The 71903-nt window shown below is 40.1% G+C and overlaps 3 protein-coding genes across 8 annotated transcripts in view; all 3 read right to left on the bottom strand.

Moving 5' to 3' along the window:
* Nucleotides 1-7684: 7684 nt before the first annotated feature.
* Nucleotides 7685-13588, bottom strand: COQ3 (coenzyme Q3, methyltransferase). The gene is made up of 7 exons (XM_032185712.1): nt 13501-13588; nt 12904-13027; nt 12394-12546; nt 12142-12241; nt 10792-11034; nt 9938-10097; nt 7685-8701 (listed from the first exon to the last, which is right to left on the bottom strand). Coding segments are annotated over exons 2-7 (855 nt in total). The 5' UTR covers nt 12906-13027; nt 13501-13588; the 3' UTR covers nt 7685-8504.
* Nucleotides 13589-17576: 3988 nt separating this feature from the next.
* PNISR (PNN interacting serine and arginine rich protein) lies at nt 17577-42950 on the bottom strand. Of its 3 annotated transcripts, none has more exons than XM_032184205.1 (12): nt 42933-42950; nt 33107-33216; nt 31679-31864; nt 28507-28730; nt 26680-26866; nt 26207-26397; nt 25487-25624; nt 24247-24346; nt 23493-23546; nt 22008-22178; nt 18149-19256; nt 17577-17917 (listed from the first exon to the last, which is right to left on the bottom strand). In XM_032184205.1, exons 2-12 carry the CDS (start codon nt 33183-33185, stop codon nt 17887-17889), a joined length of 2469 nt encoding a protein of 822 aa, XP_032040096.1. In that variant the 5' UTR covers nt 33186-33216; nt 42933-42950; the 3' UTR covers nt 17577-17886. The 3 variants fall into 3 exon arrangements, with proteins under 3 accessions (XP_032040096.1, XP_032040095.1, XP_032040094.1); XM_032184204.1 differs by lacking the exon at nt 42933-42950 and adding an exon at nt 42217-42480; XM_032184203.1 differs by lacking the exon at nt 42933-42950 and having other exon boundaries at nt 33107-36663.
* Nucleotides 42951-48652: 5702 nt separating this feature from the next.
* USP45 (ubiquitin specific peptidase 45) overlaps nt 48653-71903 on the bottom strand; it is a 54710-nt gene continuing 31459 nt past the window's right edge. For 2 of the 4 annotated variants that reach the window (XM_032184207.1, XM_032184208.1), the window contains exons 9-18: nt 65734-65821; nt 61903-61984; nt 60870-60961; nt 58684-58740; nt 57485-57628; nt 53594-54257; nt 52139-52236; nt 51622-51708; nt 51011-51164; nt 48653-49806 (exon numbers count right to left, since the gene is read on the bottom strand). In XM_032184207.1, the coding sequence (XP_032040098.1) occupies nt 49673-49806; nt 51011-51164; nt 51622-51708; nt 52139-52236; nt 53594-54257; nt 57485-57628; nt 58684-58740; nt 60870-60961; nt 61903-61984; nt 65734-65821 (1600 nt within the window). In that variant the 3' untranslated portion in view covers nt 48653-49672. Of the gene's footprint in view, nt 49807-51010; nt 51165-51621; nt 51709-52138; nt 52237-53593; nt 54258-57484; nt 57629-58683; nt 58741-60869; nt 60962-61902; nt 61985-65733; nt 65822-71903 lie in introns of those variants that run through there. The other 2 variants (XM_032184209.1, XM_032184210.1) reach the window with 2 other exon arrangements.

Below are 71903 nucleotides of genomic sequence, written 5' to 3' on the forward strand. Positions count from 1 at the left end.
AGGGTGCTGATGTGGGGTAACCTGGTGTCCCCAGCCAAAGTGGTGCTCAGGTAGGGCCCTCCAATTTGTGTGCTAGCACAGCATCCTCTGGGAAGGCTCGAGTGATATGGAGATGCTTTTGTTCTGCTTGAAACTGCCCGTTTACCAAGCCCTTGCCTGCAGAAGACATCTGATCGGGTTTTGTGGTGAGGGCTGAGTTTAAGAGAGGGTGAAAAGGGGCTCGTCATAGCCGGCAGACTCTCTGAGTTCCTTCTGAAACAGCTGCTGGTTGCTGCCAGGATTTGTTTTGTTGTAATATTAATGATCACTGGGCAGCTTGAGTTTCATATACACATCTCTTTGATTATTCAGATAAAAATAGCCAAGGTATAGCCGCAAAGTGTTCATGCTGCATTTCAGTTTGGATGTAACAAAGGGGTTAATGATAACTTTAATTAAATACAAACCTACAGATACAGAGAAGAGGCAAAGCATCTAGAATCTAAACTACTTCTTCTCTGCTATGCCTATATGTAAGTCCCAGAGTTTCCCTCGCACCTCCTGATAAACGAAGCCACTTTTGGAGGTGACTCACACCACGGGACTGCCCCAGATGATGAAAATAACTCAGTGTTCCTTGCTTTTGGAAAAAAAAAAAAAAAAAAAAGAAAGTTTGTTCATGAAACCTCCTGCTTTCTGTGGATGGAAATGCTCAGGCTGGCAGCTCACTGCCATAAGCGCTAGCTGCTGCACACCCTGCAGAGCAGAGCGACGTACCCGTAGTGAACACACACCCTGCCAGTCCAGGACAAGGTGACAGGAGCTGTGACCAGCACATCTGATCAGAGCATCTGAAATGACCAGGTCATTTTGTCATCTGGTCATTTCAGCGCAGCACATTTGTCTGCAAAACAGCTCCCAGCTGCTGGCAGGCATAGGAGAATGAGCAGGAATGGCAAAGGGAGGAGGAGAGCCCGTTTCAGAGGCTGCGTCCCCGAGGCCAAGGCTGTTCTTACATGTCCCAGGAGCTCTGGAAATAAAAACAGATGGGAGAGACAGCGGCAGAGCCACTGACCTACTGTCTGCATCCCCTGGGAGTGAACTGATGGGCACCAGAGCAGACAGCAGGGCTGTGGTTTATTGTGAATATGGTTCTGGAAATAGGTGCTCATCAAACAGCACTGCAGCCAGAAGCTTCCCCCTTACCAACAGTTAAGATGCAATAAGAGAGGTGCTGCACAGCCTGCACAGGAGTGCTGTCCTGCCTAGACGGGATGTTTGAAATGCCTTCCTGTACCCACCGTGAGGTCCTTCAGCCCACGTAGCTCCCTCCCTCCCTTGCCCCTTCCTGGGAGACCACCTCACCTGACTGCGGCTCCAGACACATTGGCACCCAGGTTCACCTGGCATCTCATCCTTCCTCCACAGAAGGAAAAAGCAAGCTGTCTCCGGAGCACTTTGGCAGCAGCCGTCACTGGGTGAGCTGGATCTCATCCTCGATGTGCATTTCTTCTTAGTGGACACCTTCTGCAGGAAGCTCTGGCAGGATGTCTCCTCGCGGGGGTGTACAGAGAAATGTTGTTCTGGGGGAGGGAGCTGGTCAATATGGGCACCTTCCTCTGGTGTTCTGAAGAAATCTGCTACGGCTTTGTTCAGAAAGAACAATTTTGGGGTTTGTTGGTTTTTAGCATCACTGGGGGATCCCCTTTTGGATTTGGGGTTGGGCCAAGAGTGGCAAGGCACCGTCCAGCAGAGGGAAGGCAAAGCTGGGCGGTAAGCCCCAGGCTCCAGTGCCAGAGCTGCCCTTTCCACAGGGTGTTTGGGGGCAGTCTCCTGGCAGACGTGCCCCTGTGGAAGTTTCTCATATGTTCTTTAGTGCTGATAATGAATAAAAAGACTGGACTGAAATCCAGCATGCTGTCATTCATTACTCAGTCTTTCACAGATATGTATGTGGTGTGAATAAAGTCTTTTCAAATCTCATTTTTATTTTATTGTTTACTGTCATGTTTATGTCTGAAGACATAAACATCTGCTTATTCTAATCCAGGACAATAAACACATCAAATCTTCTTCTGTATCTTCTGTTATTATAAGTTTTCATAACGTAATTACTTTATTTCAAGGCAATATTAGTGTTTTAATCTCTCAATATTTTTTTCATTTCGCCCAACCCATGAGGACAAAAGAGAGGTTTCAAATTTATTAATGGAACGCTAATGGTCTTCACAATCCTTTTAAGCAGAAAAAAAACATATTTTTTAGAAAAAGAGAGTATTGATTACATCACTGGAGTGACTCCGTGTGGGAATAAAAGCACGATAAAATGCAGATCAAAGTGTATATCCTGAATTCCTAATGCGCTGATGTCATCAGCAGAGGTGGCGGTGCAGTTAATGCACGGGTACGCCAAGACAGGTCAGGTGATTTTACATCCTGGATGATGCCCCAGCCCTTCGGGCTAGGTTAAAACATGACATCATATTGCTTCAAGCAAATGGGGCCTGAGTGTGTCAATACAAAGGTCTACTAATATTAAATGATTAGAGTTTTATCCTACAGCCTGGGGGAAACAGGGGAAATACAGGTTGAAAACATCATCTGAAAATAATGTTATTTGTATTCAAATTTATGTAAGTCTTCAGTCCAAGCAGAATTAATTGTTTTTGAAAGGGTTGTAAAGCAATGTCCTACCTTCCACTGGAGGGGAGCTAGGAAAAGATATGTGGTTACGACAGCAAGACATGCATCACGTAATGGGAACAATTTTTTGGTCACTTATCCCATCATGAAGCAGGAGACAGTGCAATAAAAGTCACAGCAGGTTGGAAAAACAGAAAGTTATTCTGAGACAGCTCAGAAGGCAACAAACCACAAAGCCTACTTTAGAGATGCTGAAGGATAATTACAAACTAAATGTTGCTGCTCCCTTGCTGTGCTGTTTGGCACAGCAATCCCTGCGCTGAAAGCCGTGAGCCTGGGCGCTGCTCTGCTGCCAGCTCCAGCAAGGTGCCCACAGCCACCCACAGCTCTGGGCCTCAGCTTGCCTGCCTGTGAAATGGGCACACCGTGCCTGCTTACTCTGAGCTGGGCACTTGTGGGCTCTGCTGGGGGGAAACAGCGAGACATGGGAAGATGGGGGCAGCAGGCTCTGCCTCTCGGTAGTCTTCCCATGAGTGAGGGAGCTGGCAGCTCCACACAAGCAACGAGTGACCAATATTCAGTCTGAAGCTAGAGGAGCCCACTTTTCCTTTCCAGGAACTCTGCAAGGTATTTGGTAAAAGGCACCAGGGATTAATTCACAAACATATGGCAGGCTGTGAATACGGGACATGTTCTGTAACCTGCCAAAGAAGCACTCTCCATGTCATCTATAGTTCATCTTGCAAGGCACAGTTGAAGCTGACTGCCCCACGTACTGTTGTTTCACGTTGCAGTTGCCTCTCAGAACTATATTCCTCTTCCAGCAGTCACTGTTCTTCCCTCTATGGTTTCGGCTCTTCAGTGCTGTCCTGCAGTCCAGATGCTCCTGGATTCGCCTCAAAGCACCACAGCTATATTACGGACACTCACAGGGTGGCTCCTATTCCTTCTGTCTGTCTTTTTCTACAGCCTGCTTCTTCAGACCAGTTAATTATAGAAGCTGGGCCTGTTGGCTTTTGAACCTCTAGACTGTATGCAACTCTTCCTTTCAAGTATTTATTGGAAGTATGTGGAAAAAGCTCTTTTTTTCTCTCTCTTTTAATTAAAGCTGAGATTTCAGCATAATGAAAGAACTTCAGAAGCCGTTCTCCGAAAAATATTCTACAAGATAGTCTCTATTCTTATTTCTACTCACAGCCACTACGCTTTTCTGTTCCAACTACTTTCTCCCTCTTCTTTTCCATTCCCTAGGGAACAGACACAGGGTGCTTGTGAAAACACATGTAAAGACATTTTAAAGTTCTGTTAAAATGACTGGGAAAAGTCACTTGGCCACAAGGGATCAATGGGCAATGAGAGAGTGTAATAAAGCATCATGCGAACTTCAGGTTCTGGTTTTATTTAAAAAGGAAATTAAATGCAAATCTCTTCAAGGATCTCATATGACTCAGATTAGGCTGGAGGGCAATTAATGTTACAATTATTATCTGAAAGCGCACTTCCACGAGGGAAACTGAGCTTGCTAAAAGCTTACTGCGACTCGAAGTGCCGTTGTGCTGCAGCCCTGGCCACATGTTCCCACTGCCCCAGCTGGTGCTGGTCCTTGACAGTGGGAATATTCAGCTCAATGAACAGCAGAACCACTACTGACCCCCCAAAAAGAGGACAAACAACAACAAAAAATCAGTGTGCAGACAACTTGGACGAGCATCAGACGCAGTGATGAGGTGGTACTGTGTGGGCCGAGGGGCGAGAGCAGCTGACACCAGCCAGAACAGTTTGCTCTGTTGCACCTTTTAACCAGTTAAGTTCCTTGCTCTGATTTGGTGTGTTGCAGAAATAAATAGCTGGGAACAGGAGAGTCAAGGATTAACAACCGGAAATAAAAACAGAAGCTGAAAAAGAGTAAGCCCCAAATTTTACATTTTTCCCAATCTCAAGGCAAGAATCACTCTTGCCTTACACCCAATCCCAAGTGTCTACCTGGTGCTATATGACTTTTACTTTTTTTTTTTTTTTTTTTTACTTTTTTTATCCCCTACTACTGCTATTCTTGTAAGCTTCTGGGCTATGGCTCCATACTCATGAAAAACTTGCAAAAGGAAAGCCAAAGATTTGCAAATTTATTTGACTTAATTTCTGTCCACTTCAGTAGCACCCATTAAATTTCCACAGCAACTAGGCTAAGAGAAGCATTAAATGTTTCCAATCACAAATCACAAAAAAAAAAAAAAAAAGGAAGAAAAAAAAGTTTAAGCAGCATGAATAGCTAGCACATGTTCAGTACATAGTACTGAACCTGATTATATTGTGTCAGGATGCAAAATTATGAATAAATCAAGGATTTTATTTTTTTTTTAATCAAGGATTTTTTTTGGGAAAAAAAAAATAAATAAGATACTTTTGCAGTATTTGATATCATACTAGAGTTATCTCTAGTGCAGTCATTTACTTTCTAGCTTAGGTTGCTTTAACCAGAAGGATAAAATACAGACAGAATATAGTTAGGATTTTCCATCAGGAGAGAAAAATTCAGGACTGAGGATTATATTTGGTTTACGTGGTAAGGCTTTGGTAGTGGTGGGCTGCAGGGGTGGCCCCTGTGAGCAGAGCCCAGCAGCTGCCTCATGTCAGAGCAGAGCCAGCTCCAGCTGCCTCTAAAAGGGACCCGCTGCTGGACAGAGCTGAGCCGAGGAGTGAGGCTGGTTGAGCCTCTGGGGTAAAGATTTAAGAAAAGGAAAAAAAAACTGCTGTGCAACAGCAGCTGGGAAAGAAGAGTGAGAACCAGCCCTGCAGAGACCAGGGCCAGTGCAGCTGGAGGTCAGGAGGTGCTCCAGGCACACAGCAGCAGTTCCCCTGCGGCCTGTGGAGGAGCCCCCAGTGGAGCAGGTGGATGTGGCCTGGAGGAGGCTGCAGCCCATGGAGAGCCCCCACAGGAGCAGGGCCTGGGCTGGAGCTGCAGCCCCTGGAGATGAGCCCACGCAGGAGCAGAGGGTCTGGGGGGAGCTGCCTCCCACCCATGGGGGACCAGTGCTGGAGCAGTTTGCTCCTGGGGGATGGACCCAGTGGTATGGAGCCGTGTGGGAGCAGTTCAGGAAGGACGGCATCCTGTGGGAGGGACCCCACATGGAGCAGGGGCAGAGAGTGACCGTGAAGGAGTGGTGGAGATGAAGCGTTAGGGACTGACCACAGCCCCCATTCCCTGTTCCCCCACACCACTCAGGGAGAGGACACGGTAGAGGGTGGATGGGAGAAAAGTGTATTTAGTTTGCTTTTGTTTTCTTACTGTTGTAGTCTGCTAGTGATAAGTAGTAAACTACATTAATCTCCCATATGCTGAGTCTGTTTTGTCTGCGATGGCAATTGTTGAGTGAGCTCCCTCTCCTTATCCCAACCCACAAGCCTTTTTTCATCATGTTTTCTCCCCCTGATGTTTTGAGGTGGGATGAGAGAGGGGTATGTTGGACCTGAGCTGCCCCTCAGGGTGAAACGCCCACAAGGATGGGACACATGGGGACATGTGCAGAGGTGCCATGGGTACAGGGACCCGTTCAAGCAGCCCACCCTACCCACTGAGCTCTCTTACATTGACAGGGCTCCTACACACAGGTAGCAGCAGCAGAGCCCATGCTAAGGTTTTCATCAAGAACAGGAGGAGCCCTGGGCAATCAGGCCCACGTGCCTGTTGTTTAAATGCCAGCCATTGTTAATTAGGTACACGAGCTCTTCTGTGAGGCTGGGCAGAGAACCCAAGCAGCATCAAGGGTTTTTTGTGCTAGATGCCATAGAAATACAGTCAAAACAAACAAAACCAGTTCCTTCCCCAGGCAGCTCACAGCTTAACGATAAATACAAGTATGCAACAAGCAAGGACTAGAAAGCCAGGATAACAGCTACTTATGTAAATACTTGGATTTAAGACTTTTAAAGCAAGCTAGAATCAGCTGTTCTATCCCAGTTTTAATTACTTTAATCATATTTTACCTAATTGGTCTCAAAGCAAACAGGTAAATAGGCTATTATCTCCCTCAGGGAATGTTTCCAGTGGGCTCCTGCAGGAATCTGTCCTGGTCTCAGTGCTTTTCAGGTATTATTTCAATTCACTGTTGATGAGATTTGAAAGTCATCTAGACTGAAGTTGGTTACTTAGCGTGGGGAGCTAAAATTACAGAGTTTAAAATGCTTAAACACAGGGCTAGGAACAAAGCCTGCTAGTTATCTGCTGTGGCTTCACATTTTTCCCAGTGTTGCTTGTCTCCCAAACACTATGCCCTTCCTTCTTTGCACAGGTGACCAAGGGAGTGGAGGCTCCCATGCGAAAGAACAAGGTCAGGCAGAGCAGAATGAGGGAGTTACTCCTGCAGAAAGCTCACATACTGCATCCATCTCTGCTGTCATGCTGCAAAAAGGAAGAGCAAGAACTGGAATGGATTCAGGTTCTTACTATAAAATTTTATACAAACTCAGAAACTTACAGCTACTACTGCCACAGTGTAGAGATCATTTTCTCTTGAGTAAATAGACTGAGATTAAAGGATGACTCGACTCAAAACTACACCAACTGCATTTACAAAAAAAAAAAAAAAAAAAAAAGATGTTAGGACATCACTGGCTGGAATCTGAGTTTAAACCATTTCAACTGAGTTTAAACCATTTCAACTAATGAACGTTCGGAACCATTTCCTCATCGACAGTGCCTTCTCCATCATCGAACTTGGGAATTTTTCTTACCACAAGCCAAACTATTGCCCAGGTAATACAAAGCAGCATTTACTGTCATAGAAACGTTCACGCTAGAGAATCCTTTTCAGTATTAGTATCTATGAATGCTATTACTTACATTACCAGTTAGCTACATTCTTATGTACATCATCAGATCCATCATGAAATGTGGATTTCAAGGTACCATGCAGTAAAACAGCAATAATGCAAACCACAGTAGAAACGCCCAAGTAGCAGAAAAAAAAGCTTAGTTGTCACCCCTGCAAACTGCACGTTAGCATGGCCAGCCCACCTCTCTACCGACATAGCTGAAAGAAAGAGAAGGAAAGAGATAAAACCATAAACACACATAACACATTTTATTTAGGAAGTCCTATTTCAGAGCAGATTAACACTTTTCCTTACCCTAGCACCAGGACTTAACATCTGACTAGGTGTGGCATTGCAATTCTAGGATAGTCTGCTAACGTGTCATTTTTCAAGCTTAAAGCTCTGGTTGCTCCTTTTATTCAGGTAGAAGAAGGTTGAAACAACAGGCACAGACGAAGTACCTTTATGGTGGTAAGACTTCTGAGACAGAGGCATTCTGGGCAAGGAAATTCTTCTTCCACTGAAGTCAGCTCACATCAACTGTAGAAATAGCACGACCCAACAGAAAAGGTTTGCTGCTCTCTTTATCTTTTCCCTCTCAGGAAGAAAGCACAATATGGAAACAAGTGGTGTTTTCTGAAGTGTTTTGTATATTTTAATTGACTCAGTTGTGTAACGGATACATATAAAGCATTTCAGTTCTCAAACACTGTTTTCAAACTCACTCTACACTTAAGCTATCATTCTCTGGAGATCTGGGTTTTCCTCAGATCACACACAAACACCATCACACATAATAGCTTGGAGGGAGGCTCTTGACAGATTAATTTGAAACTACTTTCTCATAAAAATATTTATTCTTCAAAAGCTTTGCTCACTTCAATCTTAAATGATTCCTGAGATAATGGGCGCTTGTTTTTTTCTGAGACTGCCCGAAAATATTTGTCCAAAATAGCGTCAGCATTATTAATGCAAACTGCAAGCTTGTTGTCACAAAAGGCTTTATTATGTCCATCTGTGTAAAACCTTTTCTGTTCCTGGGGCAGTCCATCAGCACGCATCTCAGATGGTCACACGCTGGTGCCAGCTGTGGCTGAGCGCTGCTCGCTTTCCATCTCTGACAGAGACTCTGTTGGGCTTGACGGTCCCCCAGCACCAGATTTCACAGCGTGCATCGCATAGTTAATGCTCGTGCTTTCCATCCAGCTCCACGACCCCGTCAGGGGGTTGTACAGCATCCCATTCACAGCCTGAACTGAGAAGCCATCTAGAAAAGTAAGAAGGCATACAGCAACTGTGTCTTCAAATACTGTAAATCGCTGCCACATAAAGCACTTTAGAATGGCGTCTGAAATTATTCCACTGAGCTGTGGACAGTGCTTCACAAGCTTGTTTTTGTCAGATACCACCAGAAGCAGTGACAGCAGCATCACCACTGGCAGTGCTGGTGATAGCTGGTCCTTGCTGTTGGTGGCAGCAGCAGGAGCCCTGTGCCAGGCCAGCATTACCACGCTACATGGTGAGCCACTGCAAAGCAGCCTGCTAGGAACCCCAGCTTCACACCACCACGTTGTGGTGAACGGTAACATTTTCTGTAGGCAGACACATCCTTCAGATCGACACCATATACTTCAAAATCAAAATGTGTGCAAGTCTTTGGAAGGGTTTTGCAGATTCCCTTTAGAATGGGAAATACAGGAAAGGCAGAAGAACACAATCACTGACTCAGCACAATCAGAGGGATTTAGCACTCCCTGCTGAGCAGCTCTCAGTTCACTGCATGACTGTGCTGTATCCCAGGGGGATGCACGAGACAAGGCAGAAAACAAACACCCTATCAAAACAAATCGCTCCACAGCACCTGCTTCTCCTTCTGAAGAGAGAATGGAAAGAACCACCAGCATGTGAACAGGTGTTAGACATGATCCTTACTGAAAGAATAACAACTCATACTCCAAGTTCTTTACAGGGAACTAAAGCAAAGTGGAATATGAGGTGAGAGGGTTTTAAAACATCTGCAGAGAAGGAGGGCAATAAGCAAACTCTTCCAGCTCAGTGCTTTGTCTATTTTAAAAGCAATCAAACCACAGAAATTAAATTATTTGTTCAAATCAGCATGGTACAGTTTGTCAATAGCTGACTAATGAATTTGTGGTAGGTTTCATCTTCACATTCTTAAAGAAATCTTTTAGTAACATTGTAAGAATCAAGAACATAGAGCAGTAACCAGAAATAAAAACACCTCCTCCTAACAGGAAGATGACAGACAAAGCAATAGCAGCAGTGCAGCTCCCGAGTGCCAATACCGTTATTTTCTGACACCTGTCCTGGAAGATATGAAGCACGTCAGGGCACACATCCTGCCATCAGGACAGGATGGAAAACCTTGCTTGGCCTTTTCCCTTGTTGGTAGCCATCACCCCACCTATCTCATCCCCTTGCCATTTCTCCAGTGAGCATCTGAGTCTCTCTCTGTGTTCCCATCACCTGGCCTGGTACTTACATGATTCCAGGAGGCGCTGCAGCTCTTCAGGGGGAACAAACTTCTCCCACTCATGCGTTCCTTCTGGTACGATGCCTACTATTTTCTCTGCGACCACAATTCCCAGGATATAGGACAACTGTGTTTTATTGATTGTAGTAATGAATAAAGAACCTTCAGGCTAATTAAAATATTAAAATGATCAGTTAGAATAATATTTAATAAAAAAAATGAACTGCATATTTACTTGCATTAAAACACATTACTTGTCTATCTACAAGTTGATATGCCGCAAGAGTAAGAACTAATTTCATCTCAGGACAGGTTATTTACAAGCATACAAATACAATTAAAAAGTCAGAATATAATCTTCTAAGATCATCACCTGGTAGTCCTTAAAAAGTTCACATAACCAAAGTCTTGGATGGTCTGAAAACCATTTCCTTGCCCCAAAAACACCTAACAAAGTCATTTATAATATTGCCCAGGAAATGAATAAAAGATAGGTGATTTTTTTTTTTTTTAATTAACACTGCCATGTTTCCTCTTACCTAGATGAAATCAGACTCATTCAGATTTATTAAGGTCTTGATGCAAAGCAACATTTCAACATTAGGCAGTGTCATTAACACTTTTTTAAAGCAGGGCTGGGGAAATAAATTTCCTCCCACTTCAGGTTCCCAAAGTTGGGAAGATCAGGAAGATGTACTCGCATTATCAAGGAGAATGGGAGGCACCTCCAGAGCATGATTCAGACCTCAAGCACTTCAGGGTGAATGAATGCAGATGTTGGTGTTTTCACATAGCTTCAAGTTAAAGCCTTGATAATAAAAGAGAATAAATATTCCCAATAATGAAAGCAAGAACTCTCTTACCTTTAACACCTGGGAGCAACACTTGATAAACGTTTCAAGGTCAGCCACATGCTCCACTACTTCTGAAGCTACAATTACATCAAACGTTTCCATACACTCTTCCACCATCTCATCCAGTGAACTGGACTTGTACTGTATTCTCTTGGCCAGAACTGGATCAAATGACTTGTGCTGATCTGCTGTTCTAATGTTGTCCTCCAGAGGATCAATTCCGGTAACTGAAGCTCCCAGTCTACCTAGAGGCTAATAATACAGAGTAGCATTTATTCTCTGCACGAAAACAATTTACTTAAAGGTGTCAGCAACTCTGCAACGTACACAAACGGCGCAGAGAACACCTGTATGGGAAAAAGACAAACAACAATAAATGATGAATGCTGATCCAGCAGTTTTGTTTTAAATGGTTATTACAGGGGAAGAAACACACATTTAGTGCATGGGGGGGAATAATTTTCTCAAACACAGAATTATATACTGGAATATATACATTTAAGTTGTTTTTCAGAATAAACTGTTCTGAGTTCAAAGATTTCCTCCACTATTACCTGCAGATCCTGGAAAGACAAAGAGGAAGAATCAACAGTATTCAAAGGGGAGAAAACAATGCCAAATTTAATTACTGTCATTACTTTCTCTGACATCCACCTGTAATGGTAAATCCTCATATCTTTTTAATGGTTACTTAATGCATGATTATCTCTGGTACTTTCTCACTGCTGAGAACTAAACACTGATGTTTGCTAGGATAGCATCACGCTTGGCTGTCACTCAAGTTTCTCCAGTGTCTTCTTACTCATAGGTTAACACCTCAGTCATCACCTCTTCTGAAACTGAAACAGACTGCAGAACATGACCACATGTATGTTATTCCAACCTGAAATTCACCGGTCATTCAGCCTGAGAAGGCCACACAGCAGATCAGTTTTGCCAGTCTTGTCAGAGAGCTGACTGTCAAAAGACCACAGCATTTTGCTTAGAATGTATTAGAGGGGGAGGGAAAAAAAAAAAAAAAAGAAAAAAAAATTCAGGTGCCTTTGCAACACTTCATTTCAGATGCTGATGCAGTTCCTAGAATAACTCAGCTAGATCTGTCATGCTAAATTTACAAACTACCCAAAATCTACTGACGAAATACAGCCACTGCAAATAGTTATTTCTCAATCCCAAGTTTCTGCAGACTGCTCAGGAGTCTGTGCTGTTTGTAGAATACTTCAGAACATTTGGCAACTAAACTACCATGAAAGAGAAAGCCCCTTCTCCGAGGGTTAGGCATTAAACAGCATAATAGTTAAACAATTAAAAAACTTCATATGCTTTTTAACAAGAGAAACAGAGTACCCTGTTTCTTACCTCACTTAGCAGACCACCACCACAGCCAACATCCAGAATCTTTATTCCAGAAAGCGGGCTTCCCAGATGATAATTGCTACTCATGTTCAACAGAGTATCTCTGAAAGAAAAAGGACATGATTAAGGCCAAACTTACAAGGTGGTTTAATAGATGTAACATGGAGTTACCTTAAGGATCATTGTTATTCTTAGTGTTTTTTTTGAGGTTGCACAGATAGAGCACATATAAAACATCTGTCTTCAGAACCATACCTAATAAATGGCACTCTAAGGTCATTCATAGAATGAAGGGCTGAATAGTCTCCTTCTTCATCCCACCACTTATGTGCAAGGAGCTGGAATTTTTTCATCTCCTTTGGATCCACTGATGACTGTGAGGTGCTGAAAAGTCTCTTCACGGTGAGCCTAAATAATGAAAGCTGAGTATCATGAAATTAATACCTGAAATATGATGGGAAAAACAAACCCTGCATATTCAGACAATGAAAAAAAAAATAAATAAATAAAACTCATGGTCCTTTAGAGACTCATTATACTTGATTAAAAGCAAACAGATCTTCTGCACCGTATGTATAATGTGTCTTCCAAAACAGATGGCTGCATACCTGTAATTTTTAAATTAGTCATTTGTAAAACAAAAATAGGCTTCGACAAGAACACTTTATGATGTTTAAGAATTACTTCAAGCGACACTGTCACAAAGTAAACCTAAATTATTATTGATGAGGAGTCACGTGGAATTATTTTAGTCGCACTACTTACATGCTGCTTTTTATTTCAGTCAGAGGGGTGGGCAGAGTGCTACTGGCCTCCAGCTGTGCTTTGTGATTATACTTCTGCAGAACAGGCCTTGGGCCCGTCCGAAAAGACAGCTCGCCATGGCCACCTGCATGAACAGAAGAAGGGCGACGGGATGGGAAACACCAGCGCTGAGAGCTCAGAGGCACAGAGATCTGGTTTACCAGGGCTGCTCTAAGAACTCCTGCGTGTGGCTCTCAGCGCTATGGTTGTATTAGGAAAAGGAAGCCGGTGGCTCACTAGAAGTCATGAGGACTGCTTTACAGTTTTACTGAGATATTAACTGTGCAGGCTCTTGCTCACTGTGCTGCTGGAGGCGTACACCCACACCCCCCCCGGGCTCCAGTTCCTGGTTCGCTGTATCTTAGCGCAAGGCACTGCTGAGGAAACTCACATAAACCCCCACGGGCCCGCTCTCGGAGCCCTTCCCCAGGCCAGCACACGCCAGCTGTGCCCTCACACCCCCTTCGCACCCCCCTCACAGCCGCCCCCAGCCCCAGCCGCACGCCCCGAGCGCCCCCCGGGGGTCCCGGCTCCCGCCGCGGCCCCTCCGCCGCTCACCGCCCGCGGCCGCCTCCCGCCGGCCCCGCAGGGCGCGGGCGATGGCTCGGAGCGGGCCGGGGCCGCTGCCGCCCCGCACGGCCCCGGGGCAGCCCCACACGGCCCCGCTGCCTCCCCACACGGCCCCGCTGCCTCCCCACACGGCCCCGCTGCCTCCCCACACGGCCCCGGTGCCGCCCCACATCGCCGCCGCCGCCCGAGCACCGCTCCGGGGCCCGCCCCGCTCCCTGCTCCCCGAGTCCGGCGGCAACGGAGGCGGCGCGGCGGCGTTCCGCGGCCCGCCCGGTCCGTCCCTCCCCATCCCTTGTTAAAAGCCGCCTGTCCCTGTGTGGGGCTGCTGCTGGAGGTTATTAATAAAGTATTTGAAGCGTTGTTAGTGGACGTTTTTAAGCTGCTGGGGTTTTATTTTAGGGTAAGGTGGAGGGAAGTCACGTTGATGGGACGCGCCTGGGGACGTGTGAGGGAAATGGCAGCGAGGAGAAGCTGCAGGGCTGGCAGGAGCTCCCTGTCTGCCATAAAGTCACGGAAAATGACGAACGAAGCCATTCCAGCTGCTTCTTTCCGTGTCCTCCCCCCAAAAGCCTTATGGAATTAAAGAAACATGGCCTCAAGCACCCACCCAAAGCTGTCTCCAGAGGCACTGCCGTGTCAGCCACAGCGGGCAGTGGGACCTCTCCCCTCTGCCTCGCCCGTGGTTGCACCTGGAGAAGAGAGGCAGCGACTTCACTCACATGTATGCCCCCTTTCCTCTGTGTGCAGAGCTGATCCGAGCTCGTCTTGGGATGAGAAAACATTCCTCTAGCAGAGAGTGGCTGACACCGTGATCAGCTCCCCATCGGCTTCTGGAGAAGCCGAGGTCAGTGTGGTCGCAGCCCTGTGAGAGCTGCACCAGCGAGTGCAGGAGCTGCTACAGGGGCGATGAGAGGACAGTCCCTTCCTCGAGCACCACAAGATGCTGATTTAGCTGCAGGGTTGGGTTGAGGGGTTTGAACCCGTAAACCCCTGTAAGCAACTCCAGCAGTTCAGTGCTGACAAGTCAAGGCAGCTCTTCCCCTTGGCTGGCTGCGGTAGGGAGCTAGTTTAACACTCCCGAGTGGCAATGATCCAAGCCAGGTTTAACCAAGGAGAGGACGCTTTCCTGACGCTTTATTGAGCTACGGGTTGGAGCAGTAAGCCCACCAAGCAGGCATCCCCAGGCGCTCCCAGCCTCGATGCGATGCATTTGGCTCTGTGCCTGCTGCGGGCCTGTTCCACCAGTGCGCTGATGGAGATCTGCACCTTTACAGATCTGCTGTCATACTTCATCTGGTAGTCAGGTGTTTTGTTTTGAAGAAGAAAAAATCTAAATAAAGACTACAGAAAAGTCCCAGAGAAGATTGTCGCTGCTGTGTCTGAATACATGGCAACTGTGCTCGGTGTGCATCTGTACAGCTTCCTTAAAGCACAACACTAAGCCTTCCTCCAGCCTGTGCTTATGTATATTCCTTAAGCAAATTAATTGATAATTTTTCATTTATTTAGCAGAGCAAAGGCATGATCTGAAACGAGAGCCAATACGTTGCCATTGCTTTTTATATTTTCTATTTAAAGAAAAAAATAGTAACAAGTAATTAAACACATGCACACTGGAATATATTTTACTTAACAGGATAAGCTGGTTTTAAACTAGAGGTGGCTATTCCACTATTAAATGCAAATTTTAAGATAACAGCATTTAAAAGCCACGGCCCAGGCTTCCTTCGGCCTTAAGACAGGCAGGCCCTCAAAGACACAAACCAAGAATCATGCCAGAATTCAGGAAGTTTGTAGGTGCTCAACCTTTACATTGTTTTACTTTGCTACTGTTGGCCTATCCACAGCAGGAGCCTGTGTTATTAGATTACAAAACACGTATCTTTGGGTATTTATTGACAATGTTTTTTTGTTGTGTTTGTCTTCAAAGCATTATTTGCATGGAAACCAGTTTTTTCACTTGATCCGATACCATCCCTTATTTATAAATTTAAAAAAAAAAGTCAAGGGAACTCCCTTAGAGTTACTGCATGACAGTTGGAAGTTGTATGTCTTGCTCTCCTACATTGCACAAGTATCAAAATAACTTTTAAATGTTTATTTAAAAATGTAGAAGAATAGAGTAAAAAAAAAACAATTCAGACTTTTCCAAAATGACACATTCCCATTTTTGTAGCACATATTTACACATTTTAATTTAAAATCACTTCAAAGGTACGGAATCACGATTGGATGTTATTTTAACCTTTACACTTGAAAAAAACACTCATAAGGGAGTCACTAAAACATGAAAAAGCCTAATGTATGTGAAACTGACATAGTACCAATGTAATTTTAAGTACTGGTGTGCTGAGTAAGCTGTTCAGTAAAATTTCTGAAACAGTTAAGTACAGAGATCGTATGCTCTTTTTATTGGCATACAGTCACTACCCATATAAGTGCATTCGTGTCAGAAAAAATAATGTCCATATTTACAGGAAGTGACAGAAGTCCAGTTGTTGGCAGAGTATATAAAGCTCTTCATACAATCTTTTTTAATTGGTAGACAGATAATATAAAAACTGAACCGAAAATCAAATTCAATGCACATTGGAAACTGTATTCCTCAATAGCCTTTCTTAAAATTAGTTTTATTTCCCTTCTCTCTCTCAAAAACAAAGTCCTTTTGAGATATTTGAGCTGCTATGCCACCTATACTATTCAAGAAATCCTTGCTTTTACTGAAAGCCAATAGCGTACTGAGATTGGATCAACATTATTTGTATCTGTATAAATGCCACCAAAAGTAGTGTGTTGAAAATTTATGCCTTATTTTGCTATTAGGTAGGACTGCTTATTCTACTCTATTATAAAAGTACTCAGTTTGGGATGTATGCTATTCGTAATTGAATTAACTAATTATTTGTAACATTGTTTTAATAAACATGCATGTATTCAACAGCCATTAACTTGCTTAATAAATGTATAGTTAAAATGTATTTTTTCCAGTGAAGCAGTTTACTTCTGTGTCTAATTATGAAAGAAAATACATTGGCAAAAATGCTACATAGCTGAATTCTACTTTTAGTTAAATGGATTAATCTGTTCAAGATGACATGCTTTGCAAGTTGCCTTTACTGGTGTATTTTTTTCTTAGAAGATACAGCCATCAAAGAGATCTTACTTTGATGTTAAGCCTTTTATCTTTTTCACAACTGGTATCATACCAGACCTTTCAGGAATAGGTCTCCAATCTTCCCCAGAATTAATACTCATTCTTCTCTAACAGTCAGTGGCCTAGGGTTGCAGGTTTTTTAGTTTTGTTTTTGTTACTAATAACAGTAGTTCATTTCCTGAAGAAGGAGGTAATCAGTGATTTCATTCACTTTATAGTGATATAAAAAACATTAACAAAATTAAATAAGTTGCTGTCTAGCCAATGTATTAGCTTTATAGGAACCACAATTCTCGTAACACTAGCAAAAATAACCAGATTTAATGTTTACTAAACATTTAAAGCATATGCCAAAATGTAAAATCTATCTATTGCCAGTTTTCTAATGTGTATTGAGTGCCATTTATGAATATATTCCATAGAACATCTAAAATACTGAGTTTTGTTCCTGTAATATCCCTAAATGTCCACAAAGTTTTCTCTGAAAACTGGGTGAGGAATATAGTTCCAGAGCTCAACACTATCACACAAGATCGATCAGTTAGTTGCACACATTCCTACTGGGATTCAGTCTGTTTATGTATAGCTTGGATTACAGTGACCCATATTTTACACACAAAGCATATGTTACTTGATAGTCCAAAAAAAAAAAAAAAAAAAAAAAAGGATTTTAAAATCTATTACACATCTAAAGAAAAAAGATGACTCTTCTCTGTTCTTCCACACCCCCCACCCAACAGATTAATCTCATCAACTCCACAAATAACATAGTTGGACAAATTAAAATCCTTTTTCAAGTACTTTAAAAATTTGTTATACTAAAAAAGCTGCCTTTTTCTTTTTTTTTTTTTTTTTTTTTTTTTTAAGTACTTCCTACATTTTAATACAAAATACAGGTGCAAGAATTTTAAACAAAAATGAACTAAAGAGCTTTATTGACATCACAGTACATTCAATAGTAATTTTAAGAACATTACAGCTGAAAGAGAATGGCATATTTTATATTCTTATTAAGCACTACCGTTCTTGAAAAAATGTAATACAAAGAAATCCTATTAGGTATTTAATTCTGAGCAGCATTTGGAAAAAAATACACCTATTTACAGATAAAAAAAGGATTCTGGTTTCACCTACATAGCCACAATGTGCCTCTATAATGAGACAAGCCTTTTATAACTCATGGAATTTTTAAATGTCATAGCACTGGTGCCATAAATTCCTCAGCGTTTACGACGAGGAGGAGTTGCTGATCTGAAAAATAAAGGAAAAAGGGGGAAAAGTTAATTGGAAAAAAATACAAAACCCCCAAACCCACACACACGTCAGGCTTAATAATTAATAGTTTTAAAATTTTTTTCCAAAGTTACTTTTGCCTAAGAAAATTTAATAAATACCATACTTTATTAAAAAAGTTCATATGTCGTACACATGAAGACGAATAGAAAAAAAAAAGTCAGACAAAATACTTAAAAAGTATACTACCTTGATCGTGACTTAGACTTGTGTTTGCGGCTTGCCTTCTTACCAGACCTTTGAGATTTCTCCATGGAGCATGATCGAATATGCTTCGATTTCTTAGCCTTCTTTTCTTTACTGCTTCCTGGTGATTCAGAACTACTCCTTGCACTAGATTCAGAGCCTGACCGTTTTTTGCTATCTTTGGTTATACTTTTTTTGCTGTCTTGTCTGGAATCCTGTCTGAATATTTTCACAGTTATTGAATCACTGCGAGAGAAAGTTCTTTCACTGTCTCTTTTTCTCTTTAATCTATTGTCGTCATGATTGCCAGCCTTGCTTTCTTTTTCCTCCTTTTTTGGTTTATCTTTTCTTTTTTCCTGATCCCTCTCCCTTTCTCTGTTCTTTTTTCTGTCTTTATCTACAGTTCCACCCTGCTCTTTCTTCCTCTCTTGATCTTTACCATCACTTTTATGTTTATGCCTATTTCCCGGAGGACTTCTACGCTGGTCTTCAGCTTTGCGTCTATCCCTACTTCGGCTGCGACTGGCACGGCTAGCTCGTCTGTCTCTCGAACGGCTACTACTCCTACGTCTATCCCAGCTTCTCTCTTGAGAAGGGCTCTGAATTCTTCGTCTCTCCCCTCTTTCAGCACTCCGATTTCTGCTAGATCTTCTCCTTTCTCTTATTTTTTCCCTGCTTCTACTCCTCTCTCTCCTATTTCTGTGAGAGTAACTCCTGCTTCTGCTGCGCCTAACTTTATGCGAAGGCGTTCTACTGCGACTGTGCCTCTTCTTCCTTTTAGGAGAGGAAGAACGTGAAGAACTGCGACTACTACCTGAGCTAGTGCTATATGATGAACTAGATACAGTGCTGCTACTGCTACTGCTTCTGCTATTGCTGCTAGTGCTACCACTACTAGAGCTTCTTGATCTACTCCTCCCTGCCCTCTCTTTTTCTTTGCCCTCTTTTTTGGGTTCTATATCAGGGGCTATTGCATTTGGAGATCGTTTCTTTTCGTGAACCATATCAGCTTCAATTTCTTTTGTCTCCTGTGCTGCTGAAATACTATTTTGTTCTTTGTTGATAAATTCATTCATCTCTTTTGAAACTTTGTCAATTTGTAGCCTTTCTTCTGAAAAAGAAATACACAAAAGAAAAGTATAAGTTACTTAGAGCAATATGAAAATTTCCATACTGTTCCTTTTGCCAAAAAGATTTCCAAGCACCTTTCATCATACTTTTAATACAAGGTCTACCATTGTACTAACTACCTACCAAACAACTTGCTCTTTTATTTCTTTATTTATAAATGTAATTACAGAAAGGTTGTTCCCCTGGTCTAGCAATAGCGCACAAACCTGACACTTTTAGAAGCGCTCAATGTCACTTCATATTTCAGTGGCTGAAGACAAAGGTCTCAAATGAATACTGTGAGCCAACAAAACTCCCAAATTCATTTACACACGCATTTTTTTTTCTCCTGCAACCATTCTACATACTTTCTTTCTCATTCTTTTAATAACCCTCTAGCTATACCTGTACTTCCTTCCTTCCAGCCCTGTTAGTGTGTGGTCCTGCAGTGAGGCATGCCTGCTTTTTTAAACAAAAAAGCCAGCTTAGGGTTTTAGCAAGGAAAGTTAGATTATTCCTAAACGCTAACTAGTGCAAGCAATTTACATTTTTCCTTATATTTTTTTAGCCCAGGAATTCCAAAGAATGAACAGCATAAAAAGGAAACTTGTAACCAATTTGCCTAAAACTCAGCTAAGGAGTAAAAACCACAGTATTTCATACAGACAGATGGAGAAGCTCTTACAAAAAAAGAGTTAACATCAGTTGAGATCGTATGTAAGCCTGGTAGTCAGCAAAGACTATAAACATGCTAAGGAGATAATTGTCGAAAAAAAAAAATACATTTCCTGAAAGTAACAATAAATGTGCAGACCAGGATTTTCATATAGCAAAATAAAGAAATTCAGACTCTCAGAGCATTTTCTAGGGGGTTCCGACTTTAAAGAAGTTTCACTTATTTCTGTTCCACATGGATCCTTTGCATCACTGGCCAAGTTTACTTCCCCTTCCCATTTTTAATTGAACCCAGAAAAAAAGAACTGACATATACCATTTTTAGCCAAAATATGGCCTTCTGATGTGGGCTATCAGTTCATGAATTAACTTAGGGAATAAAACTGCATCTGGAAACCCAGAGTACTTCAAATAGAAACTTCTGCTCAAATGTAATGCAGAAAACAGTTCCATCCGGTCCCTGAGATATTAGGCAACACACGCAGAAGCCAGTTTATGTTAGAAGATGCTATATCGTATACTATAGATCTGTCTTTTCTAAATGCCTCTATAACAGGCAGGTAACCCTGCCCTTACTGTTCTTCACTATGCTGGGCTTACAGAATCAGCTTCTTTCTCTATTCATTTGCATGGGAACAGGTTGCCCAGAGAAGCTGTGGCTGCCCCATCCCTGGAGGTGCTCAAGGCCAGGCTGGATGGGGCTTTGGGCAACCTGGGCTGGTGGGAGGTGTCCCTGCCCATGGCAGTGGGGTGAAACTGGATGGGCTTTAAGGTCCCTTCCAACCCAAACCATTCCAGGGTTCTAGATTTATGTTTCTCCAAGTAGCCCAACAGAGCTGTCCCTGAACTGGCACTTAACGTCTTGCACTAGGAAGAGGGAGGTCATAAGCCACTGCTACCCTTTTATGCAATAAATCTTCAAAAATGCAGAGAGACACAGGAATGTTAAGGAAAAAAAATGTTCAGCTAGTCCAGCCTTTTCACAGAATCACAAAATGTTACGGATTGGAAGGGACCTTGAAAGATCATCTAGACCAATCCCCCTGCTGGAGCAGGAACACCTAGATCACGTCACACTGGAACGCGTCTCTTTTAATAAGGGATTCATGTCTATTTCTAGGCCTAAAAGGATAAAATAAAAAGGACAAAATAATCCATGTAAAAATAACAAAAAAATGCTCTAATAGCATTTTTTCCTCCTCCAATTTAACTTAGATCCTGAAAAATCATGTGAACTTCTTACCATTGTATTCATCCATCCATCTAGACTGCTCTTCAGCAGTGCAAGGTGACTGTGATACCCTTTTGAGCTATAATATTGGTACAAAGGGATAAGCCTTACCTTGTAGGGAGAAGCAGAAGTAAATCACAGATTTGTTTATTAAAATCAACCCTGTCACCTTCTCGGAGGCTAAATGTGACCTTACTGGGTTCACTAATCTGTTCCCAGTATTAGGTCCAGAAACCTTGTTATAAAGGTGCTGTATATGGACAGAAACCTCATCTACAGCTGAGAACAATGAGTTCAAAGAAACTGTAGTTTCCAACTGTACAGTTTGAAAGGCATACTGCATAGGTTATGTAACACAAGAGCAAGCTTTTCAGATGAAGTGAAATGTGCTTTATATGCAACTTTAAGGAATCGAGTTTATATAAAACACAGTCTGGTGCAGAGGAATGAAATCTATCCCCCAGACACAACTGAGATACTAATAGTTTATATATATAAATACCCAGACACCATTTTTTATAAAGAGATAATATTCTTTATGTGATACAATCTCCACAGGTAACATATATGTCTATATGCTGTCTGATCTTTCCAACACTGAAGTCTAGCAAATTATGGAAAACATTAAATCTTTTTTTCCTTGTTAGAAAAGAAGCAAACCCAATTTGGATCAAATAGCTCAAAAATCATTCTTTTTCATTAATGTAATTTAATTAAAGAACATTATTTCTAAATTAGACTTCGTATTTTTTGGCTTAAAATGTGATTTCTCTCCCACAAATTTGTATATGCTAAGTAGTAACCTACATACACAGCAGCATAGTAAGAACACGTTATGTTAGTTACCTTCTAGCTGTTTTTCTAGTAATAGTTGCTGTTCTCTCTCTTTCCTCCAAAATGCTTCCTGTTTTTGCCTGATTCTGTGTCGTAGTTCCTCATCATCAGTATCAGATGATTCAGAGCCTCTGTCACTCCTCTCATCTTCACTGTCTCCTGATCCATAACCACCCAGTCCACCTGCGTGCATAAAGTCCAGTCTATCACGAGGAAAGATTAAGCTTTGTTCTTAATATTTCTGTGGGCAAAGAGGAGAGTAACATTGCCCTTCCTTCACTTCCTCTTCTGAGCAGAAGTCACTTTATTCTGGTAAGTGCCAATGTTGTTTGACTGGTGTGAACAAGGCCCCCATATCTGCATTGATGCTTACTGTCTGGTTCTACTCCTTCTGGAACAGCTCGTCTATTTTCATCAAGCAACCACTGTGATCACGATACTTTTTTCCACTGTATGGAAGGGCAAAAAAACTCCCTGTGGAGATCATAACAATGCCTTCCTTTGTATCAGCAACCGGACAGAAAAAACAGTGAAATATCTGGGATCTTTCCCGAAAGACATCTCTGAAATGACTTCAGCTTCCTCCGTAGTCCAAGGCTACAGAAATTCTGAATGCCAAATCAACTTTTCTACACTGATTTAGGAAATATTGCACTTTGACAGGTTTAGAGATGGAACAGAAATGAACTTTCTTCTCCCCCAGAGATATTAACAATTACTGGACTGATAAGAAACAGAAAGTCAATTTAAACACCTGGCACGGAGATATTTAACTTTCTTTCAGCTTGAGGTTCTTACAATCTTTACTGAGTTAGTTTTAAAACACTTGAATACTTGTGATTATAACGTTCAATCGAATTCATCAGAAATCCAAGTAACAAGCACATAAATTATCACTGACACCGCTGTAGTATGTTTTAGATGATAAAACACATGTTGGGAAAGATCTTTTGCTGCTGCGTCTCAAGCTGGAATTTCAATTTCTTTTTCCTGTGTTGACTCTGGTAATACATGATATGGGAGCCTCTGTGCTTATGTAGTTTTTCAGCAAAATAAAAATTGCGAAGATGACAACAGTTTTATTTATAAGCATTTGTATTACTGTTCTATCAGCTTTCCCTTGTTGTATGGATGGATCAAAATAGGAGACAAACATATAACAGTATTCCTCTCTCTGAAGACTGCAGTGTGCTCCTGAAACAATCATACTTTGGAAAGTAAATTTATCTAATGGTTCTTTTTTTAAAATGTATTTTCCAAAACCAGGGCAAGATTCTCATACACTAACTCACACTGACTAGGCCTTTACTCCAAAAACCATCCCACTTATATCAGTAGGATCACCTGTGGAACAAACAGAGGTGCTGATAAAGTTACTGTAAAGTGACCCATACTCCCGGGCAATTAAAATCTAGTTTCAAAATGCAATTTCTAGAAAAGCAAGGCAAGAGTGAAACTCCCCCTTTAAGCCCTCTCAAAAATAAGGAACATACTTACCGAGTCCAGTGAGGGAAGCCAGTGCACTGGACTGTGCCAGCTGTTTTGCAGGAGCTTTGTATCACATCAACAACAGGAACAACATGTTAACACAAATAGCCACGATTTCATAGTCATGAGTCTATGGTATTGTTAAATCTACTACTATTGCTGTTCTTTGGAGGGAGAGAAGAAACATTAAAAACGCATCATCCATTTAAAACCAATTCTAGATTTTCTGACCACGAAGATTTAGAATTTAACTGCAAATCAACAGTGAAGAGAAAAAAAAACAGATACTCATAAATCACTTTCCAAGTTACAGCATCTGCACATAATTTTCAAGTCTCAGTAGTTATATATTTAGATTAACTCAATTACGTTAAAAAAAACATTATGCAAGTACAAAAACATGTTAATAGTGAAAGCGAATAAATTACTATTGAGGACTCAAAGTTCATCTGTTTTCACTTCTGAACAGCTAAGAACTTGAGATATAAATGATAGCATTAAGAAACAGCTACAACTGAAGAGCCATTGACACACAGGTACCATTTTAACTAAATAAATGAATTGTATGAAAGAAATGGAACAACTGAAGTAACTCACAATACACTGCACAGGACAATAGTATATGGTTACTGGATTTGAACTGTATCAAGTTGGATGCATTATACTGAAATTCTTCTTGGGGGACAGCTATGAAGGTTAAATGCTCTAGAGACATGCAAATATAGAATATTCACAGAAGAAACTGAAAAAAGAAATGGCATACCTTTAGTTGCTTTACGGTGTACATCTTTGGCCACGTAATATATTTCTTCATTTGTGACATCTAAAAGAATCTCTGTCAGCAGCATTTTTGTCATCACCATCTGAAAAAAACGTATATAAAATTAAAGACCATATATATAAAATATATTTTTATATAATATATACAAAATTAAAGGACAAAACCTCTTGAATGAATTCTGCATTTAAATTACATCCATAAAAAATCAATTCTTTTGATGGCTATGAAACTACTCTCCTGCATATTTCTTAATGCTTCCTTTCAGCAGACATGACTCAAAAACCTGAGTTTGAAATTATTTACATTTGACCTGCAGTCAAAAGTTGCAGAACAGCCTGTATTTTGACTGTGAACTATAACCACATGTATTATACACGGCTAGGCAGGGCACTAACTGCTAATGTCAAAGATGATGCAAAAAACGAATATATAATCAGAACTATGCTTAGATCGAACCTATTTGTTCTTTCAAAAATAAAAAACACATTTCTGTCTGGCATACTGTCACACTCACTCCCATCCTGCATCAGAGGTTACTGACATAGGATTTTATTAGTTTTTATTTATTATGAAAACCTGAGTTGTTAGTAGCTGGTTCTCCAAGCTGTCCAACCCAGCGACATGCTTTACAAAAAAAAAACAAAAACAAAACAAAACAAAAAAAAACGCATACACAAAGCCACAGCACAAAATTTAAATACACTCATAGAGCTTTTTTTTTCCTCCCCAGCAACCAGGGCCTTCATTAACAAGGTTTCAGTTAAACAATTGGCGTACAACTGTGATTTAAGGTATAACAGTTTAGCAGACACAATAAAACCGTCACATGTACAAGACTTAAGTTTCTAGCACGACCTTGCAAAAAAAACATTTTTTAAATCCCCTTTTTCAGGGACTGAGGTTGAAGTATAGCTTTCAGGTGGATGTATTTAATATATAAAGTTATTAGGAATTTGACAAATTAAGCAGAAATACAGAATTAACAGCAGTCAATGGAAAGATTATATTCACTATATTCTTCAACTACTGGGCTAAATATGAGTTTTTATAACCCGTATGTTTATCTATGTGAGTAAGAGACATGCAGATTTAACCCTGCCTCACCGCATGATGTATCAAATACCTCTATTAACAGTATCAGGAAGAGAAAAAGTGATTTACATTGCTATGCCCACAATATCAGCAAATAAACAATACTTGGTGAGAACTACATTATTAATACCATTTGATACTCCTTTTCTTCTTCTGTCATTTCTGGTTCACTTTGCTCCTCTTGAGGAGCCGGGGATGGACTCCTGCTGATTTTCCCAATGCTTACAGCTTCTGTGTTTTCAGCATCTTCCTCTTCCTCATCACTGTCCTACAGGAGCATTGTACATTTCAGGGAAAAAACAAGATGTAAAGCTCATTAGCTTCTGCTTATGATAATCAACTTGATTTACTTTGCACTGGAAACTGTATTACAGTTTCGTAAAACCCAATTTCTTTTCTCTCCTCATAATGAACACACAGGTCCCTTTCTCCCCACACAAGTAAACAGATGCTTGCCAGTTCACTACCAGCCAGGTGCTCAGACCTGCACACAAATGAGGTAACTGCTGAAGGAAATGCAACACGAGGCTACTTAAATGGGCTCAGTTTAGCAAATACAGATAGCCAAATTTGTTCAACTACTTATTTCAAAAGATCATATATGTTTCCAGTAAAACAGAAGAGCAAAAAGCACATTTTTTCATTGTTTCTTCAAATCAAGCAATATACTTCTACATCTTAGATAGACATTGACAACTTCAGAACAACAAGGGAATTTTAAGAAGCTGCAGCTTCACCTTACTTTAAGCAACAGAAACAAAGAGATAGCCAGGTATGCAAAGTCTCTCTTCTGAAGGGACTAAAAAGTTAACAATTTCAGGAAATACACACCTAACAAGCATCTACTTACAAATTTGCTTTTCTGAGGTAACCGAGGGCCATCCCCTTCTTCAGCATCCTCATTTTCCTTTTTTTCTTTTTTAGACATCTGTGAACGTTGCTGCTCCATCCTCTCTTTTTCCAGTTTTTTCTGTTTCTCTCGTTCCATCTTTTCTAGGCCTTCGCGAATCCAGGCAGGCAGAGTTCTACGCTTCACAGCATCTGCATAAACAAAGTTTACAGTTCTATAAAATGAAAAACCTTCCCCAATACAGGGGGGACAAAAAAAAAAAAAAAAAAGCAAGCCACAAACAAGCAAACCCTCCACCCAAATCCAAACAAGTCACACAAGTGATTGTGGTGAAAGAAACAAGCATTTACAATAGGTTTTTCTTTCCTTTTTTTTTTTTTTCTTTATAAGAAAAAAAGTCTTCACATTTTGCAATTTTTTTAAACACAGTTCTTATGGTTTTGTTTTTTCATTAAGGAGTGGTTAACATGTACCAATCTGTGGAGGCTCCTGCTTCACAGGCATCGCAATAGGTGAACGCTGTCGGTCTCTGAACGAGGGTCTTTCCCTTCGATTTTGAGGAGGTGCAGGAGGTGCTGGTGGACCTGGCGGCCCTGGTGGTCCTGGCTGCCAATAAGGTGGATGAAATCCACCTTGAGGTGGACCAAAAGCAGCCCCATGCTGAAAGAGTAATGCAGTTTATTTTCCTTCACATTGAACACTGTACACAGCATGTGCGCAAGTCGGTCTACAGAAATCCATGCAAGTAGGAATCCACCATTTCTAGGCTACAAGGTCTCTCAATTTCCTTTCCTGTGGTCCCTATGAAACAGGTTTTCCTTAAATATTCATTGAGTAAATTTAGGTTTAAGCAGAGATACTAGTGAAACCAAATGGGCTTCAGTCTTTCACATTGTGCTAACTGTTAAGCCCTATAATCACCATCTATCTCCAGCAGCTCCTTCCCAACTTATCAACAGAGCATGCAGCTAAATGAAAAAAAAAAATAGATTGAAAATTCCAGCTATGTTATCAGCATTTCCTCGCACCTACAAACTGAGGTCAAAAACGAAAAGTTTGAGTTTTGAGTACAAAAGAAAAAATTTTGTATTGCATACCTTCCAGTAATCACTCACAGGTGTTTTTAATATGGCTGATTAAAATATTAAGTTCACAAATATGCAAGTTTAGTACAGACCCTGGATTCTAAGCAACCTATTTACAATCCAAAAGTCACAAGTCATGAGGCATACATGAGTAGGATTCTTTGTTTTAAAAGTATTTGGCATCCACAGAAGCCTAATGAAATTGTTTAAGAGGGTGGTGTTTAGGAAGAAAGGTAGAACATCAAGTGTTTTTTGTTGCTGTTTGTTTTTAATTATATTCTGTTGACTATTTATCTAAGTTTCTGCATTATTCTCTGCAAAACAAATTTTTTGTAGTATTTAGAAAATTTTGAGAAATTCATTTTAAGATTTGGTCTCCGAATAGTAAACATAGGAAACCATTATAAACCTAGTGTAATTGAAAATGAATGGTTCACTGCCTATCAATATAGCTGAACATGAAAACTGAGTAAGAGAGAGAAGTAGGCCAGAAGGCAGAAACAACTCTACCAGCCTGCCCTTGGGTTTGTTTATGAACAGGATGTAGACATTTCAAAAGGTATAGTTTGCCATTTACATCAAGAGTTTTGAGAGAAAAATACTGAAATTTGGAGAAAGATCCAAAAGCTCTACATTTAGAGATTTGTGCAATGCCTCTTTCTATGACTAGTGCTCAAACCACCTACGGTTTTATTGTGCTATACAACTTGTATGCCAGAATGAAGAAAAAATTGGATGTGAATTTTTTAGAAATACCATTGTTTATTCAAAGAATCACAGTAGAGAGATATGGAAAAGATCAGTGGATCATCCAGTCTATCTCCCTGCAAATAGGAGAGTGTTCCCTATGGTACAATATCTAGTGTATTTAAGTAGGTATTTCTGACCTTTATTCCCTGTTTAAAAAAAAAAAAAAAAACACAAAACTTCATAATGTTAGTTTATATACTAGAAAACAGTGATTCATTTTAATATTGCAGACAACAGCCATTTCTCATTACTAGTCTAGAAAAAAACATTGGCCTCAACAGAACAGAAAACTCTAAAAGTCTTCTTCTGTAAAGTATTTGGTAAAAATGTATCTTAGCAGATAACAGATTCTGTAGTTGTTTGTAGAACTGAAGAATGAAAGTCGCCGCTAGGTGATATTAGAGGAACACATCCACGGAAGGGACTCTGCACGTCTACAATATTAAAGCAACAAATATGTTTCACCTGATAGTCAAACTGGTTCACTGGCCCCATTGCAAAGTTATCGGGAGGTGCCCCAAAGTTGTGATTGTTCTGGTTAAATATATGCCTGTTGTCAGAAGCAAACTCCCCACTGTCCTGACTGTTGCTGTCTTCAGATGGAGGAACAATTTCCATTTGACCTGGGGTTGGAGCCATCCACTGCTGATCGGGAGGTGGGTGAGGGGGTTGGTGAGGCATTCCCCATTCTGTTTAGGATGCAGAATACAATTCAATAACAAGTTAATAATGTCTATATGAGTCACCCATCACTCAGTGTTCTTCTGTTTATCAGAAGGTTCCTCAAAGCAACACAGATGATAAAGATATGGCAAATCATCAGCCTACAGGCTGTACTTTACTATCTCAGTGATATAACTGAGTGAAGGAAATACATATAAGCTGTAGCTGAACTAGAACATACATTTGGGGGGGGGAGGATAGAGAGAAGGATCTGTCAGTTTGTTTTAGTTAATTTCCAGTATTATTGCATCCATTACAGCACTTAGAAATCACGTCAACTGTTAGAAGAACTGCTCCTACTTCTCTACTTCTGTTATTTTAGCTTTTAAAATAATGACCTATTTTATTCCTTTGCATAATACTTTTATACTAGTTTTTTTCTAAATGTAAGTAGTTCTGTGAGCAGTAGAACCACTGAATCCTGGTTTATGCAGACATGTTTTGATAAAGGATGATTCCCTGGAGCTTCCAGTACCCAGGCACAGGGCCCAGCATAAGCTATGGCTATAAACCATCAAACTGAAGTTACAATTGGCTGAAGTTACAATTCAGAGATTTTGAGGAATTAATAGCTTGTGTGGTCATAAGCTCTGTCTTCTTAGAACATCAGTCCAAAAATCATATCCACTGTATAAATACTTACAGACACTGATTGTTACTACCTTTTAACTTTCACCAATAAAAATACTTAGCCTATCAGGTTAAGTTGTGGCTTCCAACCCTTTAATAATTCTTTTCATTTTTCTAGTTTTTAGTATCCTTTGCATGATAATTTTTCTCTGCTGACAGTGATAGGATCTGAGGGAACAGCATAGAGCTGCAACAGGGGAGGGTCAGGCTGGGTGTTAGGAAAAGACTTTTTGACAAGACAGTGGCCGGGCCCTGGAGCAGGCTCCCCAGGGCAGTGGTCACAGTACTGAAGAAGTGTTTGGACAATGCTCTCAGACACATGGTCTGATTTTTGTGTGGTCCTGCATGGAGCCAGGAGTTGGGCTCTGTGATCCTTGTGGGTCCCTTCCAACTCAGCATGCTCTATTCTATGATTGGATGCATCATAATAGCAACGAAATAAGGGTAACAGTTTTTCTACTTGGTTACTCTTTTATTTGTATGTTCAAAGATGGCATCAACTCCTTTCATTCTCACTGTCATCCTGGAAGGTCATATTTAGCTGATTATTCAAACTTTTTTTCCAAAATCAATGTTTCTGAAGTATTCTAAGAGACAGAATCCTTTATCCTTTAAGTACAGCTTACAACAGTTATTGCTCATGTTGACTTTTGACACTACTTAAATGCCCAGTTTACATGAAATCAACTGATGTGAAAGCTTGCAAGCTGCACACAACATGTTGTTTTCACTTCTGGAACATGACACCCTTCAGAAGGAACTGCCTGCTAGTTACGCAGTTGGCTCTCATATTGCCATTTTGCCACTTTTCAGTAGCATGCAAAGAACTTTTAGATTCAGAATTGACACAGAAACTTTGAAGAACACTAGAGAAAGATAAGCAGTAAATACGTGAAGGACGACATTGGCTACCCACGTATACTATGATTTACTTTGTCTTCTGAGACGATTAGACACTAAGAATGACATTGACTAAATTAGGGGAAGCTGGGCCCTGCCTACATCAGCAGAGTCTTTTATCAGCATCCCAAAACACTGGGAAAACAACACATTCTCTGCAAGATAGACCAAATGATAACATTTGTATGTTATCATTTGGTATATCATATATTTGGTTATCAAATGATAACACAGTGGCACAGTGTTTCCCATTAACACAATGTGTTACGTTTTTCCCACTCCGGATCTAATCCTTAATGGATGCTTTCCTGTTCTGCATGTTCTGTGGGAGTATTGGGTTCCCAACATTTATAATGTAGTAAATGATGCCTTATTATCAAGGAAACATCTTCCTCACTTATACCACTTCATGTGCAAAAATTTGCACTAAGGATTTTTTTTCACCTCACATATTAAAAAGATGGGAGAGTGACTGTTTATGTGGGCAGATAGTGGCCACAGACAAGGGGAAATGGTTTCAAACTAAAAAGAAGAGATTTAGATTAGATGTTGGGAATTTTTCACTCAGAGCATGGTGAGGCCCTGGCACAGGCTGCCCAGAGAAGCTGTGGCTGCCCCATCCCTGGAGGTGCTGAAGGCCAGGCTGGATGGGGCTTTGGGCAGCCCGGTCTGGCAGGAGGCGTCCCAGCCCATGGCAGGGAGCTCAGAACTGGATGGGCTTTAAGGTTCCTTCCAACCCAGGCCATTCTATGATTGTATGATAATTGAGAAGTTATGCATATAACAACCAGACAAATAAGACAAAAAGACAGACTAACTAACTATAGAAAAAAAACAACACCATATTTTATGCACGGAATTTTGCTCAACTCTCTTTAAAAGATTTCAAGGCACCAGAAGCTACTATCTGCTAGTCCTCTAGGTTAACGCTTTCTACATGCCAAAATCATATCAGAAGCAGGTATTATGCTACAGGAGAGCAATGGATGTTTTGTAATTCTGGAGCAGCCTGCTGCCCTCAGTGCTGCAGTTCCTAGTGCCACGAGATAAGCAATGACACACAAACGATGTAAGAATAAGACTGGGGGGAAATAAATACAGAACTGCTATTCACACTACCTTTCTACAACATTCAAGGACAGAACAAATATTTCACATTTATATGGAGATCACCAAGCTGTGTTACAAGACCTTCGTTACCCATTTTGTGGAACACTGGCTGAAAAGCAGCAGCTGTGATGCTCAACTAATTAGCTGCTGCTACTGGTAGTATTGCATGTTGACACCTGAGAGACAGGGCACATTCACACCTAAAAATGCCTGACAAAAATAAAATTTCATTACATGGAAAAAAAAAAAAAAAAGAATGGGAAGGATAGCAAACCTGGCTGCCACATTCTGTTGAAGTTGGGATCCCCCTGAAAATTATTATGGTTGTTTGGACCAGACTCTATTCCTGAAATATCCTGTCCATTTGGCATCATTCCTTGTTGTTCCACTACACTCTGTTGCCCTGAGGCTTCTCGCTGAGCAATCCATGCTTGAGCTAATGCAGCCCAGTCAATCTGGCCTAAAATAGAGGAAATTTAAAAGGTTAGTATTCAAGTTTCTCAAATCTAACACTGTTTCTCAATTATACCTCATTGCTCAAGAGAAACAGGTAATGCTTGCCTTCAGCAAGTACCACGAGCACCATTAAAACTTCTTTACAGGGTAGAGTAAAACAAACAAAACAAATGTCAAAGCGTACATACTTGCTGAAGTTGAGTTTCCCTGCACGTGTCCAAAATGCCGTAAAGCAAATTATTTTAGCTTCACATTAACACTGAGTAGATAACAGTAATACACTTTTTTCCCCATAAATAAACTAATTTTGATGTCAAAAAGAACTATATATAGCCTTAAATTCTAAATTCATAGAGACTGAACTGTTCTAAGTCTCTAATATAGTTAGTAAATCACATTTTGCAATGTATGCTTTTTAAGTAATACAGGTTTTGGAATGCTATTGCATGTTAGTTCTCTTCCCCTTCTTTCTTTGCTGTCGTTCCTACCAGTAGACAAATAAATTGCACTCTCATCTGAGGACAGCATTACATCTTCTGCTCATTATCACATCAGGAAATCTCTCTAGCAAAGTTACAGGAATTTAAGTGACAGAAAATGTTAAACCAGTCAGCCTGATCACTCTGCCTGAGTACTAAATACATTCCTCTATCCTCTCTATCCATTTCTGCATTCTCTGAATACCTTTATAATTGCAGTCAGCTCACATTCAATTTAAGGTAAGTAACGCTCTGTTCTAAGTGTTTTTTGATGGGAATAAAATGCAAACAACTGATCGTGATCATCACTGCCATAACCTAAACCAAGTATCATACTGATTTTCTAGTGAGTTCTTTCTGTGTACACATCTACGTTAATATTTTTTGCCACAGAGGCACTGAACAAAAATGGAGATTTTCTGAAATAAAACTTCCTTATGATTTAGTTTAGATAAAGAACTGAAAGGGATACAGATTCTGTAAAAGTAAATGCGGTCTAGATGTAGATCCAAATGACTGGTAGAAGGTTAATATAATTTGTCCAGAATCCCTCAGTTTGCTGGCCTATATTAAATATTAAAGACATCAAAACATTTGAAATGAATGTATGGACTCTTTCTTCTAGTTGTTGAGAAAAGCACCATAAACGTATTATCTCGAAAGCAGACACAGAAAAGCAACTCTCAGCCATGCTCTGTAACAAAGACTCAAAAATTCAAATTACAACAGAAAAAGAATTTAATCCCCAAAGCTTTCTATATACTTACTTGGATCTTGTTGGTGCTGAAATGACTGCATCCACTGCTGTTGGTTCAAAGGCCATTGTTGCCAAGGTTGATCCCACATCTTTTAAGTCTTTATATAGTCTATATTTCAACTAAAAATAATAGTTGTATATTTAAATAGATGCCCATGAAATATCACACAACTGAAACTTACATAATTGCAGCTACATTTAAGCCTTGCAAAGCAAGCTGAAGCAATGCTGGCTTAATATTTTAAGCTGGAAGAAATGGTTCATCCTTTAGAGCAACACTTGAAAACACCACTGTAAGATTTCAGAAGGCTAGTATGCTTTCTCTGCATTTGCACGAAGGAATTAACTACTACATGGAGTTCAAGGAAAGACACCACAGGTTTGTAAGACAAAAACATTCGTCAGTAAATGTAATTCAAAGAAAGTGAAAGTAGATAAGACATTACTTAAATGATAACCTTGCCTGTGTTGTAGAGAAAAACTGTGTACTTTATGTACTAGTTTCATGCAAGGCCGTTAAGTGAGACAAAGGAACATCACCGAATGGTACACAGATGATTACCAGATCATTACCAACTACATGGAGAACCAAACAGGTACAAGTCAGCATCCACAGACACTTGATGTATTGTGCAGACTCATAATTCCTACATAAAATATGCCTTAAGATCACTACCTAATTGCACATTTACCACACGCTCCCCTGAGGTCATTAGAAGCACTTTTGGTGTAGTGTTGTACGCCTCCCCTGGGCTGGCAGTGCCAGCACTGGGACCTGCCAGAGCAGGAGCCGTGGCAGGGCTCCGGCCAGCCCTGCAGGAAGGGGGTGAGGTACAGCAGCTCCTGCAAGTTGGGGGTGTCCATAACAGCTAACAGATTTCTTTCGGTGATATGTACCTCTGTGCACAGATAACCTGTCACATACGGGGAGCCAGCGTGGCCACCTGCTCTGCTCCACACAGCCCTCTTGAACACCAAGCCTGGGCACAGTTCGGGAATATTTCAGTCCAGGAACTGTTCCCAAATGCCAGTATAGATAACAACTCCTCAACAGGCTTTCCACCCAACCAATATAATCCTCATGCTGTTGAACACACAGTCCTTGTTTTCCTGCTATAAAGGCATCACCCACATATGCTGTCTCTCCAAACTTGTATGAAATACAGATAATATATTCCCTCAGGTCACCAAAACAGCACCTATGACGCACAGGAGGTTCACAGCCAAGTGCAAAGCAGAAGGAAAAAACAGAGCCTGCCTGCCTCAGGGGCAGCCAGGGACACAGCCCCGACCACTCTTATTTAGCACCGTGCTGGGCAAAGCCAGCTCACAGCACACACAAAAAGTGCGACTACAGTGGATCCTGCTTGCAAAGGGATCTCGTGCCTAGCGGCTACACATTCACATAAATAACTGCATGATTGCACATGAAGAAAGCAGCGTGCTGCAAAAACACACACACAACTGCACACAAAGTTGTGAGATGATGGGTCAAGCAGAGATGAACGCAGGTGAGTATTTTACAGACCTTTTTTAAAAATAGGTAATCTGAAAAACCCTAGGTCACCTTTGTTTTGAGACCACTTACATTCAAGCCGGTACAAAAATTGTGTGTATGGTTCATGAAAAAAAAAAATAAATCAGTTGAAAATGCCTTCTGGGAGGAAGGAGGGGCTTTAAACAAGACTAGATCAAGTTCAGGAACAGAGAAGAGTGTCAGGCAAATCCTGCTTTATTATTTTCCCTATCTTTCCTTGCCAAATTAAGCCCATATAAGTTTAACTTTTCAATGACATATTTGTGATATTAATACTTTTAGTAGGTCAATACCATGTCTTATTTTTTTTTCACTGTACACTTTTACATTTTGATCTGTATGTACCTAGGAAGTCAACTTTCTTGCACCAGTTCAGTGAAAAAAAGCCTCTAAGAAGGGAACCACCCTGCCACTTTTAAGCTAACATTTCATGCACAAAGTATGAAAAAGCAAACTCACGTGCCTGAAGTAAGGTTACTCAGCATAAAGCAAGCAAAAAGAAAATAACTTTCTTCCTCCCCTCAATCCATTTTCACCTCCAGAACCCAGACTGGTTCCATTGTCAAAATAAACTTGCTTACATAAAAACAAAGCTGTAACAATTGCGGTTCAAGATAAGCACCAGCCTTCAAAGAACCCAACAGCTTCATGGCATGTATTCAGTTTGTTTCCAGCTGTTAAATCCCACTAGCAGTAATAAAAATGTGTTTTGGTAACTCTGACATCACTTGTTTAACTAAATATGTAATTCCCTGAACAAAGTTTGCCAATATTTACTAAAATAACCTTAAAAAAAAAAGTAGAAAATTAAATAGCTCTGGCAATAATGAAAAAAAATTAAAAAAAAAAAAAACACATTTTAATACAGTTAAGAAATATTAACTTCTCTTATGAAGTGTAGAAATATGATTATTAAGAGCACCTCCAGAAATTCAACAGAACTGGAGATCTCCAAATCTTCACTTGACAGAAGGAGGTAACATTTATTTCTGTTGGACTGGCTCTACCTCTGTCCCAAAATCTTGGGCAGACGTTTTTGATGTGTTCCAACTAAGAGAATGAGTCTGCAGTACACTTCAGTCCCTGTGAAGACACCCAGCAGTTACCTGCTTCTCCTGGACTGTGCACTGAACAGGCTGCTCAGTGTTCCCTCCTTTTTCCCTTTATGCTCAGGATTCTCACTAGGGATGAACTGAAGCACCAGTTTGGAAAGAAAGAAGAGGATGCAAAGTAACAAATTCCTCCAATCTCCTCCATATCACCTGCCCTCAAGACAGCAGCTTACCGTTGTGCAAGTTGCTCAAAGGAAGTAATTTGCTGTGCCAGCTGGCTTCAGCGCCAGCAGGTTTTGTGTCAGCACCCACTGCCACTTCCCCGCCGCTCTGCAACGCAGCATGGCCCAGAGCCTTCAGCTTTCCCCCTAAGAGATTATTTCACCCTACTGTTGCTATTCTGGGGACAGAAATCAGGCAGGGAAGTGCAAAGCCAGACGTGAAGAGCTCATGACAGACACGGAGCCACCTCCTGTTTTGATGCACAACAATATGACCAGACAGCAACAACTCTGTGCAACTCTGCAGACCTTCAACATTGGATTAATTCAAACAATGCCAAACACAGCAGAATGATCAAAAACCAAAACGAAACTTATTTAAAACTGCTAATGTTAGTTTATGAGCTGCATTTGAAAGCTCTTGATGCTGTATTGCATTTGTACTTTCACTGTTATCCTTAAGTAATATTAATTTTCATATGTTGGCAACTCTAAGACATGCTGGCTTTCAAGTAAGCAGATTCATTACCAAATTTAGCATAAAACTTTCTCTACTAATCAAAACCACATACTACACAAATGTTCTAGCAATTGCATCACTTTCTTTATGCATCTGTGTATGTGCACACAGAAGTACTCCTACAAATATCGCAGGAAAACTGGCCAAAAAACATTTCTAATTTTCTACCCATTTCAGCTCATCTCCCCTGTGCTATTTTTCAGACAGAAATGGGAACTGGATAAGAAAGAAACAAAATCATCATCTGAAAGTGTTTATATTTAATAAATAAGATCTTTAAATATACTTACTAAAGGAAAATATAAAACGTGTTCAAATTCTTTCAGTATTCAGAGCTAGTTGATGTATTTTAATACGTACTACTCACAGCCAGTGAAGAAAAGTGGTTTGTTCTAAGGCCTTCATCTACACAGTGCCCAGAGGCAACAGGACACATCACTGCATTTTATTCCTGGAAGAGAAACAGACTTCCCTGCTTGGTTTCCTGCACTTTTACTGAGTTTTTACTAACTGGTACGGAGTTCACACGAAAAAGGTACTTGAAAGGATGACAAGCTTTCTCACTTACTACAGGAATTTAAAGGTAGTTTATTGCCTTCGTGAATTGTTTTCCTAAGTACGGATTTAATGACTTCAGCTTCTGTCAAGTTTCAGAGGCAAATAAACAGACTTCAGCCCTTGTTTTTAAGTTACTATAATCTAAAAGATAACTAAATAAATCTTACTTACTCGCACATTCATACCATTACATGCATGTAAACTATTTGATGTTATTGTTTTACTTAAGAAGTGGTAATGGTTTGCTCACTGCTTGTGCACCTGTACTTAGAAGAGTGTAACTTGACCTTTTCCAGAGAAGCTCAGCATTGTCCCATGCATCACTCTTACATTTCCCTTTGCTAGTGATGCTATTTTAAAGAGTTCAAAAGAAAAAAAAACAACAGTACCCATGCAGACTGAGATGTCTTCACTTAATGAAAACAGACGTGAGAGCTAACAAAATGACACATTTAAACATAAGTGCCACAAACCACAAAGGGCACAAACTACACATAGATGAGCTCGTAAAACATAGCTAAGAAAACACAACCTGTTCTCAGTAATTTTACTTTTACAGCAAGATATTAATCCATAATATTGAGGGAAAACAAACAAAAAAAAAAGTCTCCCCTCAACACAGTCAATAGCTTAAAGGCTTGAAATAGCTGAACACCCTCGTACATGTGTGTGACAAGAAGCAAACATTATTTTCATGACACAATTCAAGTAGCAATAATGAAGGGATGGAAAAGAGAGAATCAACATCCTCTCCGACCTAATTGTAGCTTGCACTGCCCAAACTAGCTTGGGATCCTGCCACACTGATAACAAATGAATGTTAATTTCTTCCAGGCTTCCCCAGTCAGCATCACCTGAAAGAAAGACTTCACCTAACAGCAGCAGACAGATCTAAGCCTGCTTCCCCCCAGTGATACCAGGCCACACACAGCAGAGCACCCAAATTGCACTGAAACAAGCTTTATTTTCTGCCAAAAAGGGAGAAGATGATTGGTAGACTTTACTGGCTAGAATATACCAAATTCAGCCATTAGCAAGACTCTGCCTTACTAACTGAGGGGGTGCATCAAATTGGAAGCCATTAAAACGCCCTGGTTCCAGTGCCACCAGTGCAAACAAGTTTTGAAAGAGAAGCAGGTTCAAAGAATGGACTGATTTTACAGATCCCTCCTTGCAAAGGGAAATACTGACCTCCCTCATGATGATGAATTAAGGCTCCTTTACTTAGCTGTTCTACCCTCCAATTTCATTGAATATAGCCCTTCTGCTTTCGGCCTCTCCAGAAGCATGAATAAACAAAAGGACATTTATTGATGCTCCAAGAACCGTTCCCTGATGTCAGATCACAGAACAGGAACCTGAATCTATTAAAAATCTGTTTACCAATGAAGAAACAGAAGCCAATTCAGGATTATTTTTGCTTTACACAGGAACAATCACATGACAAAAAAGAACCCTGTCAGTTTGCAATTAATTTCAGTCACAAGTACTTAACAGATTATAGGAAATTAATGTAATGCCTCAAAATTTTGATAAAGCCTTGAAAAGCAGACTTGCTCCAAAATATGTTCTGTTGCATGCTTAAAAAAAAATTATCCATTTTCTAGGACTGGAACTTTATTCAAAGCCTGAGCCTTCTGAATGAAGTTTTACTATACCAAATTACTAGCACTAAAACGTGCCACCTTTAAGAGGACTGTTGGTCAAAGCTCCTCTTCTAGGAAGGAAAGCTGGTGTGGGGGCATACCCAGGACTTACCTCAATGCCCAGCAGACAGTAAACTCTGAGGGTAACAGCACCCAGACAAATTTGAGGCTGGGGTCAAATTCTCTATTACACTTCAGGATATTACCCTGAAGCTAGGGTAAGACAGAGGAAGAAGAGCTATTTTAAAAGGTACCCGTCCGCTCCTCTCCTTGACTACGATGTGAATCTCAGCAACAGACTATACCTACACGTTAACCTGTTCTTTTAGGAAAAATAATGTCTTCTTCAGCTTGCCTCTTTGTCCACAAATAAAGTATTTTCCGCTATAGTTGTATGATGTGTCCCAACACACCACACACACCAAGAAGTATACAATCAGAAGCTACTTACCAGCGGACAGAGCTTTTAGTGGCAATTCTTATGCTCACTTTAAACTCTGGGAGACTTCTCCCCAGCACTCCCCCCAGATTACCCCACTTGAGGCAGATACAGACTTGCTCACCAACAGCAATGCCACCCTGCCACATGCAGCACGGGTTTCCCAGCGGCACAGTGCTTGGTGAAGGCCCCAGGGGTGTTCCAGGTAGCTGCCCGTGGACGTCAAGGATGGGGCTGTGTTTTAAACAAGGTCACCAGCAGAACTTGAACTAGACTCACTCAGATTCCTTGGACATCTCTCTGCCTTGGCAGCTTCACAGAAGCTGTCATCCAGTTCAAGAGCACTTGTGCACAGTTAACCGTGCTTGGACCACTCAGCAATAGAGAGGAGCAGTTTTGGGGAGTGAGGCTCAGTCCCATGAATGTAAGAAGATAAAGCAACACCACGACGACAAGTGGGCTATCTCCACTACATACTTTATGACACTGCATACAGCAGAACTGAGAAGTGGCAAGCAATTTTCCCTGGAGTGATATGGAAGACCTGACCATAAACAAAATTTAATAGAGATAATGGAGATGAGAAGCACATAGGCTTACGAAGTCAGCTGCACTCCAGAAGAGCATCAGGAAGAAAACCACATCTATGTGATGAGTACATCTAGCAGGCTTTCTTGCTCCTCCCAAGAACCTCCCGTCACTGGGAAAATATGTTCCTCTCCCATGAGCATTACACAGCACCCAAACTCCACAGAACACCTTATACAGCAGCAGCTTCTGCAGGAAAAGAGATCTGGAGATCCTTAACGGCATGTCCCAGGACATTCTTGGAAGTGAAGTATCTTGGCAGAGAAAAACAGATATTCTTAGGAATCAAACATTGTATTTGTTAAAAGCAAGATCAAAAGGAATGCACCAAACTACCTCAACTCCAAGAAATCAGGAGACAGCCTAGGATTCACGCTGTCCTAGGAGGAACATGGCAGAAGCATCTTCACGAGCTGAAGAGATCAAGGTCAGGAATTCCTACAGCGGACACTAACATCAGTTGACCATATAACCTAACCAGCACACTGACAGCCTGGTTTACTCAGCCCTGTAGACAGGCAGACTGAAGGCGGGTGGTTTTGGAACCTACAGAACCACAGCCAACAATCAAGCGCTTTCTGATGCAAAAGAGGGGCTGCTGCACCACCTTTCTGATAAATGTTACTCACCACCCCTGAAGGACAGGGATGGGAGATGGCCTGACGAGTTTTACTTGCAGCCTGAGCTCTAATATGTAGCTGCAGAAGTTCTCCTGGTGACTAAAGATCTGGTCCTACAGGCCTTCCAAACAGGTGCTGCATTTTAGCATAGAAGAATGCAGTGCCTTACTAAGCAGAGAAGCTGAAACTGCAGGCTGCAATGCATACTTTGAGAACCCTCCACACAACTACTGCCTTTGGGCACTGGGTTAAGAGATGACACATGCTCCTTCTGATATTCCACTCATCGGTCAGGTATCTAGGTAAAAAAAATTATATTCCATCTCCCATACAGCCTTAAGCTCTGGAGAAGAACCTAAAGGAAAACAAGGACCTTTGAAACCTCTCTGAAGTCAACAGCCCAATGTCCTGATCTTCTGTGCAGGCGCCTTGTTCCAACAGAAAGTCTTTTGCTTTCATTCAAGGTAGTTGATATCGACTCTGGGAAAAATATTTCGCCCTTCTTTGTGCTGTGCTATTGCTTCCTTAGGGTCATGATAACACCTATCACCTGGAGAAAAACACACTTATTTTCTTCAAATAAAATGGAAGCAGGTATTTGCTACTACGTTACAGAACTGCTGGTTAGAAAATAAAACATTTATGGGGCAAGTTAAGATTGCAATTATGAAGGAAAAAAGTTAAAAATAAGTATCTTCATTGTTACTCTGTTTCACCCAGCCCCCTTTTGGTTGGCCAAAGGCATCGCCTTAAGCTGTTGCAAGTATTTAATGCCTAGATACTATAGGGCTTTTCTCTTCCTGATCCTGAGAACCAGAAACTACACCAAGCTGCCTGCTGGGATTTGTTAGCAAGATGTCTAGTCCAAAAAAAAAAAAAAAAAAAAAAAAAAAAAAAGTGTTAAGTTCTCCTAGCCTATTTGCAGTTGCATATCACTAGAATGCTGGAAGTCAATTACATTTCCCCACTCCAGTTCTAACGTAGGAACTGCTCTTTCTCAAACTGAAGACCAGAGGCTTTCCAAATATGTAGCCAGGATCCAAGATACAGAAACATAAAAGGAACTGAAGAAACCAGCTCGTTTGGTACCCACAAAGTTTTCCAGAACCTATTTCATGGGTCAGCATGTCCGACTAATATTTACAGCTCTACTAAAATGAAGTCGGCTGAACAAAGGCCAAACTGAAAAAAAAAAAAAAAAAAAAAAAATACTACAAGAACTCCTACAGTGAGTCATTCAAGCAGCATAGCCTCCAAGTTACGTTATTTTAAACTTAAATCCACATATCCGCTGAGCTGAAGCCAATCCCTTTAAACAAACAAAAGGACCAGAAATTGGCAACCCAGGTATCATTTACTGGGTTTTGGGTTTTTTGCATTTTGGAGACATAAGGACTAACACATGCTTGATTATCACAAGCTCTAAAAACACTGTTAAAACATTGCTACAGAAACACCAAAGCAACTTAAGCAGTGAGTCATAACTCTGTTGGGCTTGGAAAAAAGTCTGATCTGATTATTTTTTGCACGTATCATTCCACTAGAAGACCTGATGTTACATTTGCAGTTAGCCACGTAACAGCGCTTTTTCCCTGCTGTCCATCTGCAACTTCCTCCTATACGAACACGTTCTGTATGAAACGCAAACAGCACCAATAACTAATTAACAAAATCAGAAAAAGCAATACCTAAATAAACAAAGAGCTATTCCTTACTGTTCGCGAGCAGATTTTACCCCTTGCGACAAATGCAGCTATCACTTAAGGAAACAGATGAGCTAGTGACCTGGCGAGGACAACAGCCACAGGCACAAACAGAAACGGAGGAAGTTCCACCTGAACACATGGCAGAACTTCTCCATTGTGAGGGTGTCAGGGCACAGAACAGGCTGCCCAGGGAGGCTGTGGATTTTCCTTCTCTGGAGATACTCAAAACCCACCTGGATGCATGCAATCTGTTCTGGGCATCCCTGCAGGAGGTTGGGCCAGATGATCTCCCGAGGCCCCTTCCAACCTCAGCCCCTCAGTGACTGAAGTAAGAAAAATAAGTAAGCAATAAAGCCTACCCACAGATATGCTGCCTAGGATTATTTGTTGCCAAAGGCAGATTTGTGATCCTCAGCTACCTCAGACACGAAAAGCAGACACTGGGCGCTCCTGTCCCCATAAAACCTTTGCACAATCCCGTGCCTACCTGAAAACCAAACACGGAAAGCCCTCCTGTCGCTGCAGGTGAGCTGCCCGCGCTACACTCGTGGCCTCCTGAGCTCCGCAAAACCCCCGCAGGGTCCCGAGCCTCCTGCTGCAGGAGCGGCGCTGACAGCGGGCCGGCACCCGCACCCGCACCCGCCACAAAGGCCCTGCCCTGCCACGGGCGGCCCCACATCGCCCGCCCGGCGAGCCCTGCTCCAGAAACCCGCCGGCCGGGGCAGCTCAGCCCTCGCCCCTCACCCCTCGCCCCTCGCCAGGGCCCACCCGGGTGCCGGCCCCTCGCGCCCCCCGCCCCGCTCCGCTCCCCTCACACACCCCCGGCCCCGGGCACGGCCGGGCCCTGCTCGGGCCTCACGGCGCGGGGCTCCCGCGGGCGGCAGGAGGAGGCGGAGGGGGCCCGGCCGGGCCCGTGCGGCCCCCGGAGCGCGGCCGCCCCGCTACTTACGCTGCCCCCCGCCTCCCGCCGCCGCCGTGGCCCCGCGGCCGCCCCTCCGCCCGCCGCTCGGCTCAGCTCGGAGAACAAGACAATATGGCGCCCGCCGCCGCTCACCCGGAAGCAGAGCGCGTCACGGCGCTGACCCGCGCCGGCGCCGCCCGCCTCCATCTTTACTGAGGGCCGCGCGTCCCGCCGCTGCATACACGCGCACACCCACAGAGGGACGGGTGCAGGCACCCTCCCTGGGCGCCGCCATCTTTACTGAGGGCTGCCCGCCGCCCTCGTTTCGCGTCCTGGGGGGCTGCCCCCATGGGAGGGGGGCTGTGGGGTCGCCCCTGGGGCTCGGCCCCCGTGTCCACAGAATCACAGGAACATTAAAGCTGGGAAACACCTCCCAAATCACCTGGCCCAACCGCCTCCCTACCCCCTGTCACCCCCTGGACCACGCTGGGTCTCCCCACGGGGAATTTGGGGCTGCTTCAGGTGCAGTGGACAGATTTTCAGTAGCTAATGCCGTCCTTACCTCGTTTCCTCCTCTGGGCTTTGTCTGATGTGAATATACCAAACAGCCATTATGTCTGGCCCTTGGGTAAACCAACCCTAAGACCAACGTCGATTAACAGTAAATTAACTTCTCTTACTATAGAGAACCGAAAGCTGCAGGGAACTTGTGCTTTACTTCATGCAGCAATGCCACTGAAAGGCTTGTTGCTGCCATCATGTTACTATTAAGTGCAGTGTTTTAGATGTCTCTTTTTCTATGCTGCAAGAAATGGCTGCATCAAGAATGCTTTCCAGAAACAGCGGTGTTAGAGAAGCATTAAGCACCAGGGATGAACAACCGGACAGAAAACTGCAGCCTGGACTGGCATTTTGTGGGTGGACAAGCTTTAAACTACTGCTGAAACCGGGTGTGTGGGGACCTGCACTCCTGATCCAGGGCTTACTGACCACAGAGTCACCAAACTCTCTTCTTGGTAGCAGAACTCTGTCCCTGACCTGTGCCACAGGTGGTAAAGCAATAGGGAAACATGGTGCAGTTTACATGTTCAAGGATATGGATTTGTATCTGGGTACCTCATCCAGGTGCTGTGAAGTTGTCACATAAGATAAAAGGAAAAAAACATTCTTCCTTCAGCTAGGGAAAAAAAAAATGGAAGCTTTGCAAATTCAATTGTACAACATACATCTTGTACTTTGGCATAGTATTCCAAATGACTAGATGTTTTATTTATATGTTTGACAGATTATATGCATGATAGATGTAAAAGACACAATGAAGACAAATGGCAACTTCATTCTGAGAAACTTGTGAAAGCACCAAAGATAAAGGCTGCTGAGACTTCTATGTTATTAGAGTCTGCATTTAAAGCCCTGTTTACTTAGTAGTATTTGGAATTAGAAATATACAAAGTGTACAAAATTTCAGTACTGTGGTAAAATTTTTAAAATACTGCTATTTAAATACCTGCAGAATAAAGAGACTATGAGATCAAAGAAGTGAAATGAGTAAATGAGTAAAAGTAAGGTGAAACCTTAACATACTTACTGCTTTTGTGTATTTCAGACTGAACAACAGGGTATTTTGTTTGTTTATTTGTTTGATTACTTAGATTGTCTTTTGTATTAAATACAAGCAGATGTGAACATAGCAGGGCTTATCCACATGCAGGAATGATAGTAGAATCAAAGTGTAACTTTGTAAAATGGCTAAATAGGGAATTGTTGCCATTGATGTGGTGTCATTAGAGTTCACTGTAATAACCCCAGTTTACGTAGCACAAAAGCAAAAATTTAACCTAGCAAAGCAATGAGGTAAGTGTTAAGAAGTCATAAACCATCTCAAAAGGAATGCTGTTTTGTTCTCTTAAAAGCAGTACTGCAACTTTGTATTTTGTGCTAAAAACACACTGGAAGCTACAATAGATATAAGAAATATTCTTGATGCTGTAAAAAAATAATGTTTTTGCATAAGTATCCATGAAAACAGAAGTAACTATAACTTTAAATAGACAGAATGTATACCAAGTACTTTTAACGTAGTTGCAAAGAATTACAATTGTTTTATGGCAAAAACTCAATTCACCTAGACATTTTATGTAGTATTGTGCAAAGGAAGTGTTTTGACTTGCGCTAACAGACTTTTATCTGAACGTATTTATAATCTCAGTTTACAGAAAAAATAAATTTGAATCATCTTGAATAATCACTTTCTCCCTGTTTCTGCAGTTTATTTACCAAAGGGAGAGGTACAAACAGCTAAAACAACTGGCAGGTGACACCCCAAGGCACAGTAGGTACAGAAGCAAAAATAATCCACTGAGAAGTTTTAGACTTTTTAGACTGAGAAGTTTTTGTACCTTTATATGGGTACAGTTCTCAGGGAAAACAAAAAAATCTTTCCAGCTAATGAAAATAGAAATACCAAAGTTTTGTTTAATCAGGGCTAGTAAATCTATTTTGTGAAGTATTCTGCCATTTACTTTTTAATTAAAATGAGATTTGCTAATTTTTGCTAACCTGAAGGTTGTGTTTGAATGTTTTCTTTGTCTCTGTTTTATCACATCTTAAACCATCTCCTAAGAAATTACTAATTACCAAATCTTAGTTTGTTACTAGTACGTTCAAATGATAAATTTTAAAACAGGTTACTTCACGAATGTAGGTGCATTAATTGCACGTCCCTTTATGATTCAGTTCATGTTAGTATAAAGAAGAAGTCAAAAGAGAAGCAAATGGTGAAGTTAAGACATCTTGGCCTTTTAATGAATTTATAAGCCACTCTCACCTGCTACCACTTGAAATCTACAAGCAAGAGCACTTCGTTGACGCACACAGAAAGGTGCAGATGGGAATAGGGGAGGAAGATTTGGCAGACTACAAGGATTTCATTTTCTAAACAAAGAATTACAGCGCACATATCTTGGGCACAGAAGTTTAGGGGGTTTTTCTTTTTCCTTCACCACTAAGTACATATAGCACACTCTTAGGAGAACATGCTTATACAAACATGATGTCTGTAGGTGTATTGGCAGAGACAGGTTAGTATAATTTTTTTCCCTGACACTTTTCGCCATCTTCAGCCAAATATAGCATAAATGGTATAGAGATCCAAAGATAACAGAGCTTTCTGAGGAAAAAGACTGTATAATCGGGACTAACTTCGTAGCTGGTAGAGCCGTCTTTATTGATGTCTCAGCTCTGGGGAAACTATTGTAGAGGCTCTGGTTGCCCTATATGCAAACCAAATACTTCTCATAAATTAGGTTTACTTACGGAGGGATGGGCAATTATTTATTTTCTTCCTCATTGATTTAAAGGCATTGCTGTGTGAGCTGCTCCGGAGTCAGTTTTACAAACAGCTATACTGCCACCTGTAGACAGAGCCCACAGAGTAATTTGGAGAAGCAACATCATGGTGAAGAGTACCTCTTCCAGAAGGTTTTGCTAGTTCAAGGAACCAAGGTGATGAGAGTGGGAAACCATGTATTATGGTTAAGAAATCATTAAAGAAAAGGCATTGGCACAGAAGTTTATGGAGAACCCAAACACAAAGAACAAGTGAGGCTTATGAAGACTGGTGCGAAGAGAAGGGTGGGACTAAGAGAAAGAAGTCTCCAAGCTATTCCAAATGAGGAAGCGGGCTACTGCTGCACTTTCTCAAACAAAGGTATGGGATAGCTCTATGAAGAGTAGATGCTGTAGACCTGAAGAGATTTCTGGTCTGGTAACAGATTTCAAGGAAGGAGCCCTTCAGTTAAATGTTGAAAACCCATTACTTTTCAATAGTGTGCACACATCTCGTGGTCGCAGCCCAGTTCTTCAGCCTTGGAAATAGGCTCTAGAATTGTGTTTAACAATTACAGGATGTCAACCTCCATTTTCCAGGAATGCTCTGAACTTATGCAATTCCGGAGAAAAAACTGCAACAGGTCTTCAGGACGCATATTATTTGCAGCTACTTGATTTGAAGCCTAATTCTGGCACTATATATATATTTATATATATCTGTGGTCATGAAGGACACCCTAAGTATGAGTTGTATTAAAATTTGTGGATAGCATTCTGTTTAGCTTTGAACTCTTAATTCTAAAACCAAATGACTTATTTTTACAGAATGTTTTCTTCTATAATATTCTTGTATCTGTTCCTGACCCTGAACTAACTGGAGTTGCTGCCAAAACTGCTTTTTATGTCAAGTGAGAAAGGCTCACCCAGGAGCAAGAATGATCATCTTGGATAAAGGTGTTGGCTTCTTTCCATGCCTTTTTTGCCTCCGTGTTTCTTCCATGTTGTTAATGAGAAAATCATCCTACCAGCATCTCTCATGGCATCCTAATCACTACGCGCACTTTGGAAATCTTCAGCAGTCCAAACAGCACGTGAACCATGGTTAAAGGGAAGCAAAGACCACCTCAAAGAGAGTTCCTTGAAAACTGCATTAAAAAAACGAAATACAGAAAGAAAATCTTATTCTGCTTCTCTCTGGGTTCTGCACTCTAGGGAGTTATTTCTAGGCTGAAAAGTAAGAGATTAATATAGGTACTGATGTAAGTTCAGTAGTTACACATTTTCAGAAGTCAGCAAAACCAGGGACTTCAGGGCCTCATGTAGTCAATCTGTCTGCCTTAAGCTGGGTCAAATATACTCCATCTGTGGTCTGTACATAAGATTGAGTCACAGAAATGAAATTTACTCTTTAATTGGCATGATTCTTGCTCAGAACTATTTTTGAGTTTTGGTCAACTATACGCAAAGAGGGGGAAGGCAGGTGGGGGAAGGGTACAAAAAGACACAAAGGTAAAAAAAAATAACATTTTAACAGACTCCAGTCTAAACACAGTGTGTTTTTTTCTGTTTTAGTGTAGACTCAAAATTAGGATGCGTTTAGTTGAAATATGGATAGCTAAAGCTGTCTGCTTAGTTTTTCTGAGTTTTGCCACTTTGGGGTACACTGAGACAATTTTAATTAGCAAAGGGAAAAACTGACTGGGTTGGCCACGACATATAGCCTATTTTTGACCTAACCAGAGGAGTTTTTCCATTCAAAACTAAAATCCTGTGTGACCAAAGCTCACTCTACCTGTTCTGACAAACAGTTGCATGGCCAAACAGCCCTTATTGCCTACACAAGTATGTGAAAATACTGTAACTATCAAATACGCCACAGCAGTTTGATTGAGCAAAGGCAACAATGCAGGCTCTGTTATTTTCTTGGGGAAAAAAAGGTGAATACAGGTGAGATGTAGCTCTGAAATAGAACTACAGAATAGAGAATTTGTGCAAGTAGAAATGATAACCTATGGTAGAGGTGGTAAAAAGAATAGCAAGCTTTTTCACAACACAACTTTTCTATAAATGAAAATAGTAAGCAGAAATAAACACTGTTTGTTTGTTTGCTTCTCTACCAGAGCAAGCTAGAGCAGATATAATTGTTAAAGGAGCAGTTTGTATTTAAAAAACTGCCTATGGAATAAATACATAATCACACAGCTTCAAAATCATCATCAGATTTCGACTTTAAAATGTATCTATTACTATCAGGGATGGAAATGGGCAATTACCAAAATAAGTAAACGTTACAAATGGGGCAGTCAAAATATGAACAGGAGCCAGACTACAGGAGCATGTTCTGCCAGTAGAAGACATGCTGTCCTCCACTAAGGGCAAAGGGAAGTCCAGACACGCATCAGAAGGCAAAAGTCATCATTTACTGTCCAACTCACACACACAGTGCAAAAATAATTTATAGTTTATTACTCCTGTGAGAAAAGTATTCAGGAACAGATAAATTCATGTTTGGAACCCAAAGTAACAGAATTACCCAGTTACACTTTAATTCCATACATATTCATACACGAGCTTGTTATATGCTGTACATGTGTCATAATTATGAACTTGAAAATTTACTAAATACAGAAGTATTTGCAATTCTCTTTCCTATCCTAGTAGGCAAAATGACAATATATATTGATGGCTTTATGGTGTGCATATATATATATATATATATGTATTTATCTCCGAGGATATATACATGTACACCACAGTATATATTTACAACAAAACAGGAGTACATGGCTACACCAGCGCCCGTTGGAGACAGCTGAACGGGTATTGAGTATCTGAGGGTTCTCTGTCACATTTTCCCAATCAGTTCCCAACAATACACTGGGAAAGTGTGCTGTGGCATTACCCAGAGACATCTGTGGTTACCCTGTTCTGGAAACACTGCTTTCCAATTACTACACCTGCGAGCTACATGCTTTGACATGTACTTGTTTGCAGAAAGCCTAACAGCAGACATCCAACCCAGACATGGGAAAGATCTGGACTAAATCACAAAGAAGTTGAAATACTTTATATTGTTACTGTACAGCAGCAAATCCAGGCACTTAATACTATCAGCATTATTATTCTCACCTGTTCTAGAACTATGGGTGAAAGCTTTTCTTCATTAGAATCAAGAACCAAACTTTTCACTGACCTCACTAGGATAGGACATTATCTTACATTCTAACTGTACTGTATTTTAATGAATCCAGGAATTTAAAGTGTATGGCAAAGTGCATATTTCAAAAGATTCATATATTCAGATATTTATAATAGCTTGACTGAACTTCGGAGTCAACATATGATAAATTCTCTATAAGATAAAGGCACAATATTTACAGGTACTCTTACCACTGCAGCTTTAAATAAGATAAACTAAATAACCACAACCATTTTTTTCTAATTTAAACTGTTGAGAATTATAGTAACAATCTTTCATAAAAAAGCAGATATGCTTGTGCATTTAGTACTCTTGATTCCGGAACCATCTGAACATGGGCATCACTAACATACACCCACTGTCCTGATGATGTGCCCACAGCTTCTTTTAAACCTGAAATGCAACAGCAAAAGAAGTCATGTTTCTTGTCTTTCACACCATCATTGAACAAATAAAAAGATGATTCAGAACACAAAAAATCACTTCTAATCTACAAGAATAACTCATGAATTAGATGCAGTCCAGTATTTATAGTTTGAAATGTACAAGTCCAAGAACACCGTAAGAGAAATTGGTGGAAGACAACACTTACAAATGTACAGCGTCATCACCTTTTTCATATTTATTAACAAAACCTAAGACACCTAAGTACAGCTTACCGAATTCTAACAGGAAACTACGTAAGCACACACAACCAGTTCTGACAGGAAAAAAATCACATTTCAAAACCTGGCCAGTGTGAAATTAAGAACGCTGAAAGGATCTAATCTTATCTAGTTGTTAGTTCTAGTAATTACTGCATGGGAAGCCTAGGACTGAGGGAGACTTGTTTCAAAAGTAATATAAAATACTTGTTCTCCTGGGAGATGAGCTTCAAATGCAAAGTGCTACTGCAGGATAGACAAGTGTGTGCTTGTCTCTTGTTCCTCCAGGAAGGCAAATAGCAAATACATTTACTTTGCTCTGACAACTCAACATCGCCTCCAACAAATCATTTACCAACAGGTTCTATTCTAGAACCTTATTTCATTCTACATGACCAAAACATATTAAAAAGAACTGGAATGCAAAATACCAAGAGAAACCCTACCAAAAAATGCCTATCCTCCATGGAAAGGTTTCTTGCTGTTTACATTAAATCAGAGTATTCCAGATTTTTAAGCATTACAAAATTTCAAATCCTAACAAATATAAATAGGTAAGATACCAAAAATATAGAAAATCTGATTTAAATTGTTCTGGATTCAGCTTTTGTGCTAGAACATTTTCAAATGCCAAATCTACAAATAATGATATATTAGAGGGCAGTGCCATTCATGTGAATGTACTATTTTGACTAGGAAAAGGAGAAGCACTTTCCATCAATTCTCTGCTTAATAACTGAACTAAAATTCCATTGTTTACTCAGCCATGTGTGGTTACATAGAAGCACGTCATGCACTGTGTGTAACCGAAAAAGAAGAACTCACATGACGGGCCCTAGAAATAATATCATATTCTGAGCTAAAACAATCCTATATCCTTGTAACAAAAAGAAGTTGTAGCCAGTGGTTGCTTTGGTTTTACTCACACACAATGGAGGTTCTCTTGTACGTACCTAGAACATTCTTAGTGGTAGAAATATGCTCTAGTAATTTCTTGGAGGGTGTCCTGACTTTCACATATGCAGCATAATGACCACCTCTCATTGACCCACTGTGCTCCACTATTCCATACAGACTGTATAGCACTCGTGCACTGTCTGTAACATTCTGTATTGCCAGAAATACAGAAAATAAAGATGAATTAATTAAGATATTTGTAAAATTCTTCATGAAATAGTTTTCAACAGTATTAGTATTACTTTGAAAAAAGCAGCCAGACATCTACAGCATTTCCAGTGGTGAAACACATCTTAGACTTAAGAGTTTATTAATTGAATACAGTTACCATGGAAGCAGCACGGTAGCAGTCCTTAATGCAGTTAAGATACACTAAAACCATCAGGGCAGCACAGCTTAACTAGTACTAGGTAACATCAGTGCTATTTATTGATATGAATGGAACTTCAGTCAGCTAACATTCTGATTTCAGCGCGCTACTAGAAAGCATTCCGTCTAAAATTTCTCTGGGAAAGGAAGGAATAATCATCATCATCAATCCAATTTAACTTGCATTCAGGACAATAACGGTGAAAGTACAACAAAAATACAGATTTGAAATACGTACCTTACAAGAAGCAGAACAAAATGGTGCTAAGTCCAAAATCAGTGGGAAATCCACGTGCCTATTCACTTTCCTTAGACTCAAACCAGCCTTAAGATAAAAAAAGAAAAAAAAAAAAGACTGTAACGTAAATACCTTTACTAGGAAGCTTTCTAAAGCTGATGTGTATTACTGTACTATTAAAATAAACCAAAACCAAGAATAAGATTGTAACTTCCTGAAACTCTTTGTTAGGTTTTCAATACAGTGCATGCTACCATAAGCATGGCAGACACCTAAGAGGCTTCTCTGGATACATCTGAATGGTTAAATGCATTCTGAAGGTATCAGAATAGATACCTTCAAATACTATCAGAAGGTATTCAAAATAAAAACACAAGCAAATTTCCCAACAGAAATAAACAGTGGTTCTACCAATCCTTCATATAAAAAGGAAACGTTAGTATGCACAATGACGCTTAAATAGTTGCTCAGCCACCACCATGGCAGAGGAATATACAAGAGATTTGGGGCATTTTACCTGGTGGAATCTTTTCAGATGCAGAATAAGAATAGCAGGAACTGAAGAAATCAGCAGCTGTTTCCGAGCGTTTGTGTAGACACCTTCCATTTTCCTTTCTGTATTTATGAATATTAAAACAATAATTTGTAAGGTGAGGGCAGGCACACAATTTATGTATTTTTTAAGTTTCTGACAGAATAGATCTGTGTTGCAATGACTTTGTGCCTGTATATATTTTCCAATGAAAATTTTGTGGAATAACCAAAAAATATTTTCTCATTCTTCTTGGTTTCAAGAAACATCACATACCAAATCTGAGCATTATTTTAACCCATTCAATGCAAATCTGACCAAAAGCTGGAAGTGCAAGGTCAGAGTGCACACTGAGATACGGTGTCTGCTACCGTAATGCCCCATCTCCCTGTTAAAAGCACTTCACCTGAAATAAACAGATGATCACTGGAACTGGAAATGCAAAGTACAGGTCTCTTCAACTATGCCAGTGTCCTAGCCACTAAGCTAGAGATTAATCTTCCATTCTCCATGGCAAGACAATGCTTTGTGCTCAACTCTGAGAAAGGTCTGAAGGGATGGTGTCCATTTCAGGACATCTCATAACCTGCTCGCTTGAGCATGCACGACAGGGAACCACCTGGTGCAGAGGGAACTGAATGGGGGGCTCTGCCCAAAAGTAGCTCCATGGTTAGCTACAGAGTACAGAGAACAGGACACCAGCATTTTTTTTTGCTGAAAAAATCAATTAATTGGTTTATTTTACACATGCCCAAAGCAAAATATTTCAGTTGAGGCAGAATGTAGTTTTTCAGGTACAAGTAGATGACTTCTTAGGATTTTCGCTTTAGGAGGAAAAAAATTAATGATTGTAAATGGCTTTTTATTTCCATTTTTTCACTGTGCCCATTGAAACAAAATATTAATTACACAGCCCTGTCAGTCCAATGTCTGATAAATGATCATTACTTTTTCTTTGATTTAGATTTTTTTATTAATTTAATCATGCATAATAATCTCTTCTTCATTAGAAGTGTCTTTTTTTTTTTTTTTTTTGCGCCCCTCACCTACTTAATTACATGACTTCCCTGAGTACTTGGGTTGCTAGAGCTGAATATTATGGCATTTATTTCAAAGCTTCCAGGATTGTAAAGCACACATAAACACCAGAAAATATTAATATCAATTAATGAGCCTATTCAGTTTATGATAATCTTTAAATGACTTATCTTGGATAGAAATAAACAAAAAATGCAACATAAATTCTAAATTACACCTACTATTATGTTTTAATATTTGTAGGATGAAGTTTTAAGTTCTTGCAAGCAGGTTCTGTCTGGGAAGACATTTTCTGTTCAGCCACAAGGGGGAAGCCCATGCTGGAGCAATGAAACATCAGTGGTTGCACAGGTTTTGAGAGGAAACCTCATAGATACCCGTATTTGGATACCAGCAAATTACCTGTGGAGTTGGTTTTCTTCTGATACTTCTGTTTCCTTTCTGTACAGCTCTCACATAAAAGCTTGTTGTTCCCCATTAGCAGCTCTACAGAGGTAAATTGGTAAAGGCAGGACTGAACAGAACATTCCTTTGAGCTAGTTATATAGGTCTGGGAAAGAGTCTGAAAAGCATTTTGAGGGTTCTGGGATAGTGAAGACTTGTCTACAGAGAACATGGAATTATTCGATAAACCTGAATCACCACGGCTTGATTTTTCATCTTCATTTATAGTATCACAGAAGCTGAGTTTGGATATGGCACTGGAAATCATCTCATCGCTATTGTCACTTGGTTTGGTGTGCGGCATTTTCACGTTGATGTGGTTGACATGCAAAGCAGAGAGGTTGCTGGATGAGCTAAAAGCTGACTGCTTAGAAGCACTTTCACTTTCAGAGGCTTCACTGTCTGCATCAAAGCTGCTTTCCGAGCGGCTGGCTTCCTTCTCACTGCCCTCAGTCTGGCTCCCGTTCACAGCAGATTCAGCAGTTGGGTCTTTGGGGTATAGCATGCCAGAGCTACCTTCCAGCTCACGCGTTTTGTTTTTTTCCTCCATGATAATAGGACTTCTTTCTTCTTCATTAGATGAAGCTTTTCTGGCAAGCCTTCTCTCCTGGTTCAACTGATTCTGTAAATGATGGCATTATTAATTTAGGAACACAGGGAAGAAACAGAAAACAGGGCTGTGATCTAACATAACTGTTGAAACAAAAAATTCAAAGCAAATTAAACCTAATGCTTTATCTTCTCCATCTTTCACCTGCTTAAGCTACTTGATCTCCTTAAGACCTGTTTAAACTAATATAGGATTGGAAACCTACACACCAGTCAGCTAAGAGCATTATACTTACTGTGGGATCAATACTTCCTCCAACTAATTGCATTCACTTTGTGACAGCTGTGGATGGCACATTTGAAACGGTATCATTTAATCTAACTTAAGCTTCCCAAAGGTTCTCAAGTTTAAGCTAACCTTCCGTGAGGCCTTAGCTGACAAGCACCTTCTTCTCCCTTTGTAGGCACTTATCTTAGAACTAAATTAACCATCCCTAGCAGTATGGTTTGTTAATTTGTATATTTTACTCTGGCTGAAGACAGATAGCTAGAACAAAAAGTGTTGCTGCCAGAGAAAACTACTACTACATATTTAAAAAAATACTTAAAGCTGTCATAACTTTAAATTATTTTTAAGTATCCATGATTCTTTTCTTTCTTTCTTTGGCTTCTTTCCAGAAGAAACGAGCAATTTTCCTTCCTCATTGCTGTTTCTTTAATCCAAGTTTGATCAAGATTCCAATGATACCAGTGGGAGTTTCCATTAACCTCCACAATTAAAGTTTTATATCTTTTCTCCTATGACAATTGATCTCTGTACTTTTTTCTTTCCATCTTCCAAGCCATTTATTTTCTATGCTTGTTTCATTCTCTTTCTATCACACTCTGGTATGTTTATTGTTATTTTTTCTGCACATTTATTGTGTTAGGACCTGATTCAGAAGAGTATTTACAGTCCCCAACAGAGCACATATCCTTCAAGTAGGACTCACTCTGATATTAGGCACACAAATTTAAATCTTACTGGCACTAAGAAAATATCTGTAAAGGAAAGAAAAAAAAAGGCGGGGAGCAGACCATCACAGCACAACTGACACACATCATTGCCTACACAGAACAAACTACAGAAAGTAACTTTCATGGGTAGCTTCCATAACAGGAAAACTAAGTGGACAGAAATACCTTTTGCACACTTGGTCATGTGCCTAAGTAGCAGCAAACATCTAATTATAGACATGACTTTATGTTTAGGACTTCCTACTATCTTTAGAAGCATGGACTGGGTTGAAAGAGACCTTTAAACACCATCTAATTCCAAACTCCTGCCATGGGCAGGGACACCTCCTGCCAGACCAGGTTGACCAAAACCCCATCCAGCCTGGCCTTGAGCATCCCCAGGGATGGGGCATCCACAGCTTCTCTGGGCAGCCTGTGCCAGGGCCTCACCACACTCTGAGTGAAGAATTTCCTCCTTAGTCTTCATCTACCCTCTTTCAGCTGAAAACCTTTGCAAGCTAGATTCTCATTTAGTAGAAAGGACTTCTGGACTCTCTTTGTTACACATAGAGGTAAATCTTGGAAGTCTCGTATCCCACTCCAGGTCACAAGGACCAACACATTTGGCACTACAGTTAAGTGCCTATCTTGCAGGCATCTGTCCGACCTTTGTCCAGGCTATTCCTTAAATACACACCAAGGCTCAGTTCTTGAAGAACCTTCAGCTCTTACTCAGTTTTAAGCTTTAAGGAAGAACTTAAGTCCAAATGAAGTCAATATAAAAGGCAAATAACATTCCTCAATGTTTTCCTAAGCAGGGCTTAAAGTTACAATAAACATTCTCCTTCAGACTCAAAGTCCTTAAGCTTAAAAGCAAGAGAACAATTTAGCAAAAAAGGAATAAAATCCAATTGAAAATAATTAAAAAACCCAAACACTTATCAACTAGGACCATTTCTCATCTCAGTTATGTTTTATTTCTTTATAGATGGAGAAGAGGGAAAGGAACTCGTGTGAAGTTACTGCTACTTTTTGGGAGTATTATGCAAACAGCACTCAAAGAATTCTTAGAATTGTGAAGGTCCCCATTTTAGGAGGAAAGCACAGCACCCTCTGTTCAGATACTCTGTTAGCTGTAAAACCACTTATTGGACTACCCCACTTTCTGTAGCAAACTTATACATTGATTAACAGAACTCACAGAATACCAACATGTGCTAAATGAATTCAACAATTGCTTGTTTTGGGTTAGAAGTTTTACTGCAGAACCAACAGATATCTTACGAAATAATTCAAAAGTAAGAAAAAAAATATATGTCCAAAAAGATGGAGGGGAAGCACAGAATCACAAAGCCTCATCAGTTAGAACGACTTACCTTGCAGATCACTTTACCTGTTCTTACTGAAAGCAGAGCTGTTGCCTCCTTTATACTATTGTCTAGACTAGTTTGTTGAAACCACACCATACTTTACCTCCTTAATTTTGAAAACCATTCAGTAACCACACTTGTATGCATCAGTATTAATACGATTATTCACCCTATTTTGGAATTTCCCATTTCTCTTCTAAGATAGATCCTATTTGTGCAAATAATCCTAAATGGATTATAAGGCTTATTAAAAAACTAGAACATTAATAAGCACTGAGAGCTTTTCTTTCATTAATAATAATATATGTGCACAATACTTGTTACAGATTTCTTTGAATCCGTGAACTACACAGATAATTCTGTTAGGTTGGCATATTTTGCTGCCCTCAGGAAGGACTGTGTTAGAAGGCTGCACTTGGAGGCTGGCCGGGCTGACCTCCCCATCCCTGGGGTTACTGAAGGCCAAGTGCTTCACAGAAATCACGCTCCCAGCCTCCACGAGTCTCTGCTGCCGGTACTATTTTTGTTGTGCCCACTGTCAGCTAATCCCTCTGATGGCACTAATGCAGACCTGCCTGCTCTCTTGGCCAGCATTATGATTCATGTGATTGCAGCCAGAAAAAAAAAAAAAAAAAACACTAATGGCACAATAAACAAAAAGCCGGAAAGAAAATCTGAATTAACGTGAATTGAAATTAACCTGCATATTTTTTTCCCTTACAAATGAAACCCCATAATTGAAAACTGAATGGTTCACAAAGGCCATCATTTGTCACGCTTCTAATAATGATCTAAATATTTTAAAGCTAATCTGTTAGTTATACATATATATTTAAAAAGAACATTTATAACTATCAGTATTCGCACCCTGTAACCCTTGAAACTTCAGAATAAACTCAAGATGACTGACTAGCGAGGGTATTTAGGTTCTTACCTTATCTTTTGTTAGGGTGTGTTTCTTGACAATTTTAGGCTGATTATTCAGTGTACTGATGGAAGAACAGTTACACTGACCCAGATCTGCTTCTTGTACATTTTTACCTTTACTTGTTCTTCCCAAAGGCACGGGTTTTGCAACCTTAGAAATTAGACAGGAAATTAAGAAAGGATATATGTCAATTTTTTATTCCCTTGCAACAAACGGGAAACATGAACACAGGCTTTAGAAAATAGTAACTTACTATTTTCTAAAACCTACTATTATTATGAGCAAAAGTGGTATTTGAAGACAGTACATTTCATACAGGATTAAATAGTAAAATTAATTCTCTCCCTTAAAGGTATGTGAACACAGGCAGGGTAGGGGAAGAACCACTCCCAATCCATCCCCTTAATCCCAAATGAAAACCCCAAGTCCCACAAAAACAGAGCTTATGTCTTTAAAAGTAATGCAATTCCTCTGCAGTTAATAGAGACATACTGCAAACTATTTATGCCAAAACACCAGTATAAATGAAGTCTATTTTCACACTGACTTATCCCTTAGGTACATTTCAGTTCCTTAGAAGCAAACCTAGAATCAAACCTTAGAAGCAAAGCTAGAATCTAACTTTTTGGACCTTCAAAAATAATTTTATGAACAATCTATATGCTCAAAGCACCATTAAATTAAACTAATGTCACACCTACATATGCTGTAAATAACTAAATAACTAAATAAGTCATAAATAAGTCATCTGTTCTAAGTTTGGCCTAATTGAAAAATGTATGTGCATTATGACATAAGAATCATATGTCTCTATCTGTATACATGTATATAAATACATATATAAAAGCCATAAAACAAATGGACAGTATGAGAGTACATTAGGAAAAACTTCTTTACCGAAAGGGCTGTGAGGCATTGGAATGGGCTGCCCAGGGAAGTGGTTGAGTCACCTTCCCTGGAGGTCTTTAAAAGACATTTAGATGTAGAGCTTAGTGATATGGTTTAGTGGAGGACTGGTTAGTGTTAGGTCAGAGGTTGGACTGGGTGATCTTGGAGGTCTCTTCCAACTTAGACAATTCTCTGATAAGCGTGCATTTTTAGACTTGAAATCAAAACTGTGCATATATACATACAGAAACGTCTTCTTAAATGTATGTAAAAGTAATCCACTGGAAACAATATCTATTATATATTCTGTATCTTACCCTCTCCTCTATTATAGGAAGTGAAAGATCAATGAAAGGTTCTTTTACTGTTGAAATCTTGAAGAAAAAGGAAAAAAAGCATATTAAATGCAAAGAATGATATACAGGTTTAGCGCATACCTCCCCTTTTTTTAAATCAAATTATTATCAGAAACTATGCAACATGCTAATTAGTTTCAAGATGCATCAAACTACAATGAAGAACTTCCCACAAGCTTTTTTTTTTTTTTTTTTTTCCAATTTTAATTTAGCTCTGGTTTTCTTTCTAATACTGCACAAAATTTCAGCACCCAAACAGAAAGGGCAAGGTCATTCATCTAGGCACAAACTAGAAGCACTCTGGTGCTCAGTTTCTGAGAGCTACAGACAGATTTTCAAGTCATGGGGGCCATCTAGAGGGATCACAACTTTTTGGACAGCAGAAGCAGCAAATCCAGTAGAATTGTATAGAAAAACTAATTTTTAAGCATCTCCTGATGCTGGACATATCTGTGCAGGCATTTGATCTTGTACATTGTTCAGCAGCAAGAACTGGTTAATGACAGTTAGATGACAGGGTCTAGCCTGATGCTCCCAGAAAAGATTACATCAGGCTTATTGGTTACAGCCAGAAGTTTTATTAGAAATATTTATAACATAACATAACATACACTAGTAATTGTTAAAATAAAGCCAATTATTGGGGAAAAGAGGCTTTTTTATTTAAAAAAAATAACTTATTGTCTGTTCTACAATTTTATTTTCCCTTCTATAAACCATATAAAATCTAAGCTGAAACTGGAAATATCTGGTAAATCATACCTAAAGACATTCTCTCACAGCACTTCACATCTGCCTTTATGGCTACAACGTCCCGTCCAAGCCTGTTTCTTAAGCTCTCTCCCTTGCCGCTCTCAAACTCCTTCCAAAACTGACTTATCTTACCTCTGGAAAGACTGTGAAAAACAAAGCCTTTAAAAATAACATCATGATGTGCACGCAAATTACTGAACACAGTCATGCCCTCAATTACTGTCATTGTTGCCCTTGCCCTTCTCTTGTATTTATGACCCTACCTTCCACCTGTAACATTAGATATGGACTGTAGGGTCCTCTTAGCAAAAAGCTTATGTTTACCTGTTGTGTGAGGGACTCAGCACAATTTAGGTTCCAGTAAAACAATATATTAGATTAAAACTACTTTAACTACGTTGACTCGCTGACTGATGAGCGATATTCAGACTGGGGTTCCTCTAGAGAGTGACTTTGCATGAACAAGCACTAGTCAGAAATACCCTTGCCAATGCAGGCAAAGGTAAGAGACTACTAAACTTGTCCTCATACAGCTACAGCTAGCGAGTCCTGAGTCCTGTGCAGGCAGAATGTAAGTATCCAGCAAAAATAAATGATACACACAAAATACATACTACATCTATTTTGTATATAGCTGAAGTTCTTCATTGATACTAGTAGCACATTGAAGTGTAATCTGCACATCACACACAGGAAAGTTTACCTGGCACTGCAGAATTGTGCTTAAGTACTCTGATTGATTTACTTAATCTCTACAATATGAAATAGAATGTTTTAAACCAAACACAAATGTAGCATTCAATTAAAAATGTCATGCAAATAAGATTTTTTTTCTCTTCCAAAGTTAAAGAAAATGATAAGGATCATGGAAAGCATTTATGATGAAATGTCAGTAATATTAATTATGAAAGGAATATGCTCTTCATTAGAGATATTACGTTAATTCTCAAAAATACTTCAAGAAAAAAATAATTAGCATTTCCCCACTCATATTAATTCAAAGTAAGTAATTCCCAATTTTGAGGTATATCCCAGAAGAGTAGGCAGGAGGATTTATATTTTAAGATAGGTAGGCGTTTCAGAAATATCAAATAAAAATTTAAGTGTAACCCAGATGATTAAAGAATTTGGAACCTCCAGCCCTAAATCAGATGAAAAATGAAGCCCAGTATTTGAATCTGTTTTGAATTCAAATGACCCCCCTCTTCTTACGTTTATGGAGGATAATGCTTTAAAGGCAGAAGTTAAGTCATTTTAAATGAGAAACTTTCAATAGCCTTGCTTTTACAAACAAACAAGTATAAAATTGACGATACAATTTTATACTTTCAAGACAATGTAATCAAACCCGTATGTGATCTATTCCACATCAAACCAAATTCCAAAATACCTACATTTTCACATTCCTCACACATGACAGTGCTAGTCAATTCACCAACAAAGATTCTATCTATGAAGTTCATCTTCACACCCTCTCTTCCATATGCTGAAAAAACATTGCCTTTTTTAAATGTGAAAAATAACAGATCCATGCCACACTATAAGTACAACAAAATTCTAAGATTTATTGTGAAAACAATTTTTATACTTATTCAAAACATGTTGAACACAACATGGTAACTAATATATCATATACTGTATTCCAACATGTTAAAACATCTCGGTTATTTAGTTATACAATCCCCTTATACTTCCCTTCCCCACTTACAGTAACATAATAATCATACAGTAGCTCTCAAGAAGCCTTTAAATAAAATCTGTTGTTTTTTTTTTAATGCATAGTATATATATATAGTCTTCAAAACTAAATAATAAAAAACATATAAAACTAACTAAATAAACAGAAAACGAAAAAACAAAAAGCCTGTTCTATGTCTTAACTGTTGCAGATTTAGGAAAGTTAATCAGTATTTAGACTTTAATTAAAGCAAAAAAAATAGCTTTTTGCATATACACAGAAGAAAAAAATAATTTTAAACCTATTGTTTTGTGAAAAAAAGAAACCCAAGCATTCTTTTGAACAGCTTCCAATTTTGGCTTTGTAATCATATTTAGAGTGTTCATAGTATCAGTCAGCTGGCAGAAATCATTTTTGCTTCTGGAAAGTGACCGCTCTGAGTGCTACAATAATTGTGGCTATGTAACAAACCCAAATATTCAGCAGACTATTTTAGAAAACAAAATTAAATTTTATGTAGCATTACAGAAGGCATTATTAATGCAGTGGAAGCCTTTATTCTGGATATAAAGTTAGTACATAATAAACTCTCTATACTTTAGATATGCACTAGGTGGCACTAGAATAATACATAATAAAAATATTTTAACCAATACTTTGGGATTGCTGTTTGCAATAGTCAATTTTGAAGAAAATTATATTTAAAAATGTGTGCATTTTATAAACTGATTCAATAAAGCACTGCATACCTTTGACTTTTCTTCTAGTTTCTTCATCTGCTGTCTTAGTTGTTGGATTATTAAAAGCTTTTAAGATACCGGTTTGTATACGCTATAATATTAAAAAAATAATTATTAGGAAGTATTTTAATTGCAAATATTCTAAAAAATATTAATATACAGTTAGATTTTCTCCCTTCCTATTTCCATAAAAGAAGCATAATTTTAACATTTTAAATCTACTGTCGTCATTCGTTAACACTGTCAAAGCTACACAACCTTAACTTTCGTAAGTAACCATCCCAAAATTTCCTCACTGTAAAGAGGGAGCAGTTGTGCAGAGCATTGGAGAGGTTATCAAAAAATGATGAGATCTTCTGCCAACAAATGCTTTTCATTTCTTCCACAGTTAGGAAAAAAAACAACAACAACAACATGCTAACAGAAAAATGGTCTATTACTGACTGACTGGGATACAAAATACTTGAAGGCAGCTAAGTATCTTTCAATAGACAGACTTCAATAGCTATATTAATCCAGTGTTTTTATTACTTCTGCTTATTTTCTAGCATTGTACATTTCAAATGTCAGAAAACCTTAGAAGAGATTTACAAGCTTTTCATGAATCCATGTAAACTTAATCCACATTTGCCCCCAGAATCCTAACAGTTGCATTTTTGAAAGAAGAATCAGAAGAATGAATTCATGCACATGCGCTGTAGTTGCACCTCAAAATTGGGGTTGCTCAGTTGCAACTGGGATAATGAGGTACTCTTATGAGTTATTTGGATAAATATGCTGGTAACACAATTGCACCTGCTGGTACAAAATGTACCTCAGCCCATCCTGTGATAGACTGTAAAGATGGAAGCAGAGGATTGTATGAGACCCATCACCAGAGAACACTGCAGGATGCCTGACCTGGGTTTTCTTTTCTCCTGGCAAATGTACCTGCTCTCTAGTCCAGAAACTTGATGGTGTGCAAATGATACAACGAAATGTGATACTGAAGTCACAGTTAGAGCAAGGTACCCTTCTAGGAACAAAGGGCGATACCAAACATGGTGCAAGTAACCCTTAACCTGGGTACCAGTAGAAAAAAATGGCAACTTTTGTTTGCAGACAGCGAAGTGCACTTTCAAGCCATCGATTACTGAAGTGTTGATGATGACAGGCAGCTCCGGAGGTTTGGTTTCTAGTTCAGGCACTCATCAGGCTAAGTCACACTCCTACCTTATGAGTATGTGACCTGGCTTGTGAATTAACTCCCACTGCCCTGAGCTCAGCTTTGTTCATCTTAAAGCCAACAATATACTAAAAGGACTAATCAATAGGTAATTCATGAAGTTGAACACCATAAATGGGTTTAGGGCCATAAGCAAGCCTTTTGTTGGGATTAGCGCGTTGAACCATTTATTTAGGTCAAAGAAAGACATAGTCTTTGAATGGGCAGGGTGCTGCCGACAATGGCAGCAGACATTAATCAATTAGCAGCAGGGTTCAGCTACGTCGGGCCCTGGTGTGAAACAATCTCCGGCCCACATTGCTGGATCCAGCAGACAGTATGCCGGTTTTATTGTCGTATCGACAGCCTTTTATCTTAAAAACCCACTTGTGTACATACCCCCCTTTCTAACGCTTTTAATGGGGACGGGAAAAAGTTGAACGCTGCTTTCGGAAAGCTGTTTGCTAAGACGTGAAAACAGGCATCAAGGGCAAACGTGGAGTGCGACTTGTGTGAGTTATGCAACTTGTTATCACTCCTGCCGTGCTTTATGTTATATGAATTTCTCACCAAAACTCTCACGGTTTGGAGAGATGAACGCAGAGGGGTTACCGGCCTGGCACAGAGCCGGCCAGGAGACCTCTGGCAGGTAGAGGACAAAGCGGGCACATCGAGCACGGCTGTCACCCACGCGTGCCTGCTTCGGGGCGCCAAGTTTCAAAGCGGCATGAAGGAGAGATGTTAGGGGCTGTAATCCTTTCTAAAGGATTCTGGTGGCAGACATCCTGCCGGGAGCTCTCCTCGGCTGCAGCCCAGAGGGCGGCGGGGCCGGGCAGCAGGCGTGCGGCTCACAGCTGCGGCGTTCCCAGGGCAGACAAAGCTGCTCCTGCTCCTGCTCTGCTCCTGCCTGCCTGGCACGGCTGGCAGTGCTGAATGGACCATGGGCCTGACACTCTCCGTTTGTCACACCATCTACAGACACGAAAAACAGAATTAAAAGGGAAAAAAAAAAAAAAAAAAAAGACTGAGCTTTTACTAGTCGTGACCCTCGCTGAGCAGCCTGAGGTGATGAAGTCAGTGTTTGTGGTAATGCACCATTATGGGCAAACAGGGGTGAAATTGCACCAAAGGGTGGAACCAACCTTTGCTTGCCCAGTGGTGGGGGTGGCAGGAATACCCTGCTGCCTAAAACACAATTTCAATTCTCAACATGTTCCATTACTCTTTTATGGCAGCTTCAGTAGCTGTCCTGCTCTCTAATAAAACGATTCAAAGGACAAATGAAAATGCAGGTTATCGTGATGATGGCACGTTCACTGATGAAAGAGGAGATTGACTGGAGGGGGATGAGCAGCCAGTCACCAGAGAAGCTTAGTTGCAATGACTCTGCTTTTGGTGAATCCTCAGTTGTGAAGCAAATACAGTTTCCACCTTTTATTGCATGAAAATGAACAAACAACAAAATAAAGTTTCCCTCTCCTGTAAAAAACACGACAACTGCTTGTACTGCAAAGAGAAAGCAGCAGCAGGCACCTACTTCTGTGCCATGCCCAGTTTGACAGGCAGTCTTGTAAGCGAGGCAATGCCAAGGTTTAGCTCTTTCTCTGTAGTTAGTTCTGTTTATGATTAAATATACTGCTGAAAAGACCAACCAATTAATACTCTGCTAGGATGGGGATTCAGGCAGTGCTACTCTGATGCCACGAACTGGGCTCTGATACAGCTTATAACTTGTTTCCAAAAGAGTTCAGTTTAGGATCATTACATGCACCATGTTATTAAATGAGACGGAAGAGGAAGAACACTGGTCAGTGCGATGTTTAAGGGACTCCTTTTGCCTAGACCCAGAAAAGACTATGTACCAAAATATCATCTGAAAAGAAGGCTCCAAGACTAAGTCAGGCAGATGAAATCTGATATAGTCAAAATAGTTCAAGCAAACAAAAAAACACTTTCTTGTATTCAGCAATGCAGGAGGCAGAAACGATAAAGGGAAAGAAGCATGGAAAAAAACACACAGGGACATTTTTTATATAACTGGTTATACACTTTGCCTTCTTAGCTGTAGATTATAAATAATCATTTTAAATAATGCAGCACCTTACTTATAAAACAAACAGTTTTTCAAACCTTCAAGAGATTATAAGAAACTTTGCCAGATTTTATTTTTGTCCAATTTTTTTTTACTGAAATAGGTTCCAATGAAAATTGTGGGCAGGCAGGTATGTGCTGTTAATTTCTATCCCCAAACTTTATCCTAAAATGCATTTTGTCAACCAGATCAGAGGATCTCTTCCTACATTCCTGAATCCTCAAAAGGAGCTTTTTTGTCATCCCCCCCCCTTTTTTTTTTAATAAATGTAAGCAATACAGACTCCTAAAGTTCTACTTACCACACTCTTTCTACTGCTCCCTGAAACTTTTATTTCAGTCAACCATTTTAAAGACATCAAAATGAACGTTAGTATATCATCTTTCTAAAACGTCATTATTTTTGTCAAGATAACAAAATAGCCACTCTTATTCTATTAAGGACATCTTTAATACACTGGAAACATGAAGAATAGGGTAGTAATGGCTATTAGTTTACCATACAGTCAAGTTCTTTAAATTAAAGACACACACACAGGTGTTACCTTTGTCTCTTCGATCCTCATTGCATCCAGCAAATAGTGTAGAAGCTCCTGGCTGTCCTGTTGCTGGAAACCTTTAAATCGAGGAGCCCTGTGAAAGAAGCAGTAAGGAATTTAATTTTACATTGGGAGATACTGTCTACATTAGACTCCTGTTGCTTGCTGGGGTACAAATAGGTGCAATCCCTTTACGAAACTTCTGGTATGTTTCACCAAGGCTGCACTTTAACCTAGATTAAAGCATGTCTGACCCTCTTAGTAATGGCTCGACTTAAATACTGCCTGGCCAGCACAGTTTCACCCACACTAGTGTGTGGCACTTTGTGACACAATACCAGTACTTCTCATCGTCAAACAGACCCACAGAGCAAAGAAAAAGGTTTTCAAAGTGCTTAACCTCTCCAGATATTCCACCCTTCTCTCTACTGAGAAGAAATCTCAGATGTACATGAAACAGTCTGTCTACTATAAAACAGAAGCAGCACAATAATCTGAATTGAAAAAAAAGATTACTGTGAAATGGAAGGGAAGTCACAAGGCTGTGCATCAAAACAAACAAAAACTGCAGGTCAGAATCCGAGTATCTTAACTTCTTATATACAAATATTTTTTATATATATATATATATATATATATATATATATATATATATATCTTAACTTCATATATACAAAGTATATATGGCCATCTCCTCAGAACAGCTCCATAGTCGATTATTCCATTAATCTGCAGCTTACTGAACTGAATGAACACTTAATGACTAGGATGCTAAACATTAAAATAACTACCATTACAGAATATTTGAATTTTAAATGGTGTTGCAGGAAGCACGGCCGAAAGCACGACACACACCAGTAGAGTCAGATCATGCTCCAATTTATTGCCCGAATAGCCTAACTTTTATAGTGAACTTAACAGGGGCGGACAGTGTTTCACAGAAGATTATTGGTCAAAAGCACTCAGACAAACAACTACAAGAAAACAACCCCACCTGCAAGAAAACAGCCCCCTTGTGATTAGCAGTCACATAGACCTTGTCCTTGAAGCCAGCTACTGGTAACAATATTTTTCTGAATTCCTCAATTGGGCGATGTGGGAACGCTGTCATGGGAACTTCTCATAGTTGCCCTGGTAGCTTGGTTTGCTCAGCTACAGCAAGCCAAGGGATTTTTGCTGTTTCAAAAAATCCCTCAACAAAATAGTACTAAGAAAACCTAGGAGAAAACGGTAATACTATCATATCTTGATATCTGAAATTTCTGTTGTATTCTATTATACTTTTATTTATACTAAATTTATGCAATTAATATTATAGATTTTGGAGATAAATAAAGAACAAATTTCCATTCTACAAGTATTTATAATGAGAAAAGACAGGGCTTGGGGTGGGTTTTCTTGGTAGGCAGAGTTAATCACTCATATCATCAGGTAAGAGTTACACGTACTTCACAGAAGTTTTAAAAGGACCTTTCACCATCGTGAATCACATCCACCTATCACACTACATCACTCCACACACGCATTCAAATTTCTGTTCTACAGTCTAACAAACTGCAGAACGTCAAACGTCACGTCTGAAACTGATGTTAAACCATACAGTGTTACTAAGAGCAAACAAAACACTGCTTCATACCTAGAACAGAAAGAGCCTGAATCCGATGGCACAATCTCTTCAAATGTTTTGACTGACACAATGAATTTGAATACAGATTCCAAAAACTATCAGGTCTGCAAAAACAGGTCATAAATCACATATCTTTTTTTTTTTTTTTTTTTTTTTTTTTTTTTTTTTTTTTTTTTTTCCCCAAAGCTGCTTAAGGGAATCTTATACCCAACTGGTTTTGAGAGTGAGGAAAAAAAAAAAAAAAAAAAAAAAAGATGACAGGTTCAAATTTCACATCTACACTAATTCAAAGGAACCCTCCTTACCCAGCCAAAATAACAACCAAGTGTATAAAGTATTTTGCTCCCACTGCACACTGAATAAAAAACATCATAAATTTTAGCTTTTTATTGCAATTCCTGAGTGCAGCAAACAAGTTATCTGTATACACCATGGAAGACCATAAAAAATCCACACTGTTACTGTGATTTAATATTGCTATATTTCCTTATCGCCAGGAGTTTATTAATCTGAAGAGTCATCATTAAAAAGAACATCATGATAGCAAGCTCTTTTTCCTCAAGCTAGTTTAGAAAACATGGGATAAAGGGGTCCATTCCACCAGAACTTCATAACCGTGGGTAAAATCCTTTAAAGCCTCATTTCTGAGCTGGACCTGTAAGCATGGATGGCACATACGCCAGCCCCAAGCCCACCAGGATGGGTTCCTGCAGGGCAGCTCCCTGTGGCCAGCCCCAACACGGCAGCGAGCAGCATCTCGGGCTGAGCATGTGCAGGGGCCTGCAGGAGAAAGTTGCGAGGCTACAGCTCTCCAGCTGTCCTGTGATTTTGTTTGTAGGGTGAGTGACAAGCACCTCTTGTGTAACTGTGCTACAGCCCTCCTTTTTACAATGAAGTTGAAAAAAGCGAGGATTTTTTGGTTTTATTTTTCAGATGCCCACAAGCTAAAAAGCATTTGAGTTACAACTGAAAAGAAACTACTTTTGCATAATAATAATGCCACCACCTTTTGAATGTCTGATACTGAATGACTGTCTGAAACACCAAGATAATAAGCCCACCTTCTAGAATAATATATACTTACTAGTCAGGTTAAACAGAAAGAGAAATCAAAGACTGCGACAGCTACTTAAAAAAAAAAGAAGTCAGCACGCTTCCACACTCTTCATCTCTAGAAACTAGGAGTCTTGAAGGAAAGGATTTACATGTCCTGGGAAACACACATCTGGTGTTGCCCTTGTCCTCTCACTCTCCATCGTCCTTTGAGCAGCTTGTCCTCCTTTATGGTGCCTGGCACCAGCACCTAGAGGCCAACCAGCTTGCAAGCCAGCCCAAGGATGCAGAAGGCACACTGGCGCTTGCTGGTTATTTGCTGTTACACTTCACAGTGCTGGACAAATGGATACTGAAGCCTCTGCAGGAAAGGCAGCTCCTGTAAAAAAGACCACCAGCAGCATCCACATGTCCCTCGTAAGCCAGAAGAGGAAAAGCATCTGTTTCCGGCCGTGCTACCACTTACACCAGCGATGTTTTAGTCAACTGCACTGGGTTGATGTTGCATCTGTTTGTAAAACAGGCATTCAGTAGTTACTGTTACTCAAAAGTGCTGACTCCTTTTGTACTGCTTTAAATACACTGTAACTATCATATTCTGCAGGTATGGATTATGTAAAAATTACATGCCTACGAGTATGTGGACAGATACTTAAGGTGTTGTCCTTACTAAGATAACAGCCGGAAGGTTTCAGTCAGCAATTTGGATCTTTGGCTTCCTATAAACCCAAATGAAGACTCTGTAAATATTCACTATTAACATACTCTTATTTACATTAACTATAACTACCGGCCAAACCATGCCTGTGTGTTTACAGACAAGTTACTCCTTTGACCTTTAATTAACATCTTGGACCAACTCATCTAAATTGGGATCCGAAAGGGCTCTTTTGTTTATTTCCAGCAATGCCACCAAATGGCAGCTGTGCCTCCCGCTGCACAGTAAGAAGCAAGCATGCAGGCTTAGCCATGTGCTAAAAACCTTCCAAAATCTAGCACAGGAGACAACTGGCTGTGCAGGGCTCAAACGGGAATTTTATCAAACTGGCAGAGCGGCCAGAAAAACCAACCACTCGCTCGGTTATTCAATTTTATTAAGTGCATCTTGAGCCAGTTTTCATTTTCAGCCACAGATTGCCCGCTCTGACTAACCAGTGCACTGAGCTGTAAATATGTATCAGTATTTTCTCAACACGCAATAATCCTTCTTGCCCAGCCGTGCTCTTGAGCTGTTCTGGGATTCCTGCAGATGAGGTTTCTTTCCTACTAATATACTACAGCTACCCAGGTTTGCTTTGGAAATTGACACTCATGGACAGCAGAAATTAGAGGCTACCATAAGAAAAGGCATCAGACACGCAACGTGCCTACAACAGCGAATCTTAAAGCTGGGCAAGGTGTCAAGCCAGAAGCACGGCAGCCCCAGGCCACGTGCCATGCATGTGGGTGATACAAGGTCTGTTTTGAACCCCTCTCTGGAAGCGCTTTGGGACGTAACTGGAGAAGGAGCTAAGGTGGCCAGGTAGCTAAGGTCAGTGCCTAAAATTAAGTGGAATAAATCTGCACTTGCACATGCAAAACAACATGCTCCCAGTTACAAACACAGTCACTCCACATTTGTACACTGTATCTACTTCTTAACGATACCCATGGTTAAAAATGACTTAATGGCATAGCTTTATTAGGAAGTTTACTATAAAAACAAAATATTTTTGCATATGCATGTTAACCAAAAAATTAATTTCAAATTCTACAAAAATATCAATAAATTCAAATTTGAAATATTCCTCCAAAGAAATGAAACATTTTGGCTTAATACTATCAACATGCATTTTTTTTGCTTCTTTTAAAATCAAATGTTTTATTTCCAATTAATTTGATTAGAAAAGCCAAGTCATTTCTGAAAAGCACTGAACCTTTCTGGTGGATCCAACATTCACTTTACTTTAAAGGACAATAAATGACATATGTACTTGCATGGCCACGTTTAAGGAATGTACACACACATTTTCATTTTTCAATTTTCTACAACAGTCTTCTCATCTTTTTTTTTTTATTAAATGGCCAGGAATGTGAGATAATTTTTTTTAAACCCATATGCAGAGATCAGTTAAATTCTGATAAACCTACTTATCCACAGTATAATTGTTAATTTTATTTATGAGAAATGTCTTGTTTTCCCAATACAGTGAGAGTTCACAGGCATATTCAGCATACCTCCTCCAATATATGCATATTAATAGCTCCAATGTATACTGATAGAACAAAATTCTTGCATCTACCCAAACTGAATCCTTCTACTAATAGCATTTTTGTTGTTGTTGTCACAAAAGCAGGGCCACAGGACTACAAAAGACTATACAGTAAAAAGAAAGAAAAGTGAATATTGACTTGACAAATAAGCAGTCAAGAACTCAATCACAGTTACAGGAGTTGTGATTTTTTTTTGCCCACTGCAGGCACACCAGAGTGAGATTTTCCATGCAAATCAGGAAAAAAGCCCCCCTCCCCCCCTTTTTATTACTGTTCATGGTTTGCAGTATAACCTCCCACAGATAAGCACCATACAATACTCATTTTAAATGACAGTTACTTTCCTAAAAGATATTTCATGGGAAAATAGTTCATCTGCATATTCCACACAGTTTTATTAGCTTAAATGAAAGGGGAAAAAATGAACCCAGCTATAGAAGCTTTCAATGGTTCAGCACTGGTTTCTCTTAATCTTTCATTTTACTAGCACATAGTCCACCTATGAGGGCAAGATTATCTACACTTCTTTGTGCTTGTACTAAATCCTCATCCAGCCTCACCTAAATCTGCATGCTGGGCTTTTAAAGGGGTCAGGATGACGGGAATGTAAGTTACCACTTTGAAACTGAAGTGGCAGGGAAAGTGACTTGCAAAGATGCTATGAAAGGTATGAGTCATTTATTTTGACTGACAAATGATGTCTTTGTTAACACATTAATATAGAGCTAATTGGTCATTCATGTCTGTAGCATGCTACATAATTTTACGTAGTTCATGTCTTATAGAAAAAAAATCAGATTAGTAAATTTATTTTCAGGGAAAAGACACAAAAGAAAAATAAAACAACAAGAGGAGTAAGGGAGGGAATTTCATCTCACATAATGCATTTAGTGGAGAATTCCTACATTTACAAACCAGTACCAGCGGGCGGAGGAGGAATTAATCCATGCTGATACGTAGAAATGTGACAACTAAAAGATGTGCGCTCTTGTCTCCTTGAAAACATGCTTCAAGCAAGATCCTTGGCAAAAGTGGGGGGCTTTAAGATGGTTGGTTGAGTTGACCGCTCACAGATGTGCTGACATATGGAAGCCAGTGCCAACGCGATACAACCTGTTGTACAGTGTCAGCAGTATAATGACAGAACAGGTTGAACTCCCGCTAATGGCCATAAGTGGTGAAGGACAACTGTGACATCGACATGCATGCCTCTTATCTATTTCCTCACTACTCTTCTGGAGAC

Source organism: Aythya fuligula, chromosome 3 (assembly GCF_009819795.1).
Source record: "Aythya fuligula isolate bAytFul2 chromosome 3, bAytFul2.pri, whole genome shotgun sequence".
Taxonomy (NCBI): Eukaryota; Metazoa; Chordata; class Aves; order Anseriformes; family Anatidae; genus Aythya; species Aythya fuligula.

Excerpts from the sequence above, each read along its gene's own strand:
- PNISR (XM_032184205.1), bottom strand. The coding sequence starts at position 33,185 with ATGTGGGATCAACCTTGGCAACAATGGCCTTTGAACCAACAGCAGTGG. Across the intron at positions 26,867-28,506 it reads TGAACCAGTTTGACTATCAG|CATGGGGCTGCTTTTGGTCC; the intron begins GTGAAACATATT and ends TTACTCTTTCAG. Across the intron at positions 26,398-26,679 it reads GCAGGAGCCTCCACAGATTG|ATGCTGTGAAGCGTAGAACT; the intron begins GTACATGTTAAC and ends TTGTTTATGCAG.
- COQ3 (XM_032185712.1), bottom strand. Across the intron at positions 12,242-12,393 it reads CTTAGAGTGCCATTTATTAG|AGATACTCTGTTGAACATGA; the intron begins GTATGGTTCTGA and ends TTTTTCTTTCAG. Across the intron at positions 11,035-12,141 it reads GTGGTGGTCTGCTAAGTGAG|CCTCTAGGTAGACTGGGAGC; the intron begins GTAAGAAACAGG and ends CTGTATTATTAG.